The sequence below is a fragment of the Podarcis tiliguerta genome, assembly GCF_965153285.1.
Source record: "Podarcis tiliguerta genome assembly, chromosome: 7".
NCBI lineage: Eukaryota > Metazoa > Chordata > Lepidosauria > Squamata > Lacertidae > Podarcis > Podarcis tiliguerta.
In genome coordinates this window covers 25,617,308-25,689,396 of record NC_139540.1, presented here as the reverse complement: position 1 = coordinate 25,689,396, position 72,089 = coordinate 25,617,308, and the positions used below count along the sequence as shown (strand labels likewise).

Here is a 72,089-nt window from a genome sequence, read left to right as displayed (position 1 = left end):
GCCCCTAGGAGTCTACGTCTATGTTAATGTCTCATTTCTATTGAAAAGGATATCAGGAGCCAGCCAATTTAATTGGATTGTCCCACTCAGGCTTCTGTCATACCACAAACCTATCACGGTGTCAAGCAAATCCAGTGTACACACAGAGATTGAAGAAACATCTGGGTTGATCATAATTCTGTACCATTCCCTAGTCATGTTATCATTCACCTCATGGTCAGGTTAAAATAATAATAATAGCAATACGAGAGAGAGAGAGAGAGAGAGAGAGAGAGAGAACGAGACAGAGGGCAGCTGCTCTCAACTCAAAATGCACAACAGTGGAGAACCCCCTCAGGAGAAGTTCTGACACCAAGGACTTTTACCTCATTGACAGCACAACACAGCTTGTCTGCTTGGCTGCTGCTCTCAGAAAAAGAAATGGCAAAGGTTCAGGCCGTTAAAGGCGTGATTGATGGGTGCTGTCAGTCCCTACCTGTCAGCCTGCTGTAATGGCAGGAATGAGCAACCCTCCCGGGACTTGGCCCTTTGCAACACAGCCACCAATCCCTTTCGATGAGAGTATAATATCTGGTTGCCACTCCCCTCCCCCGCAGCAAGTGGCAGGCTGCTTCACAGGCTGCAGAAGAACAAAATAAGTCACTCTAGTCATGGTGATGCCAGGAAAGAGGCTTCCTGTGGGAGTACAAATAAGTCACTTAGAACACACAAGGCAGAAGGTTCAGGACAGATAAAGGGAAGTCTTTCTTTACATGCTATATAATTACAGAATTCATTGGCACAAGATGTGGTGGCAGCAGCTACATGACTTAAAGGTAAAGGGACCCCTGACCATTAGGTCCAGTCGCGGACGACTCTGGGGTTCATAGCTGTCAACTTTTCCCTTTCTTGCAAGGAATCCTATTCAGAATAAGGGAATTTCCCTTTAAAAAAGGGAAACGTTGATAGCTATGCTGGGGTTGTGGCGCTCATCTCGCTTTATTGGCCGAGGGAGCTGGTGTACAGCTTCCAGGTCATGTGGCCAGCATGACTAAACCGCTTCTGGCGAACCAGAGCAGTGCACGGAAACGCCGTTTACCTTCCTGCCGGAGTGGTACCTATTTATCTACTTGCACTTTAATGTGCTTTTGAACTGCTAGGTTGGCAGGAGCTGGGACCAAGCAAAGGGCGCTCACCCCAAATTCATAGAGGATGGAACTTGAAAGGCATTTATTTTGTATTTGCTTACATATCCTGCCTTCCTACTAAATCTAATACTGAGATAAAAAGTCTCCATTTAGGAGGCTTGTTGAAAGAGGGACATCTTCAATGGGCTCCAAAAAGGAAATGCCTGTCTGATAGCCCAACATAGCTCAGTTGGTACACCATGAGACTCTTAATCTCAGGGTTGTGGGTTCAAGCGCCACATGGGGCAAAATATTCCTGCATTGCAAGGGGTTGGACTAGATGATATTTGCGGTCCGTTCCAACTCTATGATTCTATATATAATGGGAGGGGGTTCCAAATGATGGGCAGCTCCACACTAAAGGCCAGATTCTGACCTGGTGAAGAAAATATCTCTTGCTAGGATGGTATTTGCAGGATTCCCTCTCCTGCAGAATGAAGCGATCAGTTAGGCATGTAAGGGATAAGACAATCTCGTAGGTATCCTGTTTCTTAGCTGCATAGGGCTTTGTACACCAGTCCAACACCTTGAATTTCACCCGGTAAGCTAACTGGCAGACAAGTTGTTATTTCTTGGTTATAGAAATACACATAGGCCCAAAACATGAAATGCAAATCCAATGCATCAAGAAACAATCATCTTAAAGCCAAAGCATAATTCAGTTCAAAAAACTGTAATATAGCAGGGAATAAAAACATTCTAAGCCACAGTCCACCATCTCAGAATATTCCAAAGGTTTTGGTGAATGGATACACTATTAACTGGTAATGGAAGTTCAGCACTGAAGATGCCAGCTGCATCTCAAGAGGCAAGGAATTCCATAAGAAAGAAGGTCCTGTCCCAGGCCACTAATATTCCTAGGTAGAACCACAAGCAGGACTTCCTCTGAAGACCTTAAAGATTGAGTGGGCAGATAACAGGGAGAGTTGCTCCTTCAAGCCATTTAGGACCTTATACAATAATCAACTCTGCGCTACAAAGATGCAGAAGGCTGGCAACATCAACCCCACCATTTGGGAATCCCTTGCAGACCACAGTGCCTGGATACAGGCAGTCAGGACATGCATCCACAGTAGTGACCAGAGGAGGAGTGCAGAAAGAAGAAATGCCATGGTACATCTGCAGCAGCACAACCAATCTGCCCCAGCTGCAACAAAACATGCCTCTCCTGCGTCGGGCTCTACAGCCACAGCAGATGCTGAGACCTTCTAACAGTTTGACTTCACTCCTCCATTGTCACCCAAGACAGAAGAAAGCCAACAGAAACATCAGAACCTTGAAATGAATCTGGAAGTGTATCAGCATGTGGTTCCCAGGCATTGACAAGACCCAGACTTTCTTAGGTTTCAGTAAGGAGGTGGCTTCCTGTACCCTGAGACTAGGCATCAAAGGCAATGCACCAGTCAGAGAGAGCAAACAATGAGGAATAGCTTTTGCTTGCTTGTGGGCTTCCCCAAGGCATTAAGCTGGCTACAGTCAGAAAGAGAATGCTGAATGAGATAAACTTATGGGCTGATCCACCAGGCCCTATATAGCATGTCCTAAGGATATTCACCTGCCTTAAAAATATATATATCAAGAAAGGGACCCGGGTGGTGCTGTGGGTAAAAGCCTCAGCGCCTAGGACTTGCCGATCGAAAGGTTGGTGGTTCAAATCCCCGTGGCGGGGTGCGCTCCCGTCGCTCGGTCCCAGCGCCTGCCAACCTAGCAGTTCGAAAGCATCTCCGGGTGCAAGTAGATAAATAGGGACCGCTTACTAGCGGGAAGGTAAACGGCATTCCGTGTGCTGCGCTGGCTCGCCAGATGCAGCTTGCCACGCTGGCCATGTGACCCGGAAGTGTCTGCGGACAGCGCTGGCTCCCGGCCTCTAGAGTGAGATGAGCGCACAACCCTAGAGTCTATCAAGACTGGCCCGTACGGGCAGGGGTACCTTTACCTTTACCTAAGGATATTCACCTGCCTTAAAAATATATATATCAAGAAAGAGCACCACAACCAAGAAAGAGCTTTCATGTAGAAGAGTTAACTCTACAAAAGATTCAGGCAATAGACATTCAAATTCAAAGATGTGCTCCAGTGACTTCAGGTATTTCACAATTGTGAGTCTTTAGGGCAGAAAACCATCTCATTTTTATGTCTGCATTAAACCATTACCCATCTGGTGCTCTTGAGGTAGGGTGTAACATAGATCAGAAATAAACTTTTAAAACTGAGAATAAAATACCAGCGGAAGATCTGTTTATTCCATTGTGCACATATCAGAAGCAATCTGTGAGCAGGGTTTTTAATCACTCTGATTTCTCCTAAACCCAGGATAACCATTGCAGCTGCCCAGCCAGCTCCCAGAGTTGTTGCTCTGTGGGTTTTTTTTGGGGGGGGGGTTGCAGCCCACTAGCCTGCACATCTGGATTATCCTGCTTTAAAAAGGAGCGTTGAATTTTGAAAGATACAAATAAGTCTTGCATCAAAATGATTCCACAGCTCCCTAAGTTAATTAAATGCTAATTTTCTAGTGAGGTGACAACAATGGCAGGGACCTGTTATCAGCATGGTAGCTGGTGCCAGCAACCAATGAGAGAGCTTGTGCTATTATTAAACCCCATTCCTACATTAATTAATTACCTTCACAGCTGTATTATTCAGAAGTGGGACAGCAGTGTGGATGGTAGTTAAAGAGGAAAAATATACATTATTAGCAGTCATTTGTGATAGTTATTGTTTCTATGACCTTGTTGTTCTCAAAACCTCTTGTGTGTTTGCATTCCTGTAGTGCTGCTTTAGAAAGAGCCATCCAGGGAAAACTCTCCTAAGTATAGGCTTCCTCTTGCTAAAGCCATTTCCGCAACTTAAGAACTGGGTACATGAGTGGAATGTTAATTAAGGGCAAGCTATTTCCCTGAAATGTGTGCATGTGGGGAAAATAACCGGGGAAGGACCTCTCCCTCATTTCCCTCACAATCCAGGGGCAGGGACAAGGTAGACGTAAGCTTATCAATCTGGGCTGTCAAAGGCAAGAAGACCAGCCCACCTTCTAAACAGCAGAATAACAAGTGACCAATGAAACCAAATTTAAGATAGCAGAATGCAATAATAATAATGCATTGCAAATATTTGTTAAGATTAAATAGGCAAGAACAAAAGTTAACTTTCAGGTCCGTTGTGCTACGGAGAAGAGGGCCAGATCAGAGACTACAACTTTTCTACAATCACCTATGTACTGTACTATTCCATGTATAAGATGAGGTGTTTTTTTCTTAGAAAATTGTGTGTAAGTGACCGGCAGGTGAGAGTTTTTCGGCAACCCCCCCCCCTAAAAAAAAGCTCAATAACTCTGGGCAATCCTCCCCCACAAAGCTCCACAACTCTGGGCAATCTCCCCCCATTTTTCTAATCTGGAATCCCCCAAAATAGGGGGCGTCTTATACACAGGGGTGGGTTATACATGGAAAACTGCAGTATGTCCATTAGAGAGTGGGAGAGAGATTGCATCTTATTTCTCCACCCGCTCTGTGCTGGGATGCACGAATCACACCAGTGGCATGCAGTGATTTTTTTCCATAGGGGAACAGTTAGGGCCAGAGGCACTGACTTGCGAGGGCAATTGGGGTGGGGAACGCGAGCCAGACCTCACAATGTCTCAACGTCACATGTATGATCATTTTGCCCCCCTCCCTAAGCCAGGCAGAAGCTTCCCAGGTTTTGGGAAGGAGGTGCCAGGCTTTAATACTTTAATACTCTAAGACAGAGGGCCTTCTTAGTAGTGGCACCCACCCTGTGGAATGCCCTCCTATCAGATGTCAAGGAAATAAACAACTATCTGACTTTTAGAAGACATCTGAAGACAGGCCTGTTTAGGGAAGTTTTTAATGCTTGATGCTTTATCATATTTTTAATATTCTGTTGGGAGCTGCCCAGAGTGGCTGGGGAAACCCAGCCAGATGGGTGGGGTATAAATGATAATTTTATTTTATTTTATTTTACTGGGAACATTCAGGGGACTAGCCTAGTCCACTGACCGCACACCACTGTCTCACACTAGTTCTTGTCCATGTCACTTTTGCATGTGTTCACTCATTCATCTGTCCCTGCTTGTTTCTGCATTAATCTGTGAATATATTAATCTGTTATACAGGATTCTTACTAAAGTTTTTCATAATACAATACAATATAGAAAACTAAACTAAATTTTAAAAGCTACAAAGAAATGCAAAAAGGGTAAGTTGAATATGGAGTCCTTTCTGAAATCTTACTGCCCACAGATGGTAGTAGGCCTTCCCAGCTCTCACTTGGGATCTTCCATTTCTCCTTCCAGCCTCTCACTCTGGGAGACCAACTTTTTCCTGCCTCCCACCCAGGGTCCTCCATCAACCAGCTACCACCCACACATAGTCAGCATAACCAACTAAGGCAAACGGAATTATGTAAATTGGATAATATATACAGAGAGTGGCTATGGTGCGTGTTATTGGTTGCTGTGTCAATGAGTGGCGTTGATTGGCCAATGCTCTGGCAGTTGGGCGGGCGATTGGCAGCTTCTGCAGGTGATGGGACAGGCGGGAGGCGGGTTTTGTGATGTGTGCGGGTGAGCGATTTTTGGCAACCCCTCAGCAACCCTGGGTAATCCCCCCAAAAAAAGCTCAACAACTGTATGCCATCTCCCCTGTTTTCTTAAATTTGAGTCTCCAAAAATAGGGGGCGTCTTATACATGGGGGCGTCTTATAGACGGAAAAGTATGGCATATTGCCAATTCCTGTTCCCTGTGACACATCATTGTCACACTGTTTAGAGCCCTCCAAAAATTTGAGGGTGAAGGTCTGAAGTAGGGAGCCATTACTACTTATAGAGGCTCCCTCCACAATATAAAACCCTAATTGTGAAGGGCTCTAAATCATGTGAAGACCCCTCAGATTCACGGAGGGCTCTAAAATGTGTAGGAATGATGAGCTGGAGGGGGTGTTTCTTTTCTTCATCTGTTTCTTGATGCACAGGGAGAAACCTAAATAGGGATTTTGTCCGGGGCACTTGGTCGGGATATAGAACCCTAGGAAATCAATGCAAAATTTAGTTTTGGTCTCCCCCCCCCCAAACTTTACACAGAGTGGAAGAAAATAAATCAAGTTCTGTTTCCATTTCAATCAATTGCGAAATGATGCTATGTGCTAATGATATAACAATATTTGCCCCAGGGAATTTTTAAAGAATATTATTCCCCTGGTTTCGGCTGGCACATTTAGTTAAACTGGTGGCAAATGCTTTCAAACCAAGAATGTTTTTCTATCTATTATCTTAGCAATACCAGTCCAGACATCGTAAGCAACAGGTAGGGCACACCTGTAACAATTCCTTGGAGTGCTCTACGCAGCAGATGTAATGATGTTCCATAAATGAATTCAAAAACCTGCCAGGATAATAAAGCTGTAATGTGAAAATCATGTTTGAAACTCATATATATATATATATATATCCTACTTGCTTGTTCAATTCACATAAATATTTTTGAATGCCTCTTCTTACAAACTGCAGCAGAGAACAAGAGCAAATATCTCATACACCTTTATTAATTTATTCCTTTGGCTGCAGTGGCATTGCAGGTCTGTCTTATTTGCCCCAGTTCCTAGCTGCCAATATGATAATTTGCATTTATGTACAGTCAGCAACCGTTTTAAGCGTGCCTGGTATGGGGGCAACTGCACACGCAGGTATTGCACTGAGCCCGGAAGTGACATAAAAATGTCACAAAAAGGGGCTGAACAAGCTGGCGCAGAGGCGAAATGAGGTGTTTGCAGGCTTTTTCAACAGTGTTCCAAATATACACGATTTCACTTAAACATGCCGTGCCTTGGAACCTAACCCCACATAAACTGGGAGTTGCCTCTAGCACATTTTCTTTTGAAGCATCTGAGAAATGAGACGTAGGAACTTTGTTATTCTGGGATTAAGCTGCTTCTGTCACTACCTAGTTACAGATGCCCTTGTATTTTAAAATAACAGAAGGTGGTTGGGATGGGGGAAGAGAAGATTTTCCAACGTAGAGTGAGATGTAACAGTGTTGAGCAATGATTATTACATTTTGTTTCTCACTGGCGGTTTTATTAATTCTTTTTAAGGTACTGATTTTGGCAGGGTTTGCATCTTCTACTGAAATTGTCTTTTGTGCAGATGGCATCAAACTGAAACATGCGCAATCAGACCCTGTATTTTAGCTATCCACCTCTCCCTAGATTTATTGAAAATCAGATCTGGTCTGGTCAGACACAGACGTGGAATCTGGGGTGAAGCCAAACTGCATAGTTTTGACCCAGGCTGGTCTCCATTTTTTGATTATATAAACAGGGAGAGTCATACAAGTACTCCTCCCAAAGGCCTCGTTGCAGTTGGGCTATATACACTCATCTTAAAACCTTGGCTATATATAACTGCATCTCTGTAATTTGTTTTATATATATATATATACTGAATATGATTTGTGTATAGTTCTGTTATTGTATGGTTATGTTAGTTTGTGCATGTTTATGATAAATCACTAATTTATTTATTTTTTTAGAAAGAAAATCAGATCTCACCTTGGCCCATATTAGGCAGTGGTGATGTCTCCAGGCCCTGGCATGCAACAATCATATCCTGCACAGATGGACTTCACAGTGGACCCCACCACCAACAACCGTCCACTTCCAGTAATTCAAAGTGGAGGAGATACATCTGGGAGAGCATTATTCCCTGCCAAGGCAAGGACTGAGACCCATAGACATTAGTGATGATGCCATTGCTAAGGCCCAGAAGCTAGGGTCCTAATGAAGACCCAGTATAGAGTCTAGAAAAAAGAATCAGATCTCCAGGTGCCAGTTAATCCAGGTACTCTGGTTGATTTATGGACAGAGAAATCCAAACCACAGCTAGGGAGCTATGGCTCAGACCCACAGTATCCCGGGACCTACTGGTTATGTCAGCGGCAGGGTTCAGGACATTGCTGTTGCTGAGGGACCCAAAATGAACTCCACTCTGGGGAATGGAACATCTTAGGATTCAGCAGATCCATAACTGGCTGTGGTCTGCCTCCATCCTGCAATTGCAGGAACCTACACTGGCTTTTGACAATAGGGACATTGCCAGTGATAGCTTCTCAATTGCCTGGCTTCAGTGAATGCCTCCATGATGATGGAATTCCTTCTACCTCCAGCAGATGGGGTTGGCCACTGGGTCCTAACCCCCTCTAGCAGCAGTCTCCCTCTCTTCTTTATTTGCATTTATCCTGCCTTACTATACACGTGTGCGCACACACACACACTATGAGTTGGACTCAAGTAACTTTTACTCAGAGTAGATACCTTGGAAAGTTAGTCATGGTCATTAATTTCAATGGGTTTGCAAGTTAGTTGAATACAACCCTATATATTTTCATTTTACTCTCATCTCTTTTGTTTTTGGTAGTGTTTTATGCTTGGTTCTGAGGGGTGTTTTTTGGTCATTTGTATTGAGAATGTTTTGTTGTCTTTCTGTATTTCATTGATTTTTGTAAATCGGCCAGAGAACTTGGGTCTCAAAATGGAGTAAGCAAATAAGTGATCTCTCTCTCTCTCTCTCTCTATATATATATATATGACGTGGGCATGGGTGAGCTCAGAATTGGTTGCCCACCCCAGGAACAAAACACTTTTTTGTTGTCTAATTCCAGTGGTTTCCAATTTACATCTTGAGTGCCTTTCAGCATTCAGCAGCTCTCTCACTATTTGTAACATGTGTGAGTGCTAACAAGGAGGAACAGGAAGGAGAGAAATCAGATGAACGTGTTTGCCAATGTAGAGTTTACATTTACGTTACAGAACAATTTAAGTGAAAACGTGTGTAATCCTCACCTTTGGAGTTTTCCTCTAGGTGCCCACCAGCCAGCCATGCAAGGAAATGTGTGTGTGTGGCAGTAACATTTAGTTTCTTGTTTCTCAGCAACTCGAATGAGTCTGGAAAATGGGTTATTTACACCAAGCAACAAAAGCACAGGCCATTCTAGATAATATAGATTTGCCTCTATGTCCTGCTCTGAGTAGACCCAGTGGACTTAACTTAATCATCACAGAGCTACCATTCCCAATAAAAACAATTTTAAAAAATCAATCCTCCTTCTCAAAAAGCTTTACAAATTGTAGGACTGTGGCGGGAAAAGAGGTCTGCTAAGAACTCTCATGGACCATAAAGAAGGCTGATCGCCGAAGAATTGACACTTTTGAATTATGGTGCTGGAGGAGACTCTTGAGAGTCCCATGGACTGCAAGAAGATCAAACACATCCATTCTTAAGGAAATCAGCCCTGAGTGCTCACTGGAAGGACAGATCGTGAAGCTGAGGCTCCAATACTTTGGCCACCTCATGAGAAGAGAAGACTCCCTGGAAAAGACCCTGATGCTGGGAAAGATGGAGGGCACAAGGAGAAGGGGACGACAGAGGATGAGATGGTTAGACAGTGTTCTCGAAGCTACAAACATGAGTCTGACCAAACTGCGGGAGGCAGTGGAAGACAGGAGTGCCTGGCGTGCTCTGGTCCATGGCGTCACGAAGAGTCGGACACGACTGAACGACTAAACAACAACAAGAAGAAGAACTCTCAGCACCCATAACAAAATGCAGCTCCCATGATTCTTTGGGGGAAGCACTGACTGTTTAAAGTGGTGTGATACTGCTTTAAATGTGTAGTACAGATGGGGAAGTCCTTTGATTTTAATAGATCCACTCAGAGAATGACTTAGCTTGATATAACCCCAAAGTTCTGTTTGTAGAGTTTGACCTTCAGAGCTACCTACTAAAGAATAAATTCCGTGTTATTTGCCAAGGGAAATGTAATTTTGCAACCAACATGAATGCAAACTTGCATATTTTTATTGTTTGCATAATTTGTTCTTCGGCTAGACATGGGAGGAAAGTAGCTCTACATGCCACTCCAACCTAACTGCTCAATTGCCCTAGTGACTTCTGAGTTTCTCCAGGTACAGCCCAGTTTTAAGTCACTGAGTTTCTCCAGTTGGTGGATACTGTGCTGTGTAACAAATCCTGTGCTTCTACATATCCATGGAACATACACAGCTTCAACGAACCCCAAGTGTTCATGCTCCTTGATGCAGTAACAGAGCAGAATCCAAATTCCTTAGATGCAGGCAACCTGGATATTCCCACAGAGATGCAGGTGCTTCTGGGCTATTATACTCAGTCTCTGTGTCTCCTGCGCCTGTTTCATTTGACTGGTTCTCTTTGTCAGCAGCTGCAACCAGTTCCATTCACGCTGCCAACTTCAGCGTAAGCCAACTGCAAGGTCAATTTTCACTTTGCTGCAGAGGAGTTGCAAGGCAGTAAAACCTGATCATGTGGCGTTTTCCAGGTTACTAGCACATGTCATCTTGTTTGGCCTCGAATGTTCCAAGTATATACATGCATGCGATGCATATCATTCCCACAGAAAAAGACCCACTCTGGTCTCTCTTCATATCGTATAAATCTTTCGCCTTTTACTGAAAAAGACCCACATTAGTACAGTGGAAAGGTGACCAGACCTAAGGAATCCAGAGTTCTCATCCTATCTTAGCTATGGCCTCACTGTGTATGCCCTCAAGACAAATTTATGTGCATGCATCTATTTTTGAATCTCTCACATCTGTATCACACTCTTCCTCCAAATCCTTCAGGTCACCCACCTCATTACTCACATGCCTGAGAGTTGTGCACATTTCTGCTCCGCTTGCGAAAAGTTCTGTAGTCTAAAAGCTGACACCAACATTGCCTCAAGAAAACACATCAGCTGCACTACTCCTTGTTCATGCTAAAGAGTGTAAATGAGTTAAATGTTAATCAAGGGGGGGGGGTTTAAGTGATTTTAACTACAGTATAGGAAGGTAATAACTTAAAAAAAAGGACTGTAATAAATTGTTGGGAAGGATTGTGTGTTTATCTGATATGGATAATTTACTGTGAAATCTGTTTGTAATTGGTTACTATACATACAAAATTATGTTATTATGATGATTATTGGAACAAGTTTGCTAGAAAAGGCATTTCCCCCTTGAAACAACCATTCCTTAGGCTCACCTTCAAGCACACACATTCTGGCAGAAATGTGCCATCCTTTAAGGCTTTTCCCTTGCTGTCATGCCAGAAGCCTTTATAAATGTGAACTGAGATGCCACTATTTCCTGCTCAAAGCAAGGCTGTTTGTAACAACTGTCTCAAGAGTTCTCACCGGCTTAATGAGCTGGTAGCTGCTTGTTCTGGAAAGGCAGGCAATCATATGTGTCTTTATCTGTTCATTAATCTTAGCCATTCTCAAGCTGCTCTTCTCTGGCAATTCTTTACCTTTGTGCCGCATCGCCTCTTCCTCAAATGCCACCGAGTTGCGATAAATAAAAGTCGAGAGTTCCAGGGCTCTTTCGTAGCATTATTAAATCTAATAATGAACCCAAAATGTTGGCAACCTATCCTGAGAGGAGATTTCCTTATAATTGGATGTTGTTTTTTTGCCTCTGCCCGGTGTCATTTCAGGAGCTAATGTCTTCAGAAAGCTGATCTATAGAGGTGTATCTCAATCTGACAATCTATTTGTCATCGAGAGCTTACTCCAGGAAAGCAAGGCACACTAATTTAAGTGCAACTTCCAGCAGGTCCCCTATTGCGCTGTAAAAAGATGCCGTGGTAAACTGAGTGTTTGGCTTCAGAATTCATGAAGAAATCAATTTTGTAAACATGGAAACTCAATGTGCAGCTGTCACACTGTAGAGTACAGGGTACTCCAGGATAAATGTACTCTGGGATAAAGAGTACTCCAGGATAAATGGCTTGAGAACTTCAGCTCTAACATGTCTATTAACCACTGTTTCATTGCTTGAATCCATAAATGAATAAATCCATTTCCTTACTGGGCTCCATAATGTCTATTAAGAGCTCATTAAACGTTTCCAAAGAAATACTTGGTTGCAACAGTGGTCCCGGAAAAGGGTTTCTCGAAGTACTAGGAGAATGCACTCTCTTTGGGGAGTATTGATGTACCAATTGGGGGCAGAGTTTGGCAGGCCTTGCCAGTATTTGTTAACACATGTGATTTCTCAAAGTGTGGGTGCTGACCGCCGCTGCCCCCCAGGAATGCTGAGATGAAGTCACAAGCTCTTGACCCATTAAGGTCTTAGGAATAACACTTACAATTACATTAAAAGGTCTATCCTCCATTCAGTGAGAGAGAGACCACTTCAAATTGTCCAGGAAATAAACTTCCCAAATGCTAATATTCAGAGATGTGTAAACAATCACTCAGTGGATCATTCATTACCCTCAGGTGAGATGCTAGGGACCATTTGAAAATTAGTAGGGGTGGCTCTTTTCTGGGGGAAGGGCCAAAGATATGTGGTAGAACATCTGTACTACATGCAGAATGACCCAGATTCAGTTGAGAGTAGGGTTGAGAGACTTCTGACCAAAACCCTGGAGAACTTCTGCCAATCAATACAGGCAATACTGACTATATGGACCAATGATCTGACTCAGTGGAAGGCAGTGTCCTATGTCCCCTCCCTTTTAACATTACAGGTACTGTATGTTACAAATGACTTAATAGAGTCAAGTTCAAATAGGTGAAATGGTTTATCTATTATTTTTTGGTCAAGAAACTTCTGGACTTATTTACAAGGCTTCTGTCTAAAACCACAAGGCAAGTTTCCCTTCCTAAGTTCTTTTCCAGATATCTGTAGATCCAACCATAACTGGCTGTTGGCTGATATATAGTCTAAACACTTTGACCCTCCAAGCATGTTTACTAGAGGTATGTTCCACCAAGTTCAGTTCAACTTTCTTCCCGATATGTGTCCTTCGGATTGAAGCCTTAGCAATCCCTATTTGGGGGGAGTAAAGTGGAATGCTGATACTTGAATTCACCTCCACAATTTCACCAAGTTAAAAATTATTTAGGGTGCGTGAGGTAAACACAGAGAGGGGGGAAATAGGACAGTGTTTTAATAATTATATGTTTGTCTTTGATTTAACATGCAAAACAAACTGAATACATTTATACAATAGTCCCGAAAGTTACAAATTTTACGGTAAGGTTACCAGATGTCCCCGTTTCCCGGGGACAGTCCCTGGATTTACAAATCAGTCCCCTGACAGAATCCATCCATTCTGACTGAAGTTGAAAAGTGTCCCCAGATTCACTTTAAAAAAAACTGGTAACCTTATTTACAGGCTATTGCAGCTCCCATGTACTTGTCTGGTACTGGTAATTGCAGCGCCGCCCAAACTGGCAATAACTGATACTGTTGTCTCAACTGGGGACAGTAAACAGATTGGCCCATTTTTAAAAAATAAAAAGGCTCCTGCAATGTAACATTTCACAGTTGTGCATGTTTATTCATCCAAACAAGCTACAAAATAATGCTGAGGCATCTGTTTGAGAGACACTGGAACCTAACATTTTGGCTGTCTCTTCCCAAATTTGGGATTCAGTAAACATTAGCAGAGAATGGTGCTGGTTAAGGGCACTGACATGCCATATAAAGTTCCTTTTCCCCTTCTTGGTAACATTTTAAATCTATATGTTATTATATAAAACATGGCACACTGAGGTTAAATTAAATGGTCACATAAAAGGATATGCATTCACAAGTACAGTTCACACAACTTAACAGACTAGTGGTATGTGATAAAGGCAGTGCTTTTTTCTGGGGGGACGCAGACCCCTAAACATTTTGTGAATCTTTGTACTTTTGTCCATTTACTGTATTTATTTTTCCTGATTTGAACTATAAGATGGTGATTTTCTTGAGTCAAAATGAGAGTACTCCTAAACATTTTAAAGAAAAATAGCACTGGGTAAAGGAACAAGCAAACACTCCTCCACTCCCATTCCAAAGAAAGCTGGTGTCAGGAGTGGGAGTTGCTAGGCATTTGACATGGCCCACACCCCTTGGAGCACTATTATGCTCTGAAACTGCTTGGTTCTGCTACTCTTCCTCCTTGCTAGTCCTGCCTGTTCCCCTGCCCTCTCTGGCATGCAAGCAACGACAAAAGGGAGGAGATAGAGAAGCAACATCCATTTCCCTTGGGCTCACTGTCAGGCTGGTGTGCCGAAAGGCGAGTGGGCAGAGCTGCATTGGAGAGGAAAAGGAAGGACCACAGAGAAAGAGGTCCAACTTAAGAGACAACACTGCCTCCACCATGCAGAGAGCATCACTAGTGCACTGTGCAAGCACTTGATCTCATAATTCTTCCCCCATGCAGGCTGGGTGCCAAAGGGCATTGATGGTGCCGGTTCTCTAAGTTGCATGAACCAGACCCCAGTTTGTTTATTGTTCCATTGAGAGGGGAAAGTACACCAATAATCATAGCCAGTTTATTCATTTGCCAATTTCATTCTCACAATTACAAGCAGAATTCACTACCAAAAAAAAAATGCCAGGAAGCATTTCCAACACTACCGCTCTCTTTTTTTGCAATTTCAGTCAAGTACCATATTATCATTTCTTTAGTCATAAAAAACCTGAATTATCCTGCCAAAAGAAGTAAAACTTTACATGTAAAGTGACCAGTTTTTCAGTTTGGATTGATCTGCATTGTGTTTCCTGTTTTTGGAATGTTTACATGTTATGTCTTTCAACTTGGATGCATTATAATAGTTGACTTTCAAAATCTTTATGACAAACAACAGCAAAAGAAACACCTATGATTTGGTCCACAGACTGAGCAGAGTAGCTTTATGGTCAGGATGTTAAAATGAATTTCAAGGCTTCAATAAACATACCAAACAATTCTCTATTAAGCTTCCATTTCCTAATCAGCACTAGGGCTTCTCTGATGCCCCATTAAAATGAACGAACCATGTGAACAGCATCATAAATTTCCCAACCATCAAATCTTCACAAATTCATCACAAGTAAAAAAAAAAAAATGCAGACCTTATCATATACTCAGATGCATTTTTTGTACTATCTATTTTTCCCTGGAACTGAGGTTGGGGGGGGGGGGAACCTTATACATTATATTTAGAATTGTATCATACAAGAAAGTATGAAGGAGCCACGGTGTTTCAAATTTACTGGGAATTTGTATGGAAAAGGTTTGCTAACTGTTATTTGAACTTATGAAAAATGACTGCCTAATTGCCAAAGAGATTTTTAAAAAAACAAAAAAAACAACCAGCAACCATGTATCTTCCATGTTGATATTGCAGGAGCAGCAATGGTATAATTAAAACAGAATTTCAACTTTATATTAATGAAGCAATGCGCTAATTAAAATCAACATCGACTGAACTTTCTATTTACATTCGTTAAGATAGCCCAAGAGGCAAGGAACTCTGCTTCAGAGGCATATGTGAATGCTTGAGCTTCTGTCATCCAGGTGCCATTTCTGACAGAACACATGTGCCTTGAACAGTTGGCAATGAATGAAAAAGATGACTGCTGATATATATGCACAAAGGAGCCAGGGTGACACTGAAAATAAACTTGCACCAATTTTTTTATATATTTTTTTAAAAGGAATAGAAGCGTTCTTCTAAACAGAGAGGGTTGCCGTGTGATTCTATGTATAGATGTGCTACAATTACAAATTATTAAAGCATGCTTATTTGGGAAGTGTTTCGTCTGGCAACTCTTGATAATTTGGAAGCTTTGGATCGTAGAGTTTGATCAGAGTTGACTCCAAGTAGCTTTTACTGAGTCGAGGCTCTCCATATTCTATACAAACATCCATTGAAAGCCACAGCAGAGAATGCTTTGATGGTAGATGAAGGTCCCATTGGGAGAGGGAAGAGCAGTGTAGTGACCCGTCTGTTTCCATTAGCTCCAATCTTAAAATATTTGATTACACCTCTCTCGTCTGGTTCTTGGTTCTCTCACTGATGGCTATACTTGAGCACAGTTTAATTTGCTGTTAGGAAATAAATCCAAGTATATCAACTTCTAGGCCAATACCATAAATTACCTTTCATTATTTTCTCAGTTAAAATCTGCTTTTTTTGCAAATGGAAATGTGAGGTGGTTAACTCAAGGTGATCTTTGCAAATTAGTTTTTAAAAATCCCCATGAATTAAGACTGCTTGTTTGATATGGACACTTGCAGAGGTTGCAACCAACCTAGGCTGCAATCCTATACACACCTATCTGGGAACAAGTCCAATTGAACTCAATAGGCCTTACCTATTCGTGAAATGTCCATAAATTGTGCTGTCCTGCTTAGCATCCTCTGGACTCTTTTGAGCTCTGGATCTTGGCATTGGGCTGTTTTGCAGTTAATAACAATGACCGTCTTCCAGCCAACATTCAGCATTTTACAATCTCCTTATTCTGAATGGGATTTAAGCATGTCCTACTCTCTCACTGAAATCAATGCAACCTATGTGTGTTTTTGCAGCATCATGCCCAATGGTGCAAGAGGGTACACTTGATGCATTGATACGGAGAAGACTGTGCTGGTGTGGTCGAATCCCTCTTCTCCAGCTTGTCCACACTTTTTGCTCGCAAAGTCAAAGTAAACCTTGGCATACTAATACTTACTCTCACTAATTACTGGGTATGATCCAGCTATAGTTAAGCACATTTAAATTCTCACTGATATTAGTCTAAGAATTAAACATATGCTTGAACCTTTCCTACTGCCTTTAATGCAACTTAACATTCTTAATAATGGAAGCATGCCCACAGACAGAACAGACAATGTAACTTCATCCAGTTCCATCCTATTTGGTTTCAGTTTGTCTTGTTTTTGTGAATTCTACTTGTTGCCATCCTTTGAAAATAACAAATTAATTCCAAGATGAGTCCAGGGAAATCAGAGTCTGCCCTCCAACATGGTAATGCTCATAAATGTAGGAAATTGTATTCCGGAATCAAATATTTTCCAGCTCGAATTATGAAACAAACTATTAAAAGGGTCTATATCATTCAATAAGCCAGGTTGAATAACAGAGGTTTGGTCAGTGGGCTTCATCATTAAAACCCGTAAGCCTTGCTACAATATTCCCATGAGTGTCAAAAGTTTCCAGAGTTCAGGAACTTGTTCAACTTATAGCCACCTCCGCGAAGAGACGGCTTGTTCATCATCATCTTCTTTTCTAGGAAAAAAAAACTTTCAAAAAAGACATCTGCTAGTTTTCATCTTGATCCAGTTCAAGGTCAACCTCTTCGGACAGGTTAAGATAAAAGAAAGCATAACATGCCAACAGAAATACCAATATAGCTCCAAGGATGAGGCTGACTTCCTGTAGCAATGATAAGATTGGGGTTGGGAAAAAAATAGTTAGACATGCCATCATTTCAGTTTAATTAAGAACAAATGACATTTTTCATTCATAAATGCATTAACACTGTATGCAATTTACTCAACACATTGTAAATTATCATGGTAGGAAACTTACCCTGTAATTTACTCAAGCACAGTTTGATGACCCTCCTCATACAAGGCCCCACAGCAATGAGCTACACAGTTTACTTAACCAACGTCAAAATACACTTTAAAAAACAATAACCGTGAACAAACACCCTGACCAAATAATGATATAATCTAAACTGAAGGCCACTTTTGGTTTGTTGGTTTGTTTTACCACATGAGCAAACCTAACCTTTCCCCATGATCTTCAAATTTCTAAAGGGCTTTCACAAGGAAGATGGAGCAAACTTGTTTTCTCCCGCTCTGGAGGCATCAAGCGACAAGAAAGGAGATTCTGACTAAACGTCAGGAAGAACTTTCTGAAAGCAAGAGTGGAACAGTCTCCCTTCGGAGGTAGTGCACTCGCCTTCCTTGGAAGTTTTTAAGCAGAAGCGGGATGGCCATCTGTCATGGATGGGGTACCTTCCAACTCTACAATTCTATGATTCGGTGGTTAACATGCATTCACAGTAAGGGCTCAATCAGCAGCAAGAATACTCATCGCAAAGTATTGGAAGACACAAGAACTACCCACTTTGGAAGGATGGCAGATGAAGGTGATGGACTATATGGAATTGGCGGAAATGACCGGCCGAATCGGAAACCAGGGAGAAGAGTTGGTGGAGGAAGATTGGAAGAAGTTTAAAGACTATTTACAGAAATATTATAAAAGTAATGAATGTTAGAATGATGTTGGATTGAGGCTAAGGGGCTTTTAGTAACAACGATATGAAGGAATATGTGAAAATAGAATGTTAACAGGTGAAAACTTAAAGGCATAATATATTAAGACCAAGACAAGGATAAGGTAGAGGGAAAGGATTTGCTGAATAAATAAATTGAATTGGAATACAAAGAGGGGAGGTGTGGGGAGGTCCGGGAAACAAGCAAATGCAAGATATATTATGAAAATTGAATTGTTTTTAATTGTTTTTCTTTACCATTTTTGTACTTTTCTTTTTTCTTATGTGAAAATCTTAATAAAATATTATATAAAAAAAACAGTAAGGGCTCAAGCAGGTGTGATATTAATGCATTTCTTATGTTTAACACACACATCTTTATTAGTGTAAATAGCTGTGGGGATGAAGAACAGCACGGGATTTTTGTAGGTGAGGAATTCAATCCCTTTCCCCCTGCCACAAATCTGATGACAATCCCCACCCCTCAAGCTACTGCTTTGGCCAACGACTTCTATTAAGGCCAACAGGACCGATCACTGGGGTGGGGATGGGGCTTTTCACTGGAATCACAGCAGAAGCAAAGGCTTCATTTCTCTCTCTTCACCCACTGTGGCCCTAATCTTGTTCAAATCTCCCCCCCCTTTTTTTTTTTTAATAAAAAAACCTGCACATTTAAAAAAAGTGCATTTAATGTCACTTCTAGTCTGGTTATCAGAACTGAATCTGGTGACCATGAGGCTAAAGAAGATTACTGTATAACAGGCTTAGCAAGCGTTTTGCCCAGGACTCTGAAGAGGGACAGAATTCACAGAGTACTTTAAAGGTATCCAAGCACCCTCTCTCTAGGCAATATGTGTGAACTTTGAAAGTTCCCTATCTTTTCCAGGAGCTGGGAAGCAACCTACCATACCGATTTAAAAAAAAAAAAAAAATGTTAAGGAAACTCCCCAGGCACTTGGAACTTATTCTGTAAAATGAGCTTTACAGCTCTCTAAATTATAGCTCGTGTCTCAAACTTACTGCAGGAAGAACGTGGGGCAGGTGGACAAAGACCAGGGCTCTTCCACCTTCTGAAAAGACTATTTAAAGCTAAGAGCCATTTCACTAGGCAGTTTCATCTAATGCTGGAAGGCTGTGACCTGACACAACGAGGACTGGCTCTAGGGTTGACATGCATAAATGAGGCCTTTGGGAGGGCGTCTTCCTCATTTGAACGGCATACATAATTAAGGCCTCTCTCACACACATGTGTTTGCACATTGTGTAACTCGAGCCTACTTTATATCTTCGAGCTGGATTTAATGATTTTCACGTAGCATGCAAGTTCTCTCTCTGCAAGCACTTCTGAAAGTACTCGCGGCAGAGAGAAAGCAAAACAGTGTCATCCCGAGAAAGAGTTAACGTTCCTCTGTCAATTCTCTCCCCCATCGCAAACTCCTCTGGAACACACTTCATTTGCATTTACATGAATCCGCTTTATATTTTATCAGTATTTCATATCCATAATTCAGTATATGCCACCGCATACACTTTTCAAATATTATCGCTTCTTCGGGCAAAGATTTCTCAGTGGATTATCATTCTGCAGGTAGCACAAATTTCCTTTTCCACACAAATAATGCGACTCACAGGTTTGAAACAACAACAACGCCATTTAAAAACTGTTGGCATGCTTTTGTTCCCAACCCATAATTATAAGGATCGTCAGGTTAGTCTAAACTTTGGGAACTTCTCTTGGTTCTATCTAATGGAATTTCAAAGAAAAGAGCTATGTAAAATTTGTTTTCAGAAAGAGATGGGAATAAAAAAGAAAGGAAGAGAAAAGAATAAAAAAGAAAGCAAAAGCAGGCACACGTCTTCTCTATGTCAAAATGCAATGGTCATATAAGGCAGAATTCATTCATTTTCTTGTATCTACTACAGTTGTGCTCCTAGACCTATCTGGACCCAGCAATACTGCTTAATGGGGTCCTGGGCAAGATGACCTCAGGTGGTTCCCCACTCTCTGGGTCATTCGTAGTCTTCTGATTTCCTCTATCATTGCTTGCTCTCCTCCTCAGCTTCTTCTTTCCTGCAATCTGATAATTAGGGGCAATAGAGAAGGAAGGAAGGAGTCCCCTTCTCTTTACTTTGTCAAGAAAAGGGGGAATCTGCTATACCCCAGAAGGTTAGAGGATAATCCAGAACACACTTAGTGAGGCGGGGCATGCAGCTCACTGCAGGAGGACGTTCTTGCCAAAAATGGCCTCCCTCATTTTTTTGCTGACAAATTCCCTTCTGGCAGCTGACAATCACCATTAGATGCTACACTGCTTGTTTTTAAGGGGAAAGTATGATAGAACTGTATGATAGAACTGTAAGGGATGCGGGTGGCGCTGTGGGTTAAACCACAGAGCCTAGGGCTTGCTGATCAGAAGGTCGGCAGTTCAAATCCCCGCGACAGGGTGAGCTCCCATTGCTCGGTCCCTGCTCCTGCCAACCTAGCAGTTCGAAAGCACATAAAAGTGCAAGTAGATAAATAGGTACCACTCCGGCGGGAAGGTAAACGGTATTTCCGTGTGCTGCTCTGGTTCGCCAGAAGCAGCTCAGTCATGCTGGCCACATGACCCAGAAGCTGTACGCCGGCTGCCTCGGCCGCAACCCCAGAGTCGGCCACGGACAGACCTAATGGTCAGAGGTCCCTTTACCTTTATGATAGAACTGCAGAAATTCACAGTAAGGATAGTGACTCTTAATTTTTTGTTGAGTAGCAGAAAATCATTTCTGATTTTCAGCATAAGATAAGGAGTTTGCAGAGTAGCTGGATGAATCCTTTGCATCTGTTTTTGCAGATAGGGCAGATCCTTTTGCTTAAACTTTTATCGGAAGACCAAGGAGCTGAGGGAAATGGGAGTTAGAAGAGATAGCTGTGTTCTACCTCCGCTGCTGGAGGCAGTAAGCCTCTGAATACCAGTTTGCTTGGAATCAGAAGTGAAGAGGGTGCTGCTGCACTCAGTTTCTGCTTGTGGGCTTCCCACAGACATCTGGACTTGACAGGCCATTGGCCTAATGCCTTTCTTTTAACAGGAAAACTATTTACGCATGGAGAGGTTTTAATAGACATAGGAAAGCACATAAATTCTGCAGTCTACCACAGTCATCCTGCTTCAACAACACAGAGTCAAAAACACTGGATATTTATTGCCCACAAGTTACTGTGTTGACATTATCAACAAAAGATAAAAATCACTCATTGGGGAAATTAAAAAAGTATTAAATGGCAATGACTAAATGAAAGTTTGTTACTTTCAATCCAGCATAAAAATGATAGGCAATCAAAATGTGACAGGATAGACTAATTAGCATGCCAGTTTTGAAATTAAAAGTACCCTACTGGGGTTGGTTTAGAAAAGTTTAGGGCCCGTTTTGAAGTAAGGGGGGAACCATACATTTTTTTAAAAGAGCAAGGTTTGTGCAAAATGCATCCCTGGTGAAAACCCAACCTGTCTACCTGGGTAAATAATAGAAAAATAAGCAATAATCAAGATTATTATTATTTTAAGAATAATGTTTAATTAAATTAGTGTTTCTGAAACTCCATGAAATCAAAATGTCGTTCTAAGCTGAAGTGATCTTCTGTGCCCCCCCCCAATCTAAAAAACTTCGTATTAAGCTCCTAAATATTCTACCTTATTCTTAATATGTCCAGTTCCTACTGCTCCAACTTACAGCTGCCTCAAATGTGATGAATCTTCAGTATGGCTATTTCCTTCAGTATAGATAGGAAAATGAATGCAAATTGTGTATATGTTACCACAGCTTGCTTATAAATATAGCCCATGGAAATATTGTACTGGCATGCTGGCAGAGAATGCAAAACTCTGAAACTAGCATTTAGGTCGCAGGCATTCGATTTCACACCATTGTTCAGCCTGGACACTGAAGTCCAGCTCCGAGGGCCTTCTGGCGGTTCCCTCCCTGCAAGAAGTGAGGTTAAAGGGAACCAGGTAGAGGGCCTTCTCAGTAGTGGTGCCTGCCCCGTGGAACACCCTCCCATCAGATGTCAAGGAAATAAACAACTATCTGACTTTCAGAAGACATCTGAAGGCAGCCCTGTATCAGGAAATTTTTAGTGTCTGATGTTTTACCATTTTTTATGTGCTGTAAGCTGCCCAGAGTGGCTGGGGAAACCCAGCCAGATGGGCTGGGTATAAACAATTTTTTTTATTATTATTATTACCTCGGGTTACATATGCTTCAGGTTACATACGCTTCAGATTACAGACTCGCTAACCCAGAAATATTACCAGCCAGGGTAAAGTACATGTTACAGATGGCAACTGAAGCTGAAAAATAGTTCTTTCCCAGCAGCTCTGCTGGGAATTCTTTATATGTTTTTTATGTTATATTTGCTATTGTTCTGCTTTGTAATTATGAAATTGTTACTATGCTATTGTTTGGCTATGTTAGTATGAAACTATTACTATGTTACTTAACTGTGTTATTATGGAATTGTTTTTGTAGCATTTGAAATATGTTCCTGTGTTGTTGTTGTTTTGTAAACCACTTTGAGCATGATTTCTTGTGTGGAAAAGCGCTATACAAATCTAAAGAATGAACAAATGAATTCAAGCCTCCAATGTACGCATTGTTTGAGGCTATCCTCAACCCTATGCTGTGAGGCCACTTGTCTGGATAGTTCAGTTGGTGGATCATGAGACTCTTAATCTCAGGGTTGTGGGTTTGAGCCCCATATTCGACAAGATATATCTGCATTGCCGGGGGTTGAACTAGGTGACCCTTGTGGCCCCTTCTACGATGTAAAATTAAATCAGAAAGGGACAGAGAAAATTGCATAACTTGATAGGTTAATAATCTGCCTTTTAAACAAACAACAAAAACGGCAATCTATTTTTTCCCCATTAAAACCTGACACACTGCACTAACTGAGGAGACGATGTTGTGAAAGCAGACCACATTGCGTGGCAATGCTTGATCGAGATCAGCTATCAGAGAGCGAAAAGAAACCACTGTTTCGTGATTATAATAGCAAATTTTGGAAGACAACCAAATACATCATCTGGCGGCTCAACAGCTGTTACAGCATGGTAGTAATACCTTGCCATTTGCTGTAAGCTATAACTTGGGGAGGGGGGAATTGATTTCTCATCTGCCAGAAACAAGGAAATGTACTTCTTTGAACATTACTGACATACTTCTCATTAGGAATAGCTCATTTTTGCATCTATTTTTCCTGATCTGCATCCTTCCCTCAGCATGGGTTGCTAAGCTGATTTTATGTTAATTTATTTTGAACCAAAAATAAATCGAGAGGAAAGTATTGGAAGCAATTTAAACAAACTACATATGTTTAGCCAAACTCTACGACAGGGTCATGTGTGGGTGTGAAAATATTATAAATAGCCTTCAAATTATTATTTATTACCTTCACTTGTTCTCCTTCCTTTCTTTAAGCTTTAAAAACAGGAAGTTCCAAAATAATTTTGAGTCCACCAGCTTCCTTGCTGGGTCATAAGAGATCGCAATCGTTTTCCATGCTGGACAGAAAGATGAAAACTGTAGGCTGGATATCAGTTATACAGTGGTACCTTGGGTTACATATGCTTCAGGTTACATACGTTTCAGGTTACAGACTCCGCTAACCCAGAAATATTACCTCGGGTTAAGAACTTTGCCTCAGGATAAGTACAGAAATCGGGCTCCGGCGGCGCGGCAGCAGCAGGAGGCCCCATTAGCTAAAGTGGTGCTTCAGGTTAAGAACAGTTTCAGGTTAAGAACAGAACAAATTAAATACTTAACCCGAGGTACCACTGTATGTATTTATGACAAAACTGTAACCATTTACAGTAACATCTATACAAAAAATTCCATCATGGTCAACAGTCAGGGTTGTGTGTGTGTGTGTGTGTGTGTAGGTAACCGTACTTGCCATACATGCCGGCTCCAGGGGGCTAAGGCACTATTGACCCCTTCTATGGTTTTTTTGAGGGGGATAGTCCCTCCCATTGTAAAAACTGGGCACAGAGGGACATTAGGACATCACGCAATGTAGCTTATGTGGCGTCAATACATTGTGCAACATCACACATGCAAGGTCAGAAGGCTGCATCGGGGACCCTCAATGTGGTTCAGAAGATGGAGCTTCTGGTACTCACTAGTTAGGAGTTCTGGCACCTCATATTTTGCTGCCTTGCAGAAGCCATTTTGTGCTGACCCCCACTTTTATCAAAGCACGGGTACCGGCACATTGTGGGGTTTTTAACCAAAGAAAGCACTGATGTGCAATAATAATGAAGGCTACAATCCTAAGCACGGTTCTTTGGGATTATGGCCTGCTGGGACTTACTGCTGAATAGATATGAGCCAAACTGGGATAGCTCATTTGGTAGAGCATGAGAGTCTTCACCTCAAGGTCGTGGGTTTGAGCCCCACATTGTGCAAAAGATTCCAGCATTGCTTCCAGTTCTCCAAGTCTATTATTCTATGCTGTAAAACATTCACTGTGTGCCTATGGGAGTTGTTTTTAAAAAATATTCCATGACACACAGTAGTTGACAAGAAGCTTTAAAAATAAATAAATAAATGCTGCCTATCAAAATTACTTTGCAGCTTTATTCTATGCACCCTGCATAGACAAGGAGAGGATGGCATCACCGAAGAAGGGGATTTTCATAGCAGACCCTAAGTAGAATCTTCACTGCACAGATTTCACTGTATGCTGAAGAGAGACCTCTTCGCCTTGGCCTTTGACAGTGACGGTATTTTGTTTGGTGGGACCCACCTCTTTTGCCTTTGGAATGGCTTTCCATGTTTTATAATTGGAATGGTTTGACAATTGCATATTTCATCGTTGCAACTTGCTCTGGGACTTTATGGGGGCGTAGGGGCAAGAGATCTTAAAAATAGGTAAAATGAAGCTTAATTCATAAATAACAAAATGGGACTGATTCCTAAGCAGAGCCGTGTCAGATTGCAGCCTCCGAGTTTCAGTTATTCCAGCTTGGCTGTAGGTTAACGCAAAAGAAATCAGTCATGAATATTTTAGATCCTGGCATTCCACTTAGGGTTTTGAAGTGTCATAAACAATATCTTTCAAAGATCAATATTCACACAGGACATCTATGGGGAAAAGAAACTCAACATCTCTAGGATGTTGGTGTAAGCTATCAGTTAGATATACCTTCATGCCAGGCGCAGTTTTCTTGGCCTCTGCTTTTAATCTTGTTGCTTTTAACATTGGCCTGGTTTTCTTGTAATCTTGTTTTCCTATTGACGGGGGGAGAGAGGAAAAACAGTTACTGAAAACACTCCGTGGTAAATGAGGGACAATTATTTTAATGTCTGCAGCATATCCAAATTTTCCTTTACAAAGCACAAAAAGACCACTGTATGTTAGAGCTGCTTGCAGGGTGACAAACTTTGAAATGTTTGCTCTAATCGGGAATACATATGACAGTATAATTTGAGCAATTTATTATTTACAAATGGGCAGCCTAAAAGACTGTTGCTACACCACATCATGCCACATCCAACGTAGAAAATTAAAAAGGGAAAGCCCATGATGAGAAAAGTTTGACGCAATTGAGAACAATTGTGCATAGTATTTGCATGGGTTGTGGGGTTAATTAGGCATAAGATAAAACTCTTACTTTTTCCGAGACAATTTTCAAGAGTTCGTAACCACTCCGCTTGTAAATTGGAAGGTTATTAGGCCTACACCCAAATTCAGTTCTAGAAAAAATAAAAAGCACTTCCTGCCTAGTAATAACAGGTTTTGGCCATGTTGAAATTGTTTTCACAGTATCCCTTTTCATGCCTCATGTCACAAGACTGCATTATGGCGGCTGGCCGGCCGATCAGTGTTAGATTAGCTGAAAGCTATACTTTGCAGCCTTGTAGTCATTAAGGGCTCTGATCTTAAGCAAATGCATTCAGGACTACTTGCGAGGTTTGGTTTCTGCTGCTAAAGTTACTGTTTCGGGAAGGGTGGGGGGAAACTTACCTTCCATACTTACGCACATTTTTACTGCCTTTTTAGTTTTCCTACTCTGCTGTGGCCTGAGTGCCAAAACAGACCAACCAACCTCGAAAGGGCTTTTTCACTCTTGTGGGCAGATCCACACCTTAGATTTAAAGCACATGACTACCCCAAAGAATCCTGGGAACTTAGGGACCAACTAAATTTGTTCTTGGTATGGGCTTTCGTGTGCATGCACACTTCTTCAGATACACTGTTTCAGTGTATCTGAAGAAGTGTGCATGCACACTTCATACCAAGAACAAACTTAGTTGGTCTCTAAGGTGCTATTGGACAATTTTTAAAATTTTATTTATATATTTCTACTGCGTCAGACCAACATGGCTACCTACCTGAATCTAGAATCCTGGGAACTGTAAGGGTGCTGAGAATTATAGCTCTATGAAGGGAAAACTACAGTTCCCAGCTTTCTTTGCTGGAGGGGGGAGCAGCTATGTGTGGTGTGACCATCAGGGAGCATGTGGTGAACATTATAAAGCCATGTAGCCATATAGCCATATAGCTAATTAGACATGGCTATAGGATGATGTCACTGAGGGCAAATGAAGCCTCACCACCATTTTCGGTGAGAGGGCAAAGAAGGAACTTATCCTCTTTGCCCAACCGAGACAACTGAGTTGACACTCCTTGCCTTGCCCCTCCAGTTATACATGCTTACAGATGACTTGGGGCAGAATGCGGATGAATCTACAAAAGATGTACGCCACACCCCAATCCCAGTGTGCGTTCAGGGAAATGCCTGGATGATGCTTTGGTCTCCCGGTTGCACTGCGCTCCTACTCTTCCTGAGCAAGAGCTTTCTTGTCCTACAACTGTGCCCAACGCGTGGTTGCTTCGGCAGGGGATGGGAAGGAGATGGGACAATGCATAGGTGAACTATGGAACTCTTGCAGGAGGCAGTCATGGTCCCCAACTTGGATGGCCATAAAAGAGGGCTGGACAACTTCAATACCGGCTACTGGAAACCACAGGAGGGGAGAGTGCTCTTGCGCTTGGATCTCGCTTGAGGGTTCGCCACAGGCATCTGGTTGGCCACTGTGAGAACAGGATGCTGGACTAGATGGGCCATTGGGTGAATCCAGCAGACTCCTCTTATCTTCTTAGGACACTGGGAGCAGGAATAAAACCATGGCCTCACCCCTCACTGCACAAACACATGCTCTACATGCGAGTAACACATAAACAGGGCTTATGTTTTCTCTCTGGTCATTGGAGGTGCAAGTTGTTATTGTTGTTGTCTTTAAGCGACTCCCAGTCCTTAAAAAAATATATATCTACGATTAGGGGAAACCTTTTCCTTACTGGGAAGACTCGAGATGGATTTCTCTGGTGATCTGTACTATACCAGAGGAGCGGTGGAGATTTTAAAGTCTAATGCATGGGAAAAATTGTTCTTTTCTCAGAGGAAAGTATGGTCATCGTGGAATAAGGGGGAAAGAGTTTACATGGCTAGCGCTCCCCGCCAGTCATTATGATATTACCATGTGCTATGCAACAGTAAAGGACCTGTCAGAATTTCCATTATGAATTGACTGAGTTTATATGCTCGTAAAAATTCACTCCAGGGTGAAACTTGGCTTAAAAATATATCTGAACCTGTAATACTGTTTGGAGCCAATTTCAACTAAGACATGCAGCTGCTAAAAACTTTTACTTGCGAACAAACTGCAGACATTTATTCACATGGGGCTTTGAACACAGATTTATAAGACTTTAAGAAGAAAACAAGGGGAAAATAATTGTTTCACTTCAAGATCTCAGAAAGTCTGAAATACACCCTCATGTCTACACTGAAAATGAAAAGGTGGGACAACTAAGATGTGATTTACATCAGAGAGACCTGCTGTTTCTAGAGATCAGCCAAAATTAAATAGGTGCAGCTTTGGGAAAGCAGAGGGAATGGTGTAGATGAGCTCTCCTATTCACTTGGCATTTCCTCAGAGTAAATTTGAGTACAACCTTACTGTAGATATTTTGGAAGTGTAGCGGTGCAAAATGCAATGGGTGAAAAGCAGAAGGGCTCAAGTATATAGATGATATCGATATTGATAAAATGTTAGAAGGGGATTTGTTCATCTTCCCTTTCCCCTGGGTTTAGGATCTAATTTATCTTGTGGGTTTTAGGGACAATGAACTAATATACATAACCAAAAATTCACTCTGGCTTTAGACCAATGTGTGCTACAACTAGCTAGATGGTGAAGTGACCACCTGATTTGGAAACCATATCTAATTTTATTACTCGGTTGCCTGAATAACTTTTACCAAAGTGCAAGTAGATAAATAGGTACCGCTCTGGTGGGAAGGTAAACGGCGTTTCCATGCCCTGTTCTGGTTCACCAGAAGCGGCTTAGTCATGCTGGCCACATGACCCGGAAGCTGTACGCCGGCTCCCTCGGCCAATAAAGCGAGATGAGCGTCGCAACCCCAGAGTCGGCCACGACTGGACCTAATGGTCAGGGGTCCCTTTACCTTTACCTTACCATTTTTGCAACCATGTAAACTCCACCAAGCCCATGACTGTAAGTGCAGTTAAAGTGGAGTGGCATGTGACCTGGGTCATAGTAAAGATGACATGGATTAAGTGCACATCAGAGTGCATCAAAGGTAGATTAGTAATTTTTTTTCATCATTATGCCCTAAGAATAACCAGGTATTTCTCAACAAAGAAAGTTTATCGATCCTCTTCAAGATTATATTCTAGCATTCCAGAGGAGAACCATGAGCAGAAATAGGACTGCATCTGAGAAAGTGGCTTTAAGATTTCAAATGAACTGAATTCGATGATCTATGTGACTGTTTCCCTAAAACTTACCTTGGTGCAAGTTAACAGTGACAATATTTGCAGGCTGAAATTGAAGTCGATATTAACAACTGAAACTCTCTTTATTGCAAACAATCTATTTTAATAATGACTCTACAGCTGGTAAGTCTCCAAAACAAAGCATCTGTGATTAATTTACCACTCTCCTTGCTAAATGCTATAGCCAGAAGAGAAAGTACATACCAGAGAATACAAGTCTGAATCAACTGTGTGTAAAAATTTACAAAGGACATCTGTTAAGTCCTTGGTAATGAAAACCACATTTTAGTATTGGACTTTTTAAAAACACCTCTTTAAACAGCTGAACTTCCCTCCCCCCCAAAAAAATCCCAAGATAACCACCTGTACTGCAAAAATGGCATATGCGCCCCAAAAATTGCCACCTGAAATACCTAGTTTATATAAGCAATGCAAACACCTTTGACTGTTGCTAGCTGGAATGTAAATTCACGTTAATTTAAACTAGCAACAATTATAGTGGAGGATATTTTCAGAGCTTAAGGTGGCGTGAAAGGGGTGCTGAACTGCTGTTCGTGGTACATATGTATACTTATCCCTGTTTTGCAGGTTTCTGAACTGTTTGGTCACCATCTAAGGGCCTCCTCTGAGCGATACCACAAAGAGAGAATCAATGTGGGAACATGGGTGAAGGTCTTTGTGGTGTGGTCCCCCAGCTATGAAATGGTCTTCCCCCGACCCCAGTGAAGCCTGTTGGTGCATATGGCGCCACCACCCCGCTTTGAATGGGACACCCCGGATTTACAGAATCTTTAGGTTTACTATGAACACTTTCCTCCCTAACAGATTTCCTACATCTCGCGGGGCTACGAAGACTGCGTTCCTCTCTTCTTCGCATCCAAAGATGGACTGATGCCAGGGATTTAACCTGGAAACTTCTGCATGCACTTTTATGTCCTGCGTGGGACTTTAACTCTCATCACTATCATCTGGCATGGTTAAGTGTCACTGATAATGGGAGCTGGAGCCTAAAACAACCAGAGGGCTCCAGGTTATGGAAGGCTGCTTGAGAATATATCAGAACGACCATCAGTAGAACGTGAGACTCTTAATCTCAGGGTTGTGGGTTCGAGCCCCACGTTGGGCAAAAGATTCCTGCATTGCAAGGGGTTGGGCTAGATGACCCTTTGCGATCTCCTCCAGCTCTACCATTCTATAATTCTATGACTGCCTGGAGTCCACTCCCAATACTTACTCCCATTAATACAGCTACAACTCCCATTAGTGCCAGTTCTCTGTAGCAGGTGAATTCATTTTTGCCAAACTCTAGCTAACAATGCTGTGGGGATATCAATATTTGAACCTTGAAACATGCAAGCATTTTAGAACATTTACTTTGTTGTTGTTTAGTCGTTTAGTCGTGTCCGACTCTTCGTGACCCCATGGACCAGAGCACGCCAGGCACTCCTATCTTCCAATGCCGTCTTCCAAAACAACTACTCTATTCCGAACTTAAAAATGGAAAGCGTAATGCTGGTGGTCAACAAAAGCGGTTTAAAGACTATCTTAAGGCAAATTTTTTAAAATGTAGTATTTTTTGTTGTTTAGTCGTGTCCAACTCTTTGTGACCCCATGGACCAGAGCACGCCAGGCACTCCTGTCTTCCACTGCCTCCCGCAGTTTGGTCAAACTCATGCTGGTAGCTTTGAGAACACTATCCAACCATCTCGTCCTCTGTCATCCCCTTCTCCTTGTGCCCTCCATGTTTCCCAACATCAGGGTCTTTTCCAGGGAGTCTTCTTCTCATGAGGTGGCCAAAGTATTGGAGCCTCAGCTTCACAATCTGTCCTTCCAATGAGCACTCAGGGCTGATTTCCTTAAGAATGGATACGTTTGATCTCCTTGCAGTCCATGGGACTCTCAAGAGTCTCCTCCAGCACCATAATTCAAAGCATCAATTCTTCGGCGATCAGCCTTCTTGATGGTCCAGCTCTCACTTCCATACATCACTACTGGGAAAACCATGGCTTTAACTATACAGACCTTTGTTGGCAAGGTGATGTCTCTGCTTTTTAAGATGCTGTCTAGGTTTGCCATCGCCTTTCTCCCAAGGAGCAGGCGTCTTTTAATTTCGTGACTGCTGTGATCATCTGCAGTGATCATGGAGCCCAAGTAGTAGAAAGTTTACTACTGGGCTTAAAGAATCAACTAAGAGCATAGGGATTCTTTTTAGTTATTAATGGGGTCTTCATCTTTGCCCTTTGTTTGTGTTGCTGTCCAAGCTCATTATCCTGTGTATGCCTGGCTATTGTTTTATGAATGTTCACATTTCAGAAGCTCCTTCTATGTCCCACCCCCACCCACACACAGACTTTCCAATATCCACCCTCATTATCATCATGAGGCAGTGTTGCTCTTCGCCTGCATTTGCAACTTTAAAAATTAATGCACTCCGATTTTCTGAATACTGTGAAGCGTAAGCTGCTTAGGAGCACATTATGCTATCAAGCAAGCACATTCTTTCATAGAAAATACAGCTGGTTCTGATTCAAAGGCGTTTCTTTTCACCTGCAAATGGACTTGCTTCTAACTTGTTCCTCGATTCATTGTCTTTTATGGGTGCCTGCAAATCTTTAATTGTCTTTAATTCAAAAACAAAAGTAAATTCCGTTCTTTAACTCTCGCAAACATGTTCAATCATAATTCCTCCTGGGATGATTACCAAGTTCTATTCACTGCCTGATCTTCAAACAAAAGTCCATAAATTTATTGCCCATTTATACAGACCGCACCAATTATGCCACAATTGAATGGCAGACAAGGAAGAGTCAAAATATTTGAAAGGAGAAGTGTGCAATCTAAATTTAATTACACAGGCAAATTATTTGAAAATGAGTTATTTACTGCATGCCAAAAACTGACAGATAGTAAAAGAAATCAACATTACAGATTTAAAATCCCTTTCAGCGCTTTCCCTCCAATTTGTAACTGCCAAGAAACTGCTGCCCTGAATATTTTTGTGCTGGTACCACAATAATAACTAAAACAAAAACATTATATCTTTCCCATAGTTCAGTACCACCACAATAATAAATGGTACTGAAATGCAAGGGAATGCAGCACTGAACTCAAATATCCTTGTTACTAGAATCTACAGCAACCCACACCCCAATCCAGGTGTGGCTGACCACCTTCCCACTTATCAGGACTTTCAAAAGGATCCTGTATAGTAGGGGTGGACAATCTATGACTCTCCAGATGTTGGATTCCGATTCCCAGCCAATAGGCTAATGACAAGAGATGACCGGTCCCCCATCCAACAGCCTTATAGACACAGACAGAAGCTGGATGGCATATCTCTGCATCAGGAGCAGAAACTGACCTTTAAAAAGTACCCACACATGCAGAATACCTTGAAACCTTAGAAGAGAAAGATTAGATGCCCACAGTGCCCTTTATTATGAATCAGCTATCCTTAAACCTTGGCATACATTTTAAAATGATAGAGGGGGAAGGAAACATTGACAACATTACGGAAGTGTTGGGTGCATTCAATATCACCCACTGCCAAGCTCACACGTACTTCTCCCTCTTTTCTAATCCTCCATTACAGCCATTTAAACATGTGGTATGAAAGAGATAAATTTAAGCTACACGGAAGGGGAATTCGAAAGCTGCAGGGCCTTCACAGGTGTTGTTCCAGCAAGCCTGTCTGTTGCTTTCTCTAGCCATAATGCCTGGGCTAAGCTAAACTGTGCTGCCGCGGCCCTGCCAATTTCAGCTGTCCCTCAAGCAAGAAAGCGCGGAAACTATTTTACATTCAATCAGCAAGCAAAAGAGCCACAATCTAATTCCCAAGCTGGCACGATAAATAACGCTGATACCTTTGCATTAAGACGAGGGAGTTGTCCGGGAAGTAGTAGGAATGTAGAAAATGTACATTTTGTCGTGAAAGCATTTCAAAAATCGTTTGGCCGTGCATGCAACCAGACGCCGTTAAGTGGTTTGCTCGCTATCGCGCCATAAATCCCTCCTTTGCATAATAGGAAATAAGGGCGCTCATTTCCCTCCAACTAATACAAAGTGATACGAAAGGCTCTATCACACGGGGAGCTGGGATATTTAGAATATTAATTGAAAATTTCAATTGTAAAAAAAAGTGCTGCTTCAAATAAAAGGGCTCCCATTTCATCATCGCTCAAGTTAATAGCAAGCCAATTGACTACAACATAAGCAGCATTCATAGCGGTCTTCTGCAACATCTTACGACGAACATCCCTGGTATAGAGAGCTCTCCCCACCCTCTGGCACACGCGGGGGGGGGGGGGAGAGGAAGAGAGGTTTGCTTTAATACCATTTCAATTGCTGCGATTAAAGATGTTTTAGGAGTCTTCAGCTAACAGAAACATTTTGATATATATTGAATATAGTCAAAGTGTTAGTACTCAAAAGAGAGAGCATGGGAACCCCCCACAGCTCTTCTCTTTTTTTTTTTTATTCAGGTTTAATGGTAGCTCAAATCACTGGCCATTTTTCAATCTTGAGAGATGGAACAGCTTGACACTAATAATACATTTGCAAAGGACACATCATCATTTAACACAACATTAAGTGCTCAGGAACAACTTTTTTTTACAATAGACACAACGTGTTCTGAGCTCAGGGTTGACATATCATTACATTTTATGCTACAAAGATAATCCAGCCAGCCATTCATGAGAGGTAAATTAATTTTCAAGCAACTGTATTTCAGCTTTAAGCCAACAAGAAGGATGCATTAAAGTGAATAAGTTTATTTTATGCTATCAGCAAGGGTTTCTTTAGCCTGAATAAAAGACTTTCTTGAGTATACCAGTATCTATACCTTCAATTATTTCCACTCTCCCTGCAGTTTCGACTCAGAATTCTGCTTGTATAAGTTAAGCTACAATTTTAAACCCATAAAGCAGCCATCTCACGCAGGCTGAATGAACACGGGAGGCAGAAGTGATACAAGGAGGTGGGAAATGAAGAGCGACTTCATATGCTGCAGCCTCTGTAGGGAGGCCGCCCAAACCACAAATATGCATAGTGGACCAGAGCATTTGTAAGACTTACTGAGTGCCAGAAAGGTGGTGGGAGGCTCTCTGCAAACCAATCAAGGCAGCAGACATGAATGCTTTCTGCAGAATTGCAGGCATGTCCAAGCCAGCTTGATCAGACCAAGGGAGCGGGAATGGTTTTCCATCAGAAATCTCAATGATCTTCGCCAGTATGTGCATTGCAAATTTTATCTTGTTAGCTGCTATTGGCATTGGGACACTAAGTAATTCAATGTTCCATATCCACGTAGCTTTTAAAGATAAAGCTTTTACTTTTGTGTTGCTTTCAAAGCTACATTCACTAGTTCATGGGCCTGCTCCATCATTTCGGCTCTCCAAAGGGAGGTCCCTGGAAATCACGTCATTGCAAGGAATGATTTGCCACGGAGCCCTGGGACCAACAGTCCAGTCATCCACGTTCAACTGGACTGCAGAGAAGCTGCAATACATTTCAGATAGCATTTCTGTAGTACTGAGCTGAAGAAATGTGAGTGGAGTGCGCAGTTGGTACAGGAATGTAACATGGAGCTTTCTCCACAAGGATGTGTTTCAAATGACAAGGATGCAAGTATAAAGATTGAAACACAAAGCAGAACAAGTTGAAACTGAGAGGAACTCAGCTCCTATAAACTGGAAGGGCTTGGTCTTTTGAGATATTCGGCCCAGAACGGTTGCATCTCAGAGCTATTCAGGAAACAACTGGCAGGAAAATTTGACTTCCCAACTAAAGTTGACCACCTTATAGCAGTAGTCTTTCTTTTTATTTTTTAAATAAAATATGCCAGCCTGATGCATTGATACTTTAGAAGGGACATGCTTCTCCAGCTATATCATCATTGTTTCCACATGCCATGCTAATTAAGTATATTCTAAGAGCAGCACGGCATTGCATGTGTTAATGCACTGACCGTGATAGGAAGATATTAGATGTGGAAAATAATGTGGGAAACGACGAAAAAGCCCATCATGTTCTTCAAAACTGAAACATTTAACAGAATTGACAGGAAAGAGATCTCTTCTTGTATGCAGCGGTATTATCTCCCACTAAATTTACTTGTGAAGAATAATCTCCCCAAATCACTCATAATTTTAGCACTCCAAAGTCTTCAGGGCACTTGTAATTCCACACTACTTCGCTTCAACATAAATGCCACCTGACAGGTCTTAACGAAAAGATGAATGACATCAATAACAGCTTACACTAAAGAGTAGAGGCTGTACATATTTATGAGCAACTGGAGCATTGGACCTCAGGTGAAATGAAATAATGAACAACAGTTATACCAGGAAATATTAGCAACCAGCTAGATTCAAAGGTATCCGTGTTGATGTTAAGAAAGGGGACTGGAATTCCCAAGCCACGTAACTCAACAGCAGATGAACTGATTTAAATAGAACACTTTAGAGCAGAGGTAGGGAACCCCAACCCACAGGCCAGATATGGCAGCCAAATTTCATCAAGTCTTCTGGGTCCCCTCCTCACCATCAGCTGTTCAGCAGGGAGGGGAAAGGGCTTTGATGTGGTGCAAAGCACAGGACTGCAACTCCTTTCTCTGCAGGAAGATCAAAGCAGAGTGGGAAATGTCTCAGCAGACTTGCATTCCTTGCAAATATGAAAAAAGTGGTCCATACATTTTGCAAGTGCATGCATAACATTTGTGGGTTACCATTTCATCTTGAAGCTTCAGACTTTAACTAGCTATAAGGCAGGACTTGGCAATTCAGCTGTGCATTGACTTTATTTGCGTTCATTTTCCAATATTGTTGAGGTGGGTATTTCTTTGGGCCATTTGCACAGTCGGAATAGAAAAAGGGTCTTGCAAAGGAGCCACTGGGAACTGTCTCCCTGCACACCATTTCTGTTTGAAGTAGCTGCACAGATGCTATAGTTGAAGGAGTAATGGATCAAAGGAGAGGAACAATCTCTGTCTATTGTAACAGGAGGACCCACACCTTGCCTAAGCCTTTTGCTTATAATGAGGACATTTTTAGCTTGCCCACTTGCAATTTTAATTCAGTTCGTATTTATTAACTTCCCCATTAACACGTTTCCCATTTTACATGGGGGCGAATTTCATTGGTTTTATTTACTAAGCTTTTAAAAAGCAATCATGTTTGAAGGCTTAATGATTGTTTCAAAGAGATTTTACGACACCCCTTATAAAATTATTATTGGTCCTTAACCTTCCAAAGTACTTCTAAACTGCACAAAACATTGCTTCACCCATATAGGACGGGCTCTCTGGATTTGCTTGCGGTGGTTTCAAAACTTCCTGTTCTCTTGCAGTGGGGCACAAAAGCAGAAATCAACATGCAGTTTGTGGAATTTGTGGTTTTCAATCAAGTGCTCGGTGACTTTGAGAAGTAATCGGGAGATCCTTCCCAACCACACACTGGGATAGAGGTTTTTAAGCCTTGGGTGCTCTCTTAGGGCACCTATGTCACCATATGAGTGTAGAGGACACAGTGTCAATGAGCTGGGGAGACAACTCTGAAGCAGGCTGGTTTCAGGACAATCTTACTCGGAGGCTGTTGGTTTGGTCTTTGTTTCCTCTCCATCTCCGCTCCCCATGCCTTCCCTCAACTGCTGGGCCTTGTGGCTCTCTTCTTTGCAGTTTCTACATGTACTACACTGGAGTTTTAAAACAGAATGATGAACTAATGCTCATGTTCACTCTCCGTGATTTTTTTGCATTGGCTGCTACAACCTTCTTTTGCCTCTTCCTTCAAATTTTCAGTCTTGAGTTCTCTATCTATTCTGCTCATTGTTACATTACTCCACTACACTGGGCTCCCTTCTTCCCTCTTCTCACATTCTTTTAAGACTTCTATTGCCTTCCAGAGGTCTTCAGTCTCTTTTCTTCCTCTTCCATGAACCCCCAAAGTACATTTTTTTCCTGCTACTTCCTGACATTTGGAACTTCTTCCTGCCATCTGGCTCCTTCAACTCATGTGTGTAGAAACACCAATTAAAAACTCACCTTTTTCAACTCTGGCATTCTCAAACTCATCTCCCCCCTCTACCTTTCTGTTGATTTGCTGTGTTTGTTGATGATTATCATTTCTAGAGCATAAGCTTGAGGCTGGGATCTGTAGCTTTTCTTTGGATCCACGTGCAGCACAGATAGCTACTGTGTTGCTCTAGAAATAAATAATAAATGCAGGAGTAAAAGATCCACTAGAATTCTTCTCGGCCGTAAAACACAGAAAAGAGGCTGCCATGGCCTCCAACCCTAATCAGCGGTCCGGACTCTTGACAAATAAGGAATCAGCTGAATTGAGGAGACAGTGCAAACTGTGGGGGCAATCCAGAGCCTGTCAGTCAGGATCCCTTGGGCCAGAGAAGCCTAAATTTAAAAACCCTGGAGACAGCACCCCCTGAGCCAGATCCCCCAAGAAACCAGTTCCTGAATGCCACTGCATGCAGTGCACAAGCCAGAAACTGAAAGAGAGGAGACTCCTTTAAGGCTGTCTGTTCTTCCTTTGCCTTTTCAGACCAGTGATTCCAGAAACCTTTCTTCAAACCATCATGTGACAACTAACCAATTCAGAGTTGGGGAGAACACTTCTGAGTATATACCTACTCTTCGCAACTCCCAATTTAGGTGGACCAGGCTCACTGTCTTAAAAAAAAAAAAAGGACAAAAGTAGTCCAGCCCAATTAAAATTAATCCAAGTTACATCAACTGTCTACTTTCTGAAACGTAACCAGGTAATCAAACAGTCAAGTAGTCCTTGTAAAGCATTTGGACTTTGTTGGATACAAGGTGCTACACATATGAAAAAGTATTAAGTGTAATTATTGGTTCAATATCATAATGTATTGCGAGAGCCATCTCCCTGATGGCATGTTATAAAAAGGCTCATAAATTATATTTACTACTAGTATGGAAAACAATTGCAAAAGAACCTCTTTCAAATTGACTCTTGCTATTACCGGACTTCAAAATCAATTTCTCATTTATAAAAAATTAGTATTAAATATTTATAGACAAATGCATAACGATTTCACTTTCTGGAATTAAACACAGGCCATGGCAGGGCACATGCACAAAAGCCTTATTCATAAAAAATAAAAAATGGTCAGCTTTCAAAATCTTCAAAGCCAGTCAGATGAATTCATGGAGAATAGGCTTGTGATCATGACAGTCAAGATAGAGAAAACAGACCCTCCACCTAGCTGTTCATCCCAAGGCACAATAAAGAATCTATTATTACAGTGTTGAGACTGAAATTGTGCTCTATGAATGTCACATGTTGACTTTCTTATTGTTTTGCCATACAACCATTAGTCACAAGGTGCAGGTAGTGCATACTCAGTACTTCTGAGCCAGTGTGGTGTAGTGGTTAAGAGTGGTAGTCTCGTAATCTGGGGAACCGGGTTCGCGTCTCCGCTCCTCCACATGCAGCTGATGGGTAACCTTGGGCCAGTCACACTTCTCTGAAGTCTCTCAGCCCCACTCACCTCACAGAGTGTTTGTTGTGGGGGAGGAAGGGAAAGGAGAATGTTAGCCGCTTTGAGACTCCTGAAGGGGAGTGAAAGGCGGGATATAAAATCCAAACTCTTCTTCTTCTTCTTCTTCCCAGTAACAACACACCCCGTTTGTCTATAACCTTTTTGTGTGGATTATATATCCCTGCCTTCTTAATGTACCACATTATCCTTCAAGCCCCTGCATGCAACCCACTAATCCATCTCTCTAACCCCCATGCAGTACAAAGTCTGTATTACACGTGTGAAGGATGCACACATGCCAAGCCAAACTAATGCTCCATTTTCTCTCCAAATTTTACTGATTTCCAGCATTCTATAAACTAGTCCTTCCCCCACAGCAGTCAGGATCATTTGTGACATCACAGCAGCTTCAGCCAATGTGAGAGTGGGAAACTGGCAAGAGGCATCAGGCACTTAAAAAACGAACAAAAAACAAAAAAAACCCCTCAAAGTATATATATTGTGGTTCATAAGTTTTATATGACTGTAAGATACATCAGTGACAATCAGGTATTTATTTGACAGGTTAAAAATACTGTACTGTTAAAAAGTGCCGTGCTGGAAACAAGCACATTTCTGCTTCTTTAACCTGTGTCACTTTGATGGTTTTACTGTTTTGTGCTGGGAGCTCAAGGGATGCATGACAAAGGTTAATAGTTACTACAGTCACTCAGCATGAATTTCCTATTCACTTCAACAAAAGGAAACAACCTGTTTAATTCATGATCGTATTCTTCCATTCTTTTGAATTGTACAGTTGGCTGTGATGGAAATAGCATCCATTCTCTTTAAAATAAACTAGAAAAACACACATGGCAGAAATACCTCGGAACTTCGGATGTGTTCATTTGCAACGCAAGGAATATAGTCCAGGTTTGTGGAAGAAATGCCCCTTCTTCTCTTTTACGACTTTTCAAAACTGAACACAGAGGTAGCAGAAGGAATCAGGAAGGGGCAGTAAGCACCCTCTTTTTCATGTCACCCCAATCCTCACAATGCCCCAGTGTGCTGCTTCCATGCACAACTGTACACAAAGGGAGGGAGGGAGCAGGAACTCCATGGCTAATTCTTCCACATGTTGGTAATGTATGTCTACAAGGAATGGCTGTAGATTAATGGTAAACCGGTTGCCTTGCATGCAGAATGCATCAAGTTCAACCCCTTGCCTCTCCAGGAAGGGCTGAGAATGACTCCTCTCTGAAACTCTGGAGAACCGCTGACTATCAGTGTCAACAATACTGCGCTAGTAGGACCAATGATCTGATTTGGTATAAGGCAGCGTCCTACATGGGTCATGCTCTTAATTGGTGTTGGGACCAAGTACACACTGCTCTTATCTAATCTTTCTGGAGAAGCTGAATGTTACCAGTGGAGCATGGAGTTACTGCTGGTTGGAATATGTGACAGCCCACCTCCAATGGGAGGAGAAAACACTGTCGACACCATCCCTCTCTCCTTCTTCTAAGGTAGAAGCAGAAAGTCCACATGACCGTGCTTGTTCAGGAGGATATGTGTTCTAAATTAAACAGGAGAAGGTCTTTTTTTAAAGAAAGGAAGCTATTTATGTATTCAGAGCAGTTGCAGTCCACATTTTGCATCCCCGTTACACTGGTGGTGACGGCGGTGGTGGTTTTCAGATTAATAATAATATATCATAGAACGTAATCAGCATCCCAGTAAATAACACACTTGCTTAACTAGAACAGTTGTAATGAAGAAGAGTTCATGGAGAGAACTTTCCTGACTTTAAACAATGGATTAAAGACAAGCCTTGGCTGTCTGTAAATTGATTCTCAGTAGTTAATGAATATGAATTTGTGCTACCTAACATAAATACCTGACAGCATAGGCTTTGGTTCTCTTTACATAGTTTTTCTGCTTTGGTGTGACTACTAAAACCCATCAATTAATGATAAATTGAGACACTAATACTATACATCCCCCCTTTTGATCCAAAGGTTTTCTCCAAGCATACAATATGCCTTGATATTATCTAATATGTGCAAAAATGTAAGAGCAGGCAACTAGTTCCATTCTGAATGCCTTGTGGTGCATTTAAGTGTTGTGCAATTAACAGACTATTTTTGTGGTGTTTTGCGATGATTCACAACTTTACACCCCCCAAAGTCTAAACTAATTTGGTAAGCCTTTTTTATGTTTTCTGAATTCAAATTATTAATGGCTGCAAATCCCTCTGCTGTACAACTCCAGTGCAAAAGTACTTATTCAGCCATCTTTACTAAGAACCAGCAAGTCTGCCTTACTGTGCTCCACAGCAATACTTTACTATTGTGTTAGCCTTTTTTGTGTTGCTGTTAGTTATGTCAGTGAAGTTCATGATTAAATAAATTATCATTATAATTACCTGTCTCAGAATATGAACTTGGACTGTTCGTAATGTTTGGTAGAATGACAATTCGAGCACCTATTTCCCTAAAAATTTCTTCTCCATTTCAGATTGTAATGAATACCGCAACAGCAGCATTTCAGCTTAAGAAATGCTCCCCACCCCCGGTATCTGAGTCCTTAGCTCGGCCATCAGACGCCCAGAAACCTAGGGCTTGATGCTCATGGGAATTTTGTGCTTCAGGTTGTCCCCAATCTACTGTGTGCAAACACGATATTCTACTTAGGGATGACACATGAATTCTCCTGATTCAATCTCCATTGCAAGTACTGCTGTTCTGTTAGCACGGGAAAGTATCCTAATGCTTTGTGGTGTCTAATTCTATTCAATATAATTCCCACAAGGAAATAAAAATAATCAGTGGCTGGATGTGCAAGCTCTGGAGCATGCAGCTCAGACAGAGGAAAAAATAGATGCAGCTGGCTATGTAACAACCCAGAAAAGTTCTACAAGGGCTGCAAAGAGACAGTTTGAAACTGACATGCTTGAGTTCAGAGAAGTCATTTCACAGTAGAGGTGAAATTAACTAGCTTGAGCCAATTTGGCAACCCCTTGCATTCATTGCAGAGGCAGGAAGCAAGTATTATATGCAAACCCGATAAGGAGCAATCAGGGTTGAATTTTCCAGAACTGACTGATGGTTGTGCAAACCGTTGCACAACCAAGTGGGAGGGTGGGGAGGAGGAAAAATACTTGAAGTCGTTGGTAAATTCCATGGAAATCTGAAACACCCAACAAAGCTTCCATATTGGAGATGATGCAGTGGGACTGAAAACTCTGCAGTCTCTACCATATCCCTAATTCCACTATTGTAACTGAAGAGGTACCTGCAGGAGTTAATGCACCGAGACTAAATACTGTTTGGATATTTGGAGTAGTTGTGCAGAAAGCCTTTCTGTCTGCTATCCACACAAAAAATGCCAAGGTGGTGGTGTGTGCATGCCATATAAACTGTAGCTGATGAAACCTATGGTAACTGAGGTACTTAAACAGATAATGTGAAAACAAAGGAAGGTTTTGTGTCCATTTTTTTTTAAAAAAAAAGACTTTAATTCTCCTGATAGAAAATTGAAGCAGAGCTCTACAGTCCATACAGGAGAAGGAAAAGCAATGGGCCACGTGAAATCTACCCTGATCTAGAAGTCTTCCCCCATCTGAATCAGAACATTCATTCTTATTTCTTTTTTGTTTGACTTGCCTTAAGTGAGGACAAGTTAGGCAGAAGAAGAATACCTAGTAATTGATGTTTGTCACTGCAACAAACTATGGCAAATAAGTTGTGTAACATGGATTCAATCCTCTGGAACGGCCTGCAAGCTATTTGGTTTCAGACTGAAGGCCAACTCTCATTCAGATGCAGATGGAAAAAACAGTGTCAGAGTTTGGGCCTGCAGTGAAGCACATGTGTGATTAATTGCACCCAAACCTCTGTTTTTCAGTTCCAGTCCACATCCCAGCACACCTTTGCTGAACAACTCACTGTGCTGATTCGGCTCATGCTGGGTCGCACCATTTCCGACTGCAAGTGGGGAATCACACTGTGAATGCTCAGTCATATACAATGGCTTCTCTACAAATGCAAAACAATACCTCGTCTTCTTCCCGGCAACTATTTCTAAATGTGCAGGTACATTTTTTATATGATAATCTAATTTACAGCTTTCAGTCTAATGCGGTACAGCCCACCAAGAGCAGCAGCATATGATTCTCTGGCTAATGTGCTGTAGCAATGCAGGATAATGCCCACACGGGAAAGTGGAGAATTGGAAGCACAGTGAAGCAATCACATGTTCACTTCATCACAGGTCCAGACTTAGTGTGAATGCAGCCTCAATGCAACAGATTCTGTATATTCAAACAACCCACAGTTCAAGCTACCCTCACCATTAATCAATTTGGTATGTGCTATATCCAACTACTCTTCTTTTAACCGAAAGAGCCACGTTATTACACTGAGTTTCACTTTGCCTCCAATACTTTGAGTTAATCTGAGAGTACATCATATCCAGTGAAACCATTACAGCAGGGTGGTTAACTGGTGGCTCTCCAGATGTTGTTGGTCTCCAACTCTCATCGGCTTGAAACTAATGGCAAATAGTCAAGAATGATAGTCCAGCAACGTGCATTAGAAAGTTTAATCAGTTCAAAACATGTTGTTAGAAGGCAGTTAGTACAGTCATACCTCAGGATAAATACGCTTCAGGTTGAGAGCTTTCGGGTTGTGCTCCGCAGGGATCCAGAAGTAACGGAGCGCGTTACTTCCGGGTTTCGCCTCTCGCGCATGCAAAGACGGTCAAAATGACACTACGTGCATGCACAGAAGTGGCGAAATGCGACCCACACATGCACAGACGCGCTGTTGCGTCTTACGTTCTGTTCAGGATGCAAACAGGGCTCCAGAACGAATCCCATTCACATCCCGAGGTACCACTGTAATCTGCTTTAGAACTCACTATCTTTCCTACAGGCATGGAGCACTCACAAAAACTAAAAAGAGAAACAAATATATTAAGTAAAAAGGGAAATGTTTTACCTATTTGTTTTCTGTGCTGCTCAACAGGACCTCTTGCAGAAGAAGAATCTTTTCTACCCATTTTATATGTGTCCCAGAACTCTGTGAGGAAAGAGGGAAAGAGTTTATCAATATCTATGGTTGTAAGTGGTGTGAGTCATCCTGAATGTTGTCCTTGCAGCAGAAGGGCAGCATACCAATACAACTCATAATTGACTCAAGAAATAACTACACAGACGCACATACGATTCTATGATTCCAGGTGGGTGGAGCAATTAATGTAAATTTCACCTTTGTACAGTACGTTAGCTCCTACACATCCCTCACAGTCCTCCATCAGGGAAGCAAGGGACATTATCAGAGTCCAGGGGCACACCTAGAGGAAAACACTAAAGGATGTGTGAGAGAGACAGCAGGTAGGTGTGGCTGGGGAGAGGATCTGGCCTGGCGAGAGTCCAGAGGATCAATCAGAGAGGCTTAGAAGCTGACATTTCCCCCCACGGTGCCTGAAATTCCCCATTCTTGATCTAACCCAACGCATTTCCCATCAACAAATGTGACACAGTCCTTCGCAATAACTTTATAGACTACGTGGCTATTCATCATCAGATCTCTATAAATGCACACTACAGGCTTAAAAGGATACTGGAAGATAGTTCAGTTGGTAGAATTGTAGAGACTCTTAATCTCAGGGCTGTGGGTTAGAGTCCCACGTTGGGCGAAAGAGTCTGGCATAGCAGGGAGTTGGTCGAGATGATCCAACCCTACGGTTCTATGAAAACGGGTTTAACAGTCTCTCCCTCCCCCTTTTCTCAGGAAAACCTAAGAATGTGGTTCGGTCAGGGGAGGGGGGGGGGCTACAGAACTGCTAGAATCCCCACCAAATTACAATTCCCTGGATTCTTTATGAGAAGTTATAATAGTTAAAGTGGTATGAAACTGATGCAGGTTCATCATGTAGATGTGACCCGTGTAATAAAATGAAGGCAATAAGGATAACTTCCTCACCCACCCATCCTACACCTCACCTCACACAGAGACCTATGTGTTTGTCTCCCCTCCCCCCCGTCGAATCTGCAATGCTGCCATATTCCAGATGACACAAAACAGGAACAAAGGCTAGTAAAGTTGATGATACACAAACTTTTATGTGCAACATCCACTTCACAGCTTACTTTATTTGCTTGAAGAAATAGGGTTTTTTATTTGCCTTTTGCTAATTCAATACCCTTGGAACGTTTGCAACAAAATGTCAGCAGTGAAAAAAGACTGCACTTTTTGCAGCTGCCAGTAAACTATGAAGCGAAAAAATAATATCTATTTGTTCCTTAAAAAAACAAAACAAAACAAAAAAGTTTGGCCTAGTTAATATGAGCCACAGAGACCCTCCTGGATGTCTGTGTGGTTCAAGCTGTCACTGATTTTGCAGTAACCAAGACCTCTAAAATTGCTGTGACTTTTCTTTGTTCTTCAAAGCTGTGCAGTAATCATCATTCATTTCGACTGCTTTGATGGTTAGATAGCAAACTCCCAAGAAACCCAGAGAGACATTAGCACATACAGCCACAATGTCTAATAAGACAGCTATTTGCATAAAAGATCAGCCACAATTTAAAATGTCTTGCAATAGATGTGGAAAGGGAATAACAGATCTATATTAGCATGTACGAAACCGAGATTGTTTTCACAATTTAATTCCCAGGGGACCATAGCTCATCACCTTCCCTTGTAGAAAAAAACCACACCAAAAACTAAAACCTGCATTCCCTGAGGAACTAACTTGCTATGAGCCCAAGTTAAACTAAAATATGGATTAATAAGAAAATATATTCATTATTTATGAATCCTGCTCAGGAATGGTTTTCATTGTATCAGTTTTTTACACCTCATGAAATACTTTGAAAAGAAAACTGTCAGCCTTTCATTAAACTAAAATGGTTTCCGTAAAATGATGCAAACCACTGAGGGTTGTTTTTTTAAGTAAACAAGAAATGAGTTCAATCCTTTCCCCGCTGTACTATTACCAAAGAGTAATAAAAAGATGGTGATTGAAACCGAAACAATAATTATCTTTCTTTTCCTTTTCCAGCAAAGGAGAGTTGAGAAGCAGCTTTAGGAAGGCCTGAGTCAAAATATAATAGGAACATAATTTGTGCAGGTATGAAAAGCTTCCTGAAGGTCTGTATAGGGAATGAAAAGGTTTGCCCATTCAGAGTGATGGCAATGTCAGTTCAGGAAACATAACTATCCTCTGAATAGGCTTGGTGATATTGTCACATGGCTATATCTGACCAGTTGTATAGTGTTCTGTTATCACTCTCACTTACATGATTCCTGACTGGCAGAGATCACTCTCCCCATGAAGACATGTAATTTTCTTACATTGATGTGGGGTCATGTAGGAAAAACTTCACGTGCTGTTCTTGAACCTGAGTATCCTATTATCAGCACAGGGGGAACTAATGTCAGACTATAATTGGGGAGACCGAGCATCAAATCCCTACTCCGCCAAGAAGCTTGTTGGGTGACCTTGAGCAGGTCACTATTTTTCAAGGATAAAATGGAGAGAGTGTACAGTGGTACCTTGGGTTAAGAACTTAATTCATTCTGGAAGTCCGTTCTTAACCTGAAACTGTTCTTAACCTGAAGTACCACTTTAGCTAATGGGGCCTCCTGCTGCTGCCGCACCGCCAGAGCACAATTTCTGTTCTCATCCTGAAGCAAAGTTCTTAACCCGAGGTACTATTTCTGGGTTAGCGGAGTCTGTAACCCGAGGTACCACTGTATGAGCTCACTGGAAGAAAGGCAGGCTACAAATATGACAAATAACTAAATCTCGCCTGCCAGTGCTTTCCCCCCATAAAAGCTTCTCCTGGGGTGACCTAACTAGAGATAAGACCCAGGGCTGTGAAAGCCTGTTCCCCTTATAATCCAGTACAGTGGTACCTTGGTTCTCAAACTTAATCTGTTCTGGAAGTCCACTCCAAAATCAAGGCATGCTTTCCCATAGAAAGTAATGTAAAACGGATTAATCCGTTCCAGACTTTAAAAAACTGGTATCTAACGAGACCATTGAGCCATAAAATGAAAGCAACAATCAATGTACTGTACTATAAAATAAATACGTATTGTAGATGATAAAAATTAAAATTAATTCTTTTTCTTAACTGCACTGATGATAGTCATTGTTTGGATCAATCAATCAATCAATCAATCAGTAGCTGAACTGAATTCCACACAGTCACAAAAACAAGTTAACTGAAAAAGCCTCAAAAACGCAAAACAAATAGCAAAACAAAAGCGCCAAACTTAATTCATTCCGGAAGTCTGTTTGACTTCCAAAATGTTCAGAAACCAAGGAACAGCTTCTGATTGGTGCAGGAGCCCCAGAAACAATAGCCAACAACCGCATCGAACATTTGGCTTCCAAGAAACGTTTGAAAACCAGAACACTTACTTCTGGGTTTTCGGCGTTTGGGAACCAAGGCATTTGAGAACCAAGGTACCACTGTACCTGGGCCATAGTCATTTAAACACTATAGCAGCAGTGGTAACAGCTGACCCGCAGCCCAGGCTTAACCTTCCAAGTAATTTATCTCCCACCCCTGCCTGCCATTTAGCCTATGGTGGTAACAACAGAATCTGCAGCAGGTACAAAAGGAAAACTGCACTGTCTCTTACTTGCTCCCCATGAATCATGCTCTGAAACATCACACACTCCTTTAAAGCCAAGTGCTTTCCTCAACATGTGGCAGCGCATAATTCACTGTTGAATCCCTCTGGTTATTTTAAAGGACCTATATGTCAGATGGTGAATTCTATAACCAGCTTAGACATGGATACATTGAATTATGACCTATGTACTTTTTCAAGTATATATCTCTGACCTTATTGGGATTCTCATTTCAATAGCCTGGGACAGTCTTGGTGAAATCTTAATGTCCAATCAGGTGTGAGTGATGCAAGTCCATCCAGAAATGATGAGACCCTTTAATTTTGCACAGCAGATTGTTTTTTCCCCAGCATTGCAAATGGAAGAATAGAGTTTGGTTCACTTTAGAAAAAGTTATATAATTTATGCACAGCCTCTAGGAGAATATATTTGAGCTTGCCACTCATGAAGTACCCATTATTTTTACATTTTGAGGAAATTTATCACCTTGTTCCTCACTATCTCAGGGATCACACATTCCCATTCATATATATAGATATATACAGTGAATGAGTAATATAATAAAAATGAATATAAAAGCTATAAACTACATGGCACTGTGCTTTACACATTTATGGTCCCATATAAATGATTAATAAGAATAATAAGGTCCAACGGGACTTCCAGTGTACATAGCAATATCTACTGGCACACAAAATTTCATGAAAATTAGACTAGATCTTTTATAATAGATTTGGGTTCCTCAATAGTGGAAGATACTTAAATATTAATACCAAATATTTTTTGATCATAAAGATAATGAAATCTTGAAGGCAGTCCTTCATTATATAGAAAATGAATTAAGAATTTGCGCTAACCAAATGAGCTAAGTTTTTAGGCTATGGCCCAGCAGCTAATGCAGAAATAAGGGGAGAACAATAGCTTATCCCATGCAATAGAACAAGCCATTGTTCCCTCTTCTGCAGAAAGATCAATTTTAGTTAACCATAATGGCAGGTCAGCAAGGGAATAAATTGCCTGGTGAGCTATAGAGTTTCTTTCTTCCGATCATTTCAAAAGAAGGTTGGGCTATCATCTATGTGTAATTAACCTCTAGAACAGCATAGAAAAAATAATGTATGAAATTCATACCCAGATCATTCTTATTCCAAGCTATTATGGTGGCCAATAGCTTAGCAAACGTAAAAAAAAATTAGACCTATTTATGGGAATCTAACCATGATTACTGGTCATTTTAACTAAGTGTACCATCCGTTTTTAGAAGCAGTGACCTGTTGATTATCAGGTGCTAGAAATGAACAGCAGTAATCATCAGAGGCCTTTCTTTGTGTGTCACCTCCACGAGAAGTCCAGAGGATGGCAACACAAGAATGTGCCTTTTCTGTGCTGGCTCCCAGTTTGTGGAATGCTCTCTCCAGGTAGGCTCGCCTGGCTCCTTCATTACATATCATTAGGCGCCAGGCAAACATGATTCTCTATAACCAGATCTTTGGCTGATTAACATTCTTTGGCCTTCTAAATATGTTTGTGGGAGGGGGGTTATTTGGTTGGGTTTCGGTTTATCATGTATTTTGTGTTCTCATTTTGTATTTTTATGCTGTGAACTACCCTGTGATTTTCGGACAAAGAGCATATTGTTATAATGAATAACAATAGCAGCGGTAGCAGGGGTTGGAAAACATTATCATGTCCTGGTTGTGGAACCCCCAGAAACATCTGGAAAGACACTTTTCAAAACAAACAAGTGCTGGACTAGATGGGTCTTAGCCTGACACCACATGACACAACTATTGTGCTCTTACTTCATTGTCAAGGGAAAGTGTTGGGTTTGGTGGTCCATGTGGAGTATCTGACTCTGTGTATTTAAATACACCAGTAAGATAGGTAAAAGACTGCCTGTGGGAGCTCAACAATGGCAAATGTGAGGCATATCATGTTGCAATTTGAACATATTGCTGGGAAACTACCACGTCTTAGATACAGAGCATGGGCACAGAAGATACCAAGTTCAATTCTTAATGTCTCCGGTTTTCTTTTTTTTAAGGAACAAAGGACCGATGATGAGAAAGACTTTGTTTTTCCAAGAGCCTGGAGAGCCGCTGCCAATCCAAGTAAGCTATATATAGGTCACGATGGACAAAGAGTCTGACCTGGTGTAAGACATCTTCCTCGACTCCATATAAAAGATAGACAGTAGCCGTGGAGCATTATGTGAATGCTGCGTGAATGCCATTTAGGCTGTGGGAATCAGAGATAATCCCCATTATTCAATGATGTGGAAATCAGCGATAAGCCTCACAGTAGACTACCATCCTGAGCATTGCTTTTTTGTGGAGGAAGAGAAACAGTCATATACAAACAACTAGCTATGAGAAGTAAGCAAAGCATATGCAGGATGCTGTGCATTCCCAAATAATCCTGAGTGTAAATAAAGCTAACCTTTTCCAGACCGTTTAATTAATAAGGTTCTAGTGCATCGATAAAAAATAGGAAACAATGTGCCTAAAATGAAGAAACAATATTTTAGCAACTTTTTTTTTCTTGGTAACATCCACAATGTTATAAATACGGAGAATGTGTGTGTGCGTGTTTTGTGTGTAATTATATATCAATCACATATACACACACAGCTTGCACGCCAACAACACAAACATTATGCTTTTTCCATTAACAGGAAAAGCATGGTTGATGCATTCATAAATGTTATTTAGCTGTCGTTTCCTCTTTGCAAAGCAATATTAGAGTTTTCAACATCTGCTACATTGAAATAGGAAGGGCTTGATCCAAAGACTTGCTATGCATGCACATGTGCTCACTGTGGATTACTTCATCTACCACACTTGCATTCTGGATTGCAATGACAGCTGTGAGGGGCTTCAGTAATATTAAAAGCTCCTTCTATGACAATTCCATTTTAATCCCCCTCCTCACAAAAAAAGTTAGTTTTCCAATTGTTGTCTGTACAAAAAAAGGAAGAAAAATGTGCAAACAGCAGTCTACCCAACTGTTCGGCATTAAACAGCCCACTCCCAAATTCCTGTGTTGGAGCAAAGAACTGCAAGGGTTACTAGGATAGGTGACAAGCATATCTGCTAATATAAACATATTGATCTTTTTTCCTTTTGCTGTTTTGCATTGACTTACAGGAGGTGTACGCAAATGTACCTTTAGGCTTCATCAGTATAAATCTGTGAACAACATGCCTCGCAGCATTGCTGCCAGACATGTCACTGCAATTGTTTAGGATCAGAGTGACGGGCTCTGTGGACACCCTGCAGTTCCTTTGGCTTTCATAACAATGTAGGAAGGGTCTTGCTAGATCAAAGTAAAGGTCCACCTCGTCGGGCATCTTGCTTCCCACCTTGGCCAACCAAATGGGAAACTTACAAGCAGTCACAAAGGCAATGATTATTCACCACTTGTTAGCAATGCCGTTTTCCTCCTTCTGCCGGGCAAGGCTGCATGTTAAGCAAAATAGTTTTGAAGATCGCTATGCTGTAGGAACTCTTAATCTTGGGACAACCCAAGGACTGCATGTTCTTTTACTGCAACTTAAATTTCAATTGTGAGGGACGCAGGTGGCGCTGTGGGTAAAACTTCAGCGCCTAGGACTTGCCGATCGCATGGTCGGCGGTTCGAATCCCCACGGCGGGGTGCACTCCCGTCACTCGGTCTCAGCGCCTGCCAACCTAGCAGTTTGAAAGCACCCCCGAGTGCAAGTAGATAAATAGGGACCGCTTACCAGCAGGAAGGTAAACGGCATTCCGTGTGCTGCGCTGGCTCACCAGATGCAGCTTGTCACGCTAGTCACGTGACCCGGAAGTATCTGCGGACAGCGCTGGCTCCCGGCCTCTAGAGTGAGATGAGCGCACAACCCTAGAGTCTGGCAAGACTGGCCCGTACGGGCAGGGGGGTACCTTTACCTTTAAATTTCAATTGTAGGGGTAGGAGGGATATCAGCTCTTCTGCATGTTCTGCTCCCCTCAGGGTTTTACAGGATGGAGTACATGCAGCCAGCTTTGGTGAAAAAAATACCAGGCGACAGAAGATCCAGCAGGATGATCATATTATGTAAACAGCCTGAGCACAAATACAGAAACTGTGCCATGTTGAGTATTATTAAAAGTTAAACTGGCAGAGTTCAGGAATCTGCCACTGTTAGGCAATATAAAAATACAGCACACTTCCATGTATATAAATAAAAAAATAAAAGCTACTGGAGGTAATTATTTCTTCTGCCCTAGTGATTAAGGAGATCAGCAGCAAACATGATATGGAGACGGTTTAATTCCCTCTTTTATCCTTAACACTCACAAACCCCTTTTGAATTTTATTTCCTTTGATGCAGGAGGGGAAATAACTGAAATAAAAGCCGAAGCAATAAAGGTCATCGATCACATGTTTTCAAAATCATCTGAGGCTTCTAAAGCAGTTCTGTTATCATAATGATTTTTGCAGGGTTCCAGTCTATGGGTCATCAAGGCTGCCAAGGTGCACACATCGCACCATATTTAAAACATCAAAAAGAAAGTGTGTAATCATTCAAGTTATTTAATGGAGAGAAGATAACTTTTTGTAGCTCTTTTGAGTTATGATTTGTTGTATACTACACACTGGGAACAGCATAACTTTTCTTCACATACACACACAATCCCTTTGTCTTTTTCTTCACATGCCATTTACTCTACATTGGAAAATTGCATATGAATTAAACAAACACAGCTTTAAAATTATATCATCACACACACGATATTCAGTGTTCCTTCTCTTGGTTTCATTTCTTTTTCGCTTACTGTTTTGCTTAACATCAGGGGATGAGTCAAAAGAGGAAGGTGGGTGGGTTGTGTTGAAATGTATGGTTTGTTAACCAATACTGTGGAATGTTAGCAAAACTTTGCATTATTATTATTATTATTATTATTTTAAAAAGCTGCCCAAAACAATCCAGTTCATTCTTTGGCCACCATTGGTAGTCAAAGGCATCATACTACCAGGTAGTTGTTATTTTTAAAAGCCTCCCATGACAGTTCTAACTACATGGAAAGAAATAGGAAGCTGCTTCCTACTGAATTAATGAGCATTGGCTCAGTAGTCTAGGATTTCAGACAAGAGGCATTCCCAGCCCTACCTGGAAATGAGCATTGAACCCAGAACCTTCTGTTTGCAAAGCAGATGCTCTGCCAATGAGCTACAGCCCTTTCCTTGTCAGTCATGGTGACTTTGCACCTGCCCTGCGCATGGTCTACGTATGCAGAAGGAGGTGGAAGACATCGAGGACAGGAGACTTGGCCACTTTAGACTATAGGCAAGACGATGCTTGAGTTATGGCGACAGCTTCATGAGATATACAAGCCCGACTTCCTGACTGCCCCCCATGTTAGTCCTTCCCCCATGCAGCTTTCTAAAAACAGCATGTGGCATGTTTTAAGCACCAATCACATGGTAAGTGGTTATCCATTTCCACTTGTGTTTGACAGATAAGGGATTTCCTTACGGATTGAGAAGTTAACTTCTATAAAACTTTCCCCAAGGTTTCATAAGACATCCTGTTCACTAAACTGCAGATGAGAGGTTTAGTAGGCGTTGCCATGAGCACAGCAGAGCACTATAATGGATTGCCATTTAAATCAGAAGAAGGCCTCATCTGACCTCTTGAGGCTTTTGCACCAGAACAGTTTTCACACTTGTGTACCCAAATAGCCACCCTACAATATGAGCTTGTTTCCTTCTCAAGGCAGCTTCCTATATCAGAATCAAAACACTGTACAACACTGAAATCCCACAATAAAATTATCAACACCAATAGCAGACCAGCATAACATGACAATAGTTTAAACACTTTAAAAAGGCATAGCACCATTATCTGCCTAAGTCCCCAAGCCCATTTGAAGGCATGAATTAATGGGACCGTGTGTAGAATCAAAGAATCGTAGAGTTGGAAGGGACCCCGAGGGTCGGCTTGCCCAACCCCCAGCAATGCAGGAATCACAGCTAAAGCATCCATGACGGATGAGTAGTATTCTACAGATGTGGAGCCCCATCATGGATGCTCAGGTGGGGACATTGTTGGAAGCACTGATCTTAGGCCGCCAACACTTGATCTAATAAGCTAATACCCTTCAAGGAATGCTGTGTGATTTTATTGCATGTAAGTAAACCTGTTCCTAGTGTTCCCGTGCTCTCATGCCTTTTCTGGTACAGTAAAGTGAAACAAAGAATCTTAGAATTGTAGAGTTGGAAGGGACCACAAGGGTCATCTAGTCAAACTACCAGCAATGCAGGAATCTCAACTAGATCATACATGACAGATGGCCATACAATCTCTGCTTAAAAACAAAAAAATGCACTCTTTGACCAGGACAACTTAATCGTAAACCAAGATACATGTGTATTAAAAAAAAGACGTAGAGGGGGAAATCCCAAACAGTAATCCACTTAGCTATTTGGAACCTGTGAAATTTATAATACTTTTTCCTTCCTAATCAATACAGGAGTCTGAAACTGACATCAACCCATTCCTGACTGTTCTATAAACTGATTAGAATTCAGAGGGAATTAGAGCGGGGGTACTTATATCGTTGGGCTCTTGCAGATGCCAGAAAGAACTCCTTCCATCAACTTCAGAACGCATCGTGGAGAACTTAGTAGAGGGCACCTTTGCACCAGGTGTGGGTGTTGGGGGAGTCACAAGAAAAGGCACTTGCCACTTGTGAGTCAATTAGTGGAAGCCTGCGCACTGCTGTGTTTGGGGAAAATCATTCTGATGTGAAGGGGGGGGGGTGATGAAGCTCAGGTGTGCCAATACAGCTGTACACAGAATGCTTTTTCAGTTCACAACAGTCTCATGGCAGCTCTCCAAGTCAAGGCTGATAGATTTGCTGCAGACGACAGACTGGGCTGCCAGATGTGCCTTATTCTGGAGGATTATCTCTTATTCCAAAACATCACAATCCTATAGAAAACAACACACATCCTTTACTCCAGGCACAACAGCTCAAGAGTGTTTTGTTACTAAAACTGTGATCTGCCAAACCTAACTATAGACAAACTGGTTTGCACTCCAGAGTGATGCAGAAACATAGCATTTTAATTTTATGTATGACAGCCAAACTACATGCTGCCTGAAAACGTGTGTGATGATCGCCTAATAGCTATTGCTCTTATTTTGCTGTAAAAGCCATTTCATTAGGGAAGCACTGGAGACTGAAAAACAGGACATGATTAACCCTTTCCCCACCCCAAAAGCCCTCCATTCTTGAAATTTTCAAACACCTGCTGGGAATACCAGTTTGGTAGGTGGGAACTGTTTAGTAAGGCACTATTGGGCGCGGAAATAATTAAGTACAGGCCCTCACTTCCCTGCTTATAATCACTACTGTGCTCATGTCCTGCCTGTGGGTTTTCCATAGGTATCTGGTTTTCTACTGTAGGAGATAGGAAGCTAGGCTAGATAGGCCATCTCAAAGCAACTTCTAGGCCAACCCCCCCCCCCCCAATACCATTACATGTGTTTCTATGTAGTGCATTGTTTGGTCCTGAATGACAACATTTAGATCAGAGACAATTCTATGTTGTCGTTCTAGGGTGTAATTTGTTTTGTTTTGTCTTCTCTGTTTATCCTGCAAGACCCCAGTGAGGCAAGATGTTACTGAAGAAATGCTTTGCATTTATTAGATGTTTGCACTCTTTTTGGGGGGACCTCACAGAATGCTTTCCTTCAAGCAAGGCCTGATTTGTACCAATGTTTCTTCTTCCTATTCCTCTAGATAATTCTAGACAGCAAGGTGAGGAATAGAGACGTGGCTTCTTTTACTTCTGAACACCAAAGAGCTCACTAACGTTATTTTAAGGGCTAGTTGGTTCAATGAATGTTATTGTCTCATTCATTGTTTATAAAATCTAGACTCAAACAAACACCTATACCAATCACCATACCCAAGATCCCTGTTGAAACTGTCTACTGTACTACAAATTGCACAAGCAGGTATTCAAATCCGGATGCAGCTAGAACAGTAAAAGTTAATGATTGCCTCCTCCCGGTCCACCTCACATACAGCTTGGCATATTTTCCTTGGGACATCCAGGAACAAAATGGCAAATGTTACCACTTGGAGCTAAAATGAAATAGCAAAGGTTCATGCAGAACTTCTAAACTTCATACCATCCCTCTTCCTTGTCAAAGCTAATGCTTTCACTATCACATCTTCATAAGCACTAAATTTGCTGCTAATGTGCTGAAAAATTGCTAAAAATTCACTCAAAGTGCTTTTAGTACTGCATGTTCTCATTAATATGACAAAGTAAAAAAATCTCAAAATAAAAAGATTATATTTTGCCACTGAACAAGAGATGGACTGTATACTGTATCTGCACCATTGCCTTACTCTTCATTTTTAACTGTTTTTTATATTTGAAGATACTGACCTGAGTTTTCTGTGCAATGTTAATCTCAGAGAGTTCCACGTAGGCAGATCATACAGAATGAGCACAAGAGCAAATAAACTTGGTCAATAATAATACTGCCGAACTAAATGCTTTGTGTGGTCAAACCAGGTATTTCTTAAAACAAACAAATCGGGGTGGGTGCAGAGTGGTATGCTTATGCCCATACCTGAAAAGAAGTGGAGAAAGGCTCCTCTTAGAAATTGCTGCCTTAACCTAGAAATTCATTGCCACTATGATGCTCAGCCCTTAACCCAGGGTAAAGCTATACTTCAGCAGTAGAGCATCTACTTTGCATGCATAAAGCCCCATGTTCAATCCCTGGCATCTCCAGTTAAGGCTGGGAATGTCCCATCTGATATCTTGGAGAACCACAGCCAATCAGTGTAGAAAACACTCAACTAGATGAACCAATGGAGAGACTCAGTATAAGGCAGTTTCCTATGACCTATGTTTTAAGTAACGTTAACAAAACCAGCTTAGGCATATTAATATTTGATTTCATTCTGTTTTTTTAAAAAAACAACAACCCACTACAGCTGCCTGCAGTCTTGTTTACAGTATACTAAGGATTGTTTGATTCAGTAAGTTTCACTGAAATCAATGGAACATAAACCTACTTAGGATCACACTACACAATCTTTTTTTGTCTTTGCATGTGTTAATCCTGAGTAATAAAATTAAGCCTTCTTATTCTACTTTGGTTTTAAATTCTTATTTTCATTGACTTCCAGCTGAACGTTCACAATTTGCACAGAGTGGGAGCAGCATCTTCTAGGACTACTAGCAGGCTGGCTTTAAAAAAAAACAAAAAAAAAACCAAGTTTGCATGTTTTTCTTATGGCCAGACCAGCTACCAGCACAATATTAAACTTTAACTTTAATCCAATGAAAAATTCATTTCCAGGTGCATGGACAAATGTCTTAGGAAAGGAATGGGTGTGGCACTACTTATCACACATTAGAACTTTGCTTCTATCAGCGAACTTGCACATTGCTCCATCCTTAGCCATGCATTGCCCAGCCCACCAACCTAACCACCAGCTTGGCCCAGGAGCAACATCAAGGGCTACCACCCAACAAAAGGAGTGTGGAGCCAAGCCAACACCATGCAGACTGACAGCAGCAGCACCAGCTAGTACCAGTGGATGAGGAAGAAAGGCCACAGGGCAAGGCTCAGTGGTAGAACACATGTTTTGCATGCAAAGAGTTCCATATTCAACTCATGGCATCTCCAGGTATGGCTGGAAAGGACTCTTGCCTTAAAAACAACAATCCTGCAGTCACTGCCAGTCAGTGTTGGCAATACTGAGCTACATGGATTGGTGGTCTGACTTGGTAGGAAAGCAGCTTGCTGTGTACCTACACAACGGAGATGGCAGAGGACTGAGTGTTGTGGGTGAGAAGTGTGAATGTGCCACTTTGTGAGGCATCGTGTTGATAGGCAGAAAAAATAAATGTGGCACCTTGTATGGAATATGATACTGCACACTAGTCACTAGAATATAGTTTATTTCTTGTGGTTCACCACTGATATTTGACCAGTCTGGTCTATGACAATCTTGTGGCTGAAAGAAGCCTTTTAGCCTCAGGAAATCTAATAATTTCCTTGCAGTGAGAAAAAGCTGCCAAACACACACACACAATCAAACAAGTTTAGTCAGTGTCATTCACTGAGAGGAACTTGGCCTTTCTTTTTTATACACCACCAACCAGTTTTTAGGAGGACATAAATGCAAAGCACCCTTAGGTTCCAGGGATCCATCAGGTGGGGTGGACAATGTGCATCTTCTGCAGGTATGTGGAACCTCTGTGCATCCCTGCGGCAAATCAGAAGAGATTAGCCCATTCCAGCTCAGCTGTATTGGTTTTTTTAGCATTCCCTCAAATTGTGAGAGGTACATGAGCACTAACTATGCCAAAAGACTTGGCAGGTCTACAGAAGGTCGATTGCATTGTCAGAGTGACATGAGCGTGGCTGGGAGATCCAACTGGTTCTAGGCAGTGCTTTTTTTCTGGGGGGTCTCATGGGATCCGCATAAACATTTGGTGAATCTGAGTTTGGACTCATTGAGGGGCAGTATTTCAATATGAGTAGGAAAATTAGAGTACCCCTAAACATTTTTTTAGGGGGGGGGGAGCACTGGTTCTAGGTCAGGTGGGAGTGAGCTATCATCATCCATAAAGGTAAAGGGACCCCTGACCATTAGGTCCAGTCGTGACCGACTCTGGGGTTGCGCGCTCATCTCGCTCGACAGGCTGAGGGAGCCAGTGTTTGTCCACTGACAGCTTCCGGGTCATGTGGCCAGCATGACTACGTTGCTTCTGGCGAACCAGAGCAGCGCACGGAAACGCCGTTTACCTTCCCGCCGGAGCAGTACCTATTTATCTACTTGCATTTTGACGTGCTCTTGAACTGCTAGGTTGGCAGGAGCAGGGACCGAACAACGGGAGCTCACCCCGTCGCGGGGATTCGAACCACCGACCTTCTGATCGGCAAGTCCTAGGCTCTGTGGTTTCACCCACAGCGCCACCCACGTCCCTGTCATCCAGAGCACAGATGTCAACTTTTCCCTTTTCTTGCGAGGAATCCTATTTGGAATAAGGGAATTTCCCTTAAAAAAGGGAAAACGTTGACAGCTATGATCCAGAGCCTCCACTCCAAATACAATCCCCATTTCCTCCCCTCTCCACAATCTTGGCGTCAAAGGCAAGCCTGCAACTAAGCAGGGATGATTTAAGCAGGTCGATGATGGGCCACGGGATCTCACAAAAGAGACCTGCACTAGGTGTCCAAAGCAGATAACTGGACCTGTAATGACTTTAAATGGGGGGGGCGGGGCAGGGACGACAAGCGCACCCTAACAAATGATGCTGAAGGGCAAGTTTAACAACACACATCCCCTCATCCTTCCCCTTTTTGTTTCCCTGGCTTACATCTAGTCGCTCTTCCTCCTCAGATGAGATTTCTTCCTCTCCACTCTAACCTCCCCCACATCCCCGGGCTACCTCACCACCCTAAAGCAATATGGCCACCGCGGCGCATTTCAACGCCCTCCCCTCCGAAGACAAAAGGACGCGTGGACTTCGAAACAAACCAAGATTGGCAGCAGGGCCTAGCCAATCGTGAAGCCGAGCCCTTCCGAGGTGGCCAATGGGAGGCAAGGAAATCGAGCTGGGCAAAACGTCCCTTGAGCAAGCCCTGGCCTTCGCCAGCCTGGCGGGCGGGCGGACGCGCGAATTCCTGCTAGGTCGGCCGTTAGCTGGGGGCTGGCCAGGCGCGTGCGCTCGAGTGTGGGAGGGGCCGGCTGCGCCGCGGCCGTCAAGTCTCCCTCCGTTCTGTCCCCTCCTCCCCACCCCGCGCGGATCCCGCCAAACACCGGCCAGCGCCTCGATACCTTCACTGAACGTGTCGGCTCCGCCTCCTCCTCCTCTAATGGCGGGCGGGTTCTCCGTGTCCGAGGGAGGCCCCCACCCTCCTCGTTCGGGCGGGGACGGGTCCGCCTCTCCCTCCCGTTCGTGTCAACCCAGCCCGATGGAGGAGGCGGCAGACTTTTGCTCTGAAACGGGGCAGGTTGAGGACAGAAATAAAACATGCAACTCCATCTCTACTGCGAACCGTTTTCTTCGCAGCACCCCTCGGCCTCCCAAAAGAACTTGATTTCTTGTCCAAAGACATGGAGACACCTTCCCCAAATATGTGGGCAGCGTTGTAAGAAAAACGGCCCTCGGCACATGCTCAGAGGCACTTCGCTGGCGCCAGAAGAGGGTCCCGGGCAGAGCCGGTGCTATCGTTAGGCAGTCGCCCAGGGCTCAGGCTTCGGGGGGGGGGGGTTCACATAGATCAGCTTGGGTCATGTCCCATAAATATCTAGTAAGATTTCACTTATGTTTTACATTTTGAAGAATTTCTATTATATCTGCCAGAAATCTCTTTTCGAAAACTGAAGTCGGCAAAAAGTAATTTGGGGGGAAGAACAGGTTGGCAGGCGTAGAAAACAGCCTAGCCCAGAATCAGGGCTAAACCTTCGTTAACCCTTGGAAGTTATAATTATCAACGTTATAATATAAAGTGTTGTCCAGCAGTGTTTTGGAGTTCTTATGATCACTACAGTCCTGGGGTGGGGGGAGCTTTTGTTCTGTTTATTTTTAAAAAATGTATCAACTACTTAATATAAAAGATGCCAATATGGTACGAAAATAAATATTGCACAGCACATGGTAATTTAGAAACAATGTAATATCATAAACATGTAATTAATAAAACCACTTAATAATTTTTATTATTATTTTTAAATGTATAGTTTTAATTATTGTATATTGGATATGGTATTCCAGAGGAAGTACGTTCCAGGTACCAGGTGCCACTACACTAAAGACCCTGCTCTGGGCAGCCACAAGCTGAATTGCAGGAGCTTGTGGCACCATCAGGAGAACCTCACCAGATGACCACAGCAACCATGCAGAAGCCTTGCCAAAGTGCCCCATGTATTTCCCCTCATAGATCAGTGAATATTTACCTCTCATTCCTATGGGAGTAAATGCCTTGGTGCAAAAATTGTTCTCCAGCCCTGACACTGGGTGGTCTGGTCCTTGCTGATACAGATATCGATGAGCGTGTGTGCAGTGCATCTTTGTGTGGAGATACAAATGGTATGTTTTTGTGCAATATCTCCACACACAGCTGTCTAATGATGGCTGCATCATCATAATTATTATATAGAGTATACCTAAAATTTTCTTTGTACTGTTGAGAGATGAAAAGCAACACAGTCGCTACCCACAGGTTTGCAGACTTGATAAACACAATGCAAAAGGGATGGAGGGGGGAGACGAAAACAAAAAATGAGTGATAATTGGGAAAGGAAAATGGAAGAGAATGACTGTGTTTGTAGGAAATAGGCGGAACCCTGAACAGGAACGATCCTTTTAGAAGGGAGGATGCAACGCACATTCTGTTGGAGGGCTCACTTGTGATTACTAGGAGACAGGCACTCTCCAATGGCTGATTAGTACGCATACATGAACAAAATTTTTCTTTTTTAACACCATACAAGATTATTCCTGTTGTTGTTTAGTCGTTTAGTCATGTCCGACTCTTTGTGACCCCATGGACCAGAGCACGCCAGGCACTCCTGTCTTCCACTGCCTCCCACAGTTTGGTCAAACTCATGCTGGTAGCTTCGAGAACACTGTCCAACCATCTCGTCCTCTGTCGTCCCCTTCTCCTTGTGCCTTCGATCTTTCCCAACATCAGGGTCTTTTCCAGGGAGTCTTCTCATGAGATGGCCAAAGTATTGGAGCCTCGGCTTCAGGATCTGTTCTTCCAGTGAGCACTCAGGGCTGATTTCCTTAAGAATGGATAGGTTTGATCTTATTGCAGTCCACGGGACTCTCAAGAGTCTCCTCCAGCACCATAATTCAAAAGCATCAATTCTGGTCCAGCTCTCACTTCCATACATCACTACTGGGAAAACCATAGCTTTAACTATACGGACCTTTGTTGGCAAGGTGATGTCTCTGCTTTTTAAGATGCTGTCTAGATTTTTGGGGCTCATTCACACTTCTCTTGCCTGATGCCTAGAAAGCACGGGTCCGAGAGGTTTTCTGCTTGCTTCTCCAGGAAAACCTCCTATTTGCAGCTCAATCAGAGCAAACATCAGTCCATGGAAAACCCGACTGACTGATGTTTGCTCCGATTCAGTGGTAAAGAGCAGGTTTTCCCAGGGGAAAGCAGCAAGAAAGTGGAAGTGTGTGGATGAGCCTTTGGTTTCAATACTCAAGATCATTTGACAAATTAGCTACCGCGTAACATCCTTTAACCACCCTGTCACTCACTGGATGGCAAAAGCTCTGAGCTCCTTGTAACCTCAGTGTAAACTTTTAAATGAATGAGCATTGTAATCTATATGTGAATACTGGCCACTGGTGATGCTAATTCTTCTAGGTGCAAGAGTGCTTTTTCCATGTTTGGTGACAAGGTAGAGTTCACCACAAGGTTTTTTTTGTGAGGTGTTTTTTTAATGCATTGACTTTGATTAGTCATGTTGAGGATATACGTTGACCTACATAAGTTTATTTCAAGGTCGGGCTTCTGCTTTCTTGGAGAAAGCCTTGCATGCTGTACAGTGGTACATGTGTAGGTTCTGTTGACGTTGAAATTGCACCTACTGCTGTGATTCCATTCCCTACATCTTCATGAGTATCTGCTGGACCTTAACGCCTGTGTGAAAAGGTTCATATCTTTACTGATTCTGGATAATTTGAAGAAGCATGAGTTAACTTTGTGATGCAAACACGTGTCTATTATGAAAGGAAGCTCATTCCATGTAGGCTTCCAACCAACCATTGCAAAGTTGTCCTGTTCAGCCACCTCGGCCTCTCTCCATTGGTGAGCGAAGCACAAAAGGCTCCATATTCCATTACCCGGACTCTGAGCCATCAAGTCTGCTCCTGCCCACTCCCTGCTTTCTCTCTATTGATTTTATAGCATTTTGCTAAATGCTATCATCCATACAGATGTCTGCCATCATTTTGTTGACATAGCGAGTCAATACTTCATTAAATGTTACCTTTCAGCTTTACCCTTAATTGGCTAAAGTATATGTAGTGTTTTCATTATTTATGTGACTGTGCCATTAAATTATGTGTTTTAGAATATAAAAAAAATAAAAGGTTTTGTTTACATTTATTATTATTGCTCTGGCGTCAACTTTTGGATTCCTATGTAAAGAAATTAATCTTCCTTTGGAGGGGGAAATGGGAGATGACAAGCACTAGCTCCTGCTGCCTCAGGGACATAATTATGCTCACAAATACAAAAACAGAAAAATCATAAGCTCAACACAGTTGAGACTCTTGAAAGTTTCATCTCAGCATGAAGCTATGTTTTAATTATTATTTTTGTCTGCATTGTTCAGATTGTCAGTGCACCAGACAGAATAAGTGCTTATCCTAGTTAATTCTTCATGAGACTTGTGTCACTGGAAGAAGCATTTAATTTATTTTCTTTTTCTTCTTTCTTCATGCCAGTACTGACAGAATTGTGTTTTACAGCTGGATTCAAAGCCTTGCAATATCAGTGGAAATATTCTGAAGCAAAGGTTTGGCCAGAGCTGATTCCAGAAGACCGGGATGCAACCAATGAAAGTCTACAATTAGGGTTAAACTAGACATTTGCTTCATTGTGTAAGATGCAGCTATGTATCTGCTTTCCCTTAAATAATTATAAGTGCAGGAGTGTCTGTTTCTTATCGGGAAAGCAGCACATGGGAAGGAAAGGCTTATCTCTTCATTCCACCAAACATTATCAAAAGAGACTTTGCCTCCCTGTCTGCATGGCTAAGAGTGTTAGAGTGCTTCTAGGTGGTTATTTATCATGTGACCAGTGTTCCTCACACATTGAAGTTTTTGACCTGTCCACACAACATAATTTTCATCAATATGCCAGCCTGTATCCCCCCCCCCTTCCAGTTTAATCCAGATTTACACTTTCTTGGGAAAATCCAGTGTTAGAAAACTTAACCCATTTGCAATATCTCAATGACCTGTTAACCATTATGAGCCACCATCTGGAAGTGCCCATTGATTGTCTAGCTGGATTGGAAAACATTTGTGGCAGAAATGTGCTCCATTACTATAAATTAACATCAAACTCGTCTTCTGAGGAGGTTTAGAGCAGTGGTTTTTTTGTCTCACAGCAAACAGTATAGGTTAGGCTGAGAGAGACTTATCTGCCCAAGGTAATCCCATGTACTTCTCGACTGAAAAAAAGAAAAAGAAAGCAGTATTTTTGTGCACATGCATTTTTCTCCTGGTATACCGGAGTATATTAATGCGGACCATAAAACCCCTAGTATCCAAACATCTACTACACACATACAGGGTTGGCATCCCCTCCTCCCGCCTGCCATGGGTTTTGTATTAAACAACTTCATGATGTTTGGAAATTCCACAGTTGAAGCTTTTCCCTGTCTGCCTGTTATGTGGCTGTTTAAAGTGCAAGAGCCCTGCCAGGGGGAAAAGGTGGTGCATACTAGAGCATTAAAGGGGAAAATAAGGTTAGAAAGAGTTAAGATAATTACAGGATAGAAAACAGAGAAAGATGGAAAGGAATTGCTGAAACAATTATTAGAAGTGGAATACAAAAAGGGAGGTGTGAGGAGGTCGTGGAAATTAGTGAAAGAAAGACAAAATATTGAAACTGGATTGTGTTTTAAATGGGTTTTGTTTTGTTTTGTTGGTTGTATGTTAGTGTTTTGTAGTGTTTTTTTCTTTTTTTGTATTGTATTTTTGTATGTTTTTTCTTTTTTGGTTTTTTGTAATTTGTGTTCAATTTGTTGGAAAACTAATAAATATTATTATAAAAAAAAGAAAAAGGTGGTGCAACAACTCACATTTTCTGACTCTCATATTAAAAAATCATGTGTAGACGGAATATTGCTCTGTTGGTCAGTCTGAAATGTGAAAGTTCTTAATTAGGAGTGTGAGGAGAAAAATGCATGTGCACAAAAATACTGCTTTCTTTTTCTTTTCTGTTTTAAAGAAATGCCTTATAATATGTTGTTTAAAATCAGCAATCATACACATGCCTGGTAGATGTATATATTCACTCTTAGGAAGGGAGAATCATGTGATATTGCAAACTGCATGACAGAAACTCTTCTTATTTCCAAAAGTGGCTTGCCATAGGGCATGGCAGAGTTACTATTTGAAAAACAAAGTACCCCAAAATGCCTTCATTTTGTGGGGAAATCATTGTATGAACCTTTGGATCCTGACCAGATCCCTCCACTCTCTTCCAATTTGTGTGTGTGTGTGTGTGTGTGTTGCCTTTATACATAGGAGACGACGCTATAGGCCAAATGCTTAGCCTTTAAAGATGTCTATTTTCCTAGAATGAATGTTTTTACTGTTGCAGTTTTATAGCCCATAGCCTTTCATACCCCTGTGTTAATCATGCAAGTGATATCATAAAAAGTAACTTTCGGTAAGTTTTAATCACATATATTTCAAACCTCAAAGAGTGCTCAGGCAATGCATTTTAAAAAGCCACTAGTACACTGCGGTAGTGTGTGATGAGGAGATGCTACATTTATTTTAAGAGAGCAAGAGAGAGAGAGAAATCTGTATTTCATTTGTTACCCTGCTAACTTCACTTTAGGTAATTGCATTCAGCTTTATTATTGCCCAGAGCAATAACTGATTGTTAGTTATTGAAGTCTGAAATGATTTTCTCATCTCCCAGGGGAATCTGGAGATTTACATGGTGCACAGCAGTAACTAATAGATATAATCTGGTCATAATGTAGCCAAAGAATGTGTTATTTACTTGTTGAGAACATGGATGTTGAACATTCTAACATTTCCTCAAGAAGTGGAGCTGATTGTACTCATGATATGTGAGTTTTGTACATACTGTTCATTGCTTTTTTTTTAAGACTTGAAGATACCATCCACCTCTGAAAGGTATGTTATAAGCAAAAATGCATTTTGACAACTGCACACTTACCTGAAAGTAGCTCCTATTGAATTCAATGGGACTGACTTCATGATAGACATCATAGGATTATGCTGTGATGAAAGAAGTTTGTGACGCAGTTTGTACTTAAATACATCGATTTGCATTTTTGTATCAGTCAATAACCTACAGTTCAATACAATAAAATTAATCAGTTTACATTAGTATTTTTTTATAATTTAGCATGTTTTATTAACACCTTAATATATTAATTAGGATCCATAGCCAATGAAGGATTTGCCATGCTTAAGACATTGAAATCAATGGACACTGACATCATCAGCCCCACCCATCATAGCCAATATTCAGGGATGGTGAGAACTAGACTTGAAGAACATCAGAGCTTCTCCACTCCTGGTGTATAGGATCACAACTGTGCACCTTTTGTTGGATTGTGCTCTCATTTGATCCAGCACTGAAATTATTTTATTCTTATATCTTTTCATGCAATGTATACGCTACTTAACCATAGTATAACTCCCCTGGTAAACGTGCTTTATTAAACCAGCTTTTCCTCTTCATAAATGCATATGATGATATCAATCCATTCCTTTTGGAGATATTTTGGAATCCATTCCTCCATGGATGCTGTGGGGATTATTTATGTGCATGCTTCATGTGAAAGCTAATGAGTATTAAGACCTTGGATGTAAGTATCATTTTCCTTTCTGCCCTGTATTCATCGCATGCAGCAATGTTTCCATTTCCCTGCAGTTTACTCTTCCGCCCAAAAACTACATTACAGTATTTGTCTGCTGTGACAAAGCAACCTACACTATACATGTTACATTGTCATTACGTTATTCCACCCCATTAATTTCAATGCCAAGAAAATGCAATGCAAATTTCAGGGTGCTGGGAATGAAATCAATTGCATATCATTTGTGGAAGGGGCTTTGAGGTTTTTTAACAAACAAGCAGTGTATACATTTTATAAAACATGGCATAAATAAATAAACAAACAATGAATACTGATCATATTCACTAGATTAATATCCATTCTGGACGTATGATGAATAAGTGAATGTCTGCAATTTTCACTCCCATTTCTGTTTCTCCCAGAATTCTCCAGCATCCAAAATTTGGATAGAACATCTATACAGCGGAACCTTGGTTGTCAAAGACTGTTTGACTTCCGAAACGTTCAACAACTGAGGCGCAAAGGGCTGCTGGCAATTTCCATTGAGAAAATGGAAAAACACACAGTGGAAGCTGTTCAATTTCTGGGGCACGTTCGAAAACGGAAGCAATTACTTCTGGCTTTTCGGTGTTCGGGTTCCAAAATGTTTGGCTTCTGAGATGCTCAAAAACCAAAATTCCACTGTATTTCACACATATACACAATAAATATAACTTTGGCATCGTGCTCTTGCATTTCCTGTACATCCCCAAGCCAATCTTCATTAATAATGCTAATGTTAGAACAGTGTCACTTTTTTACATGTGTAATCGCAAAGGTTTGTCTGCCTTTGCTCTTACAATTTAGCTCTTCTTTGCCTTTTATTATGATTTTCAGTAAGTGCAGGAAAATCGCACCCCTGGAGCACCTGTGCCCCTGTGAAGAAAAGGCTTTGTTCTACCTCTGCAACAAGCTAAGCCCCGTCACAGAGCAATCCTGGAGCCATTTGACCAAAGTAGTTCAAAATAGTCAACTAACTACAAATGAAGTCACCTAAATCAAACCAGGAAGGCTCCAGCGGCTAATGTGACACATTATTCCATGATGGACTGCAGATAATGTACACTAAAACTGTCATGTATTGCACTGAAGTCGTTCATCATGTCAGTCCTCTGTTGGAAACCCAGTCAAGCCATTGCTACAGAGGAGGATTTTCTTTTAAAGTCGAGGAAGCCTTGCAGGTTAAATTAAAATTCCTCTTCCTCCCCAGAGCACAGTCCATCTCTACTTTCACATATATCTTCTCATTAACCACTCTGCCTCTGTACAACAACACCAGTGTACTTGTATACTCAAAACACAGGCTATGGAATTCAAGCACAGCATAGAGCTTACTTGAATGGCTGGATAGTGTCTTTCTTCTTAGCCAGCACTGCACCAGCAAAACACCCTCTAGCAGAGCTCTTCTCAGTGGTAAAAGGGCAGGTGGGTGTTGTTTTTTGGAGGGTGAGCCATTTCAACTTGTTATTAAGTGTTATATGGTAATTTGTATTTTGTATTTATACTTGTATTTCTTGGTTTTATAAGGCTGGGCGCGGGTGGCGCTGTGGGTTAAAGCCTCAGCGCCTAGGGCTTGCCGATCAAAAGGTCGGCGGTTCGAATCCCCGTGGCGGGGTGCGCCCCCGTTGTTCGGTCCCAGCGCCTGCCAACCTAGCAGTTCGAAAGCACTCCCGGGTGCAAGTAGATAAATAGGGACCGCTTACTAGCGGGAAGGTAAACGGCGTTTCCGTGTGCGGCTCTGGCTCGCCAGAGCAGCGATGTCACGCTGGTCACGTGACCCGGAAGTGTCTCCGGACAGCGCTGGCCCCCGGCCTCTTTGAGTGAGATGAGCGCACAACCCTAGAGTCTGTCAAGACTGGCCCGTACGGGCAGGGGTACCTTTACCTTTACCTTTAATATTCTACAGCCATTTAAATGTGTTTGTGAGAGGGGGGCAATTGTTTTGTTGTTAACTAATTTTTTTTACCTTGTGTTTTTATCCTGTGAATTGCCGTAAGATCTTGTGATGAAGGGTGGTTAACAAATCTAATAAATAAATAGTAATCATAATATCTTGTTCTTGCTCTGGCCACCCAGATGTGGAACCATCTTGCCCTTGTGATATGTTTTTTTTTCATGGATATAAATGTTCATGTACAACCCACATATGACAACGCCATGGTTAACTCAGGACTGCGCCAGAGCTGTCAGTTACACCATCTTGTTTGAATTACTGTACAAGAATCTCTTTGAGTTTGTTCCCCACCCCCCTTAGATGTTGACATGTTGAACATACTCAGTGCATTTAAAATCTGCATGCAAAGAGCAATGGATTGCAAGCTTGAGTAATATCAGCCCTGAGAAGTAACTGACCCATGTTAACCCAACTTCAGTTTAAGCCCAATTTTTGATTTGCTGATCTCTACATGAGGATCAGGATCAGTTTTAATTGGTTGAATACCCATTATTTTAGAATGTTCAGTTTTGCAGTCAAACCAAATGGCTATCAAAGTGCACACAGGTTTTGGTAATGTATTAAACTAAGAATGACCTAACTTACTTTCATTTTATTGAACCCTATATATCATGTGACTTGTCAATACTGCATATTCCCTCTAAGACAGGTTGCTTATTTAATATATTGAGCCCACAGACAGGTTTTATAAATAAACTTAATATGCATTAAGCAATGCTGACAGTACCGTGAATAATTTATATATTGCATTACATAATTTAGATTGCAATATCATTATAGAAAACCCAAAGCTATCAAAAATCAATTTTTAAAATGAATCCTTCATTGCTGTCAGAGTTGCTTGAAATGTGAACTAGATCCCATTAGTATAAGATGCTCCAAGTTAGTATGATTTTGTATCATTTACAAAAGGTATATAATTATTGACAAAAATAAATATTTAATCACCATGCAGTTGAGCATCCACAGCATCGACCAATGAATAAACTGGAACAGTTTAAAAACTGGCCTTGTTCTCTTTACAATACGAATTGTTAAGTCCAAGTCTGACTTTTGAACAAAGTCAACAATCCTGTTATTTACCTTGCCTTGAATTTATGCATAGCTCTGCCCTTGGAGCAGTTCAACACTGGGGTATTTCCATCCACGGACCACAAAAGGAGTCTGCAAGATCATAACTTGCAAAACAAATGAATCAAAGATTTTAATTGCAGTGCCAGAGAGACCATCAAGCCACAGTGTGCTAACCCTGTATGTTGTCATTTGAAACTTTTTATTATTTTATTATCTTCACAATTGTACACCAGGTACAGACTCCTGTGGACACTCTAGTTAGATTGACTAGTGTATTATATTAGCAATCATAACATGAGTGGTCTATAAAAGAGAGGTCCATGGGCATATACACTCTCCAAGAAATTGTCAATAAAACCATGTAAGATTATGTAACCATGGAGCTTATAAGGTCAATAAAAGTTTGCTTACACTGTATATGGATTCAGCTCTTAACACCAATAACAGACAAGAAAGGACTGTTACACATCTCCACTCTGCATCCAGTGACTGTTTCTCTCTCTGAGTGTGTCTCAATTTCTGCCCAGCTGCTCCTTCTTTGACTGAATGGATTGGTTGAGTCATTCATTATAGGCATAAACTATACCAGGCATAGGCAACCCCGGCCCTCCAGATGTTTTGGGACTACAATTCCCATCACCCCTGACCACTGGTCCTGTTAGCTAGAGATCATGGGAGTAGTAGTTCGCTCATAGTAGTCACAGAGAAATGTGCACCAGTTGTGGTGGCTGTATATTCTACTTTAGCAGCAACAATCTCCAGTTTGGAGGAGTCATCTGTCTCAGACTTGGCATCCTACTGGTCATGATGATTATGTACAACCAAAGACCATTGGTGGAGATCATTAAAGGGAGTGTTCTCTTTTTTGTAAGTCCTGCTTATGGGCTTCTCCTAGGCATCTGGTTAGCCACCCCAAGAACAGCTTGTGTTTTTTATCTGGTCACAGTCTTCCCCACTATGGCAAAATGTATTGTATTATGCTTCAATTATAGTAATTATTTCTAAATTTGCATGTGCAATGTGCAATTTTTATGCAAATCTATATCCTCTTTTGTCCTCTTTTGGTGATTCAGTTCTTGGTTTTTGACAATGTGTGGCTATCCATAATTGCCTCCCGTCTTCTCTCCCAATGTTCATTTTATTACTGGAAATTGATCTATTAGAAGTATGTATTTAATTGCACCATTTTGGATTAAATAAAATGGAGGTTGCCTTTTTTATTTTTTAAAAAGAGAGCTACAAAAATTAAAGGATTCCCCTTCCACTCCAGGTCCCTAATGAATTACTTAGTGACCCATTCAACTGCTAACAAACACCATGTTCTACTGTGAAAGTGAGGAAAAAAGCTGTCTAGAAAATTGCCTGTTGTTTTTATTATTGTAAGAACTGGCCTACTAAACTTAGCACAGACTCAGAGGTCTCTGTGAGAATCCCGTGATTAATGAGTTAGCCATTAATGTCAGTAGATTGAACAACTAAAATCTGATTATATTAAAGTGCTTCCCAAACATTAGGGTCACATTAACAGTTTATTGAAACAAGCTGATAAAATTTTAAATGGTCATCTAATTCCCCAGGGCTCCTAATTGTTGCATGATAAATCACTCTGTAGAGAAATCTATTACATTGTTCCAAATGAGAAAATGCAATTTACTGTACCATTAGTGGGGTGGCCAAAGCATTTCTGTTCTTTGCTGGGAGATTTTAACCAGAAGATGACAAAGATTCCATGTGTGTGCTTGCTGCACGAAATATCCTCAGGGTATCAGACATGATAGTAAATTCATATTTCCTAACGAGAGCTATCCGTGTAAAGTATATTTTATTATTTGTACCCTGCCCATCTCACTGGGTTGCCAGTAACTTCCAACAAATATAAAAGCATAATAAAACACCAAACATTAAAAACTTCCCTATACAGGGCTGCCTTTAGATGTTTTCTAAAAGTCAGGTGGTTGTTTATTTCCTTGACATCTGATGGGAGGGTGTTCCACAGGGCGGGTGCAACTACTGAGAAGGCCCTCTGCCTGGTTCCCTGTAAGCTCACTTCTCACAGTGAGAAAACCACCAGAAGGCCCTCAGAGCTGGACCTCAGTGTCTGGTCTGAACAACGGGGGTGGAGACACTCCTTCAGGTATATAGGGTATTAAGTGCTCAGTTTCAAAAATGTAAGCAAATTAATCTATTTTTTCCTCCCACTCCCACAAGGCTATAAATTCACGCTGCTTTACTGGACAGGATGTAGTTCAAAATGAAATACAATGAAAAGTGTATGGCGGTGGGGGGTAGTTCCACATATCAAAATGACTGTCGGAAGTGCAAAACTGGCTGTGTCAGCCAGGTAATTTAAAATATCAGTTTTATGTTCAATCTATATTTAATTTTGCTTAATGTTAGGAAATAGCTTGGAAATTGTATTGGCTGTCTTTTCAGAGGGTGCAAACTGACACCCTAAATGTATCAAGGAAAGAAGATTCCCTTTCCTGTTGAAGATGACTAAAACCGAAGCTTTTTTTAAAATTTAATTGATAGCCGAAGTAAGTACCATTTGACAGCATCCTCCAAGCATCTTTTAAAATGTCACTGATGGCATAAATATCACAATAACATTTAATTAATGTTAAGCTGGCACATACCCAGGAAAAATACCATAAATGCTGACATTCCCACACGTTTAGTATGGGAAATAAAGCAGCAACTTAAATTAAGGTAAGAGCCATTTCATTAGTATCAAGATTTTCTTGTTCAGACTGCTACAGGGTTGGAGAAGCTGTGTGTTGCTCAACTGCATTCCTGTTACCTTATTCACACTTCCTGCTGCTTTCTCCCGGGGAAAACTACTCTTTAGTGTCCAATCAGAGCAAACAGCAATTTGGGTTTTTCCTGGATTTCCCATTGTTCTGATCTATCGCTAAAGATTGGGGTTTCGCTTGGAAAGGAGGAGGGCTGGGGGGAAACCACTCTGACCCACGTTTTCTAGGCACAGCACAAGGACAAGTTTGACAAGGTCTGAGAATTGGCAGTGCAGGTTGGGGCTGATGGGAGTTGGAGTCGGTCAACGCCTGGAGGGCCACAGGTTCCCCATCCCTGGACCACATTATGCAAGCTCATCTATGTAAAAAGCTACTGAAGAAGAAATATTGAAACTGAAATTGAAATACTTTATTGTCACTTGTACAACTTGTATACAGTA

At 41.6% G+C, this 72,089-nt stretch overlaps 1 protein-coding gene across 7 annotated transcripts; it reads right to left on the bottom strand.

Moving 5' to 3' along the window:
• Positions 1 to 13,518: 13,518 nt before the first annotated feature.
• Positions 13,519 to 59,422, bottom strand: TRIQK (triple QxxK/R motif containing). 7 transcript variants are annotated; one of them, XM_083451486.1, is made up of 5 exons: positions 58,607 to 58,734; positions 57,414 to 57,489; positions 43,576 to 43,656; positions 25,420 to 25,505; positions 13,519 to 17,389 (listed from the first exon to the last, which is right to left on the bottom strand). In XM_083451486.1, the coding sequence occupies exons 3-5, from the start codon at positions 43,634 to 43,636 to the stop codon at positions 17,276 to 17,278; spliced, it is 261 nt and encodes an 86-aa protein (XP_083307612.1). In that variant the 5' UTR covers positions 43,637 to 43,656; positions 57,414 to 57,489; positions 58,607 to 58,734; the 3' UTR covers positions 13,519 to 17,275. The 7 variants fall into 7 exon arrangements, with proteins under 7 accessions (XP_083307612.1, XP_083307609.1, XP_083307607.1 ...); XM_083451483.1 differs by lacking the exon at positions 57,414 to 57,489 and adding an exon at positions 55,652 to 55,838; XM_083451481.1 differs by lacking the exons at positions 57,414 to 57,489; positions 58,607 to 58,734 and adding an exon at positions 59,068 to 59,422.
• Positions 59,423 to 72,089: the final 12,667 nt, after the last annotated feature.

What these genes read in the sequence shown, in the direction of transcription:
- TRIQK (XM_083451481.1), bottom strand. Translation starts at nt 43,636, where the DNA reads ATGGGTAGAAAAGATTCTTCTTCTGCAAGAGGTCCTGTTGAGCAGCAC. An exon ending in GCAGCACAGAAAACAAATAG is followed by an intron (nt 25,506 to 43,575) that starts GTAAAACATTTC and finishes CCCCGTCAATAG; the next exon opens with GAAAACAAGATTACAAGAAA. An exon ending in AAACTGCGCCTGGCATGAAG is followed by an intron (nt 17,390 to 25,419) that starts GTATATCTAACT and finishes TCATTGCTACAG; the next exon opens with GAAGTCAGCCTCATCCTTGG.